At 38.5% G+C, this 72089-nt stretch overlaps 1 protein-coding gene across 3 annotated transcripts; it reads left to right on the top strand.

Moving 5' to 3' along the window:
• The first annotated feature begins 16802 nt into the window (after positions 1-16802).
• Positions 16803-46793, top strand: SLC35B3 (solute carrier family 35 member B3). Of its 3 annotated transcripts, none has more exons than XM_054815664.1 (10): positions 16803-16963; positions 21471-21749; positions 23089-23210; positions 25113-25267; positions 26817-26924; positions 29168-29259; positions 35626-35718; positions 36119-36230; positions 40512-40581; positions 41696-46793. In XM_054815664.1, exons 1-10 carry the CDS (start codon positions 16823-16825, stop codon positions 41844-41846), a joined length of 1323 nt encoding a protein of 440 aa, XP_054671639.1. In that variant the 5' UTR covers positions 16803-16822; the 3' UTR covers positions 41847-46793. The 3 variants fall into 3 exon arrangements, with proteins under 3 accessions (XP_054671639.1, XP_054671638.1, XP_054671640.1); XM_054815663.1 differs by lacking the exon at positions 29168-29259 and adding an exon at positions 32725-32822 and having other exon boundaries at positions 16807-16963; XM_054815665.1 differs by lacking the exons at positions 29168-29259; positions 35626-35718 and adding an exon at positions 32725-32822 and having other exon boundaries at positions 16807-16963.
• Positions 46794-72089: the final 25296 nt, after the last annotated feature.

Raw genomic sequence — 72089 nt, 5'->3', positions numbered from 1 at the left:
TGTACCAAGAAAACTAACAGGAAATTCATCATCCTCCTCCATTTTTGTCTGTCTTTTTTTTTTTCTGTGATGATCTATGGTACTGCCTAGATTATTATACTTCACCATCTGGTTAACCTTATCAGCAAGACACTAGAAAACAAATCCTGTGCAGTACAATTTTATCTACACTTCAGTTATTCTGATCACAAGCAGTTACCCAAAACTATGAAAAATTGTTATGGAGACATGATATGTGCTGCATAAACCACTTGTGACTGAATTCAACTAAGGGCTCCTGCACTTTTGAAGGAAAAAAATTATGCCCCAAAACTCCACTTATGATCATGGTTTTCATGAGCAAGAATTTGCTATGTTAGATACTAGACAAATAGATAATACTGGTTGGTACCAAGGTACTGGGAGAGCAGAGCTCAGAGCACCCAGAAGCAGGTTAAAGTTTTTCATAACCAAAAAAACCCCAAATATTCCAGTCTTGGTAACTTATTTGGGATCTAGGAAAAATAAGAAGCTAAGACATTTTGCATTTGAATCTTCAGGGCAAAAAATACATGTTTATCCTACAGAATAACAGTTACATTGAAAAATCTCACACAGTGGTTATCCATATACATATGAGAGAGAAAACCCTTGCATTTGTAGCATAAGAAATAAGCAAAAATAAATATCTCATACACTACACAACAGAGTCATGCCGATAACCATAAGTAATCTCTTAATAAGAATGCTACTTTATTAGAGGAAAGTATTTCTGTGTTAATTCTAGGAAAATTGATCCTTCCCAGTTTTTGAGACACTAGAGTCTCCAAAATGGGCCACTGGAACTTTAAAACAAATATAGGCTATGTTAGAAAGTGAAGTGCAAGTCATCAACCATACTAACTGGTTCTTCTAATTCCTTAGAGAAAAAGATTTGCCAGAGCAGTCTTTTTCTTGTTGGGATTCTCAAAGAAATGACAATGATCTGTTTTTCCTAAACAGCAGTCAGGAAATCCTCTTACCTAATTATTGCTCCCTTGTCTGCAAAGGCAGAAGACTTTATAAAGTAAGGACAAAAACACTAATTGGAGATAGTAAGAAAATATCTCTCCAAGAGCAATCCAAAAACATTGCTCAGCTTTTCTCTTGCCGCTTTCTCTGTCAGGAATACCACCATCTTACCATCTACTGTAAAGATGCTTCTAGCTCACATCATCAGAAAGAAATGAAGAAAATAAGAAAAGAAAGCATAAAGAGGTAAATTGTGACTAACTCATGAGGGTCATTCAATATTCAGCAGGTAATATTCAAGTAGATTGTCCATCCTTAACTTTTTGATGCAGCAATTTTTAAAAACAGAATTCAAATTGATCACAGTTTTAGTGCTATTTAGTCCCATGTACGATACAAGGTCATAAAAAACAGAAGGTTTGCTCTGTAAATGAATGCAAACTGTTCTACTTGTACATGACATTTCAGTAGTTATGCAGAGCTGCTTTGGGTTTCTGCCATGGCCTTTATCCACCCCTAAACTGATAAGACAAATGAGTAAACCAGAAGGAGGCAGAGAGAAATTACCACAGGAAGACAACATAAAACCAACAAAAACTGCCTTATACTCCATGTCATGCCCTGGTACAAAGCATGGTTAGGTGTGTGGAAAACTTGCACCTCAGTGCTATAGAAAATACATGGCATACAGCATCCCACTGGCTAAAGAAAGGCTGCTATGAATTATAGCAGTTCCCAGAAATTCTCTAATTTATGCCAGAAGCTTTTGTAATCCCTCTCTTGACAGAGCTTTCTGCACTTCACCTCTCAGAAGAGCAGCATCAAATTATCTGCCCCACTGAGTCATGCACATTATGGGACCACACATCTTTTACAGCAGGACTTCAACGTAGTGGGCAGCCCACACTCTATTGCTGGAAAGAATGAAGCCAGTATCTTCTGATAAACACCTCACTTGAAAAGCATTGAAACATTTTTGTTTACAAAACAGTCAAATGTCCCAGGATTTACTGTTACCCAAATGAGAGGCCAGTAACACAACATAGGCTTACCCTTAATGTACAGATTTTAGAGAGCAGCTATAACCCTGATACAGTTTATACTTCACCAATCTCAAAAATGACCTTAGAGGGCCACCATATCCTGCTACACTGAACTTGGTGTTCTGCATTCCGAAGGAATTCCATCACTCTTAACCACCATTACAATCTCTCTCTTCCTCATACCTACAGAATGCCAAGAGCTTTGAAATGCATTACTATGCAAATATCTTGGGTGCCTTTACTACACATTTATATTGCAGAGTAATCAATAAATTATTATTTCAATATTTATTGGAATCTCAGAATAAGAAAGAAGACAGATTACACAAATCCATCTTAGCTGATTAATGGGTACTCCAGCAAAAGGCATACACTGATGGAGTGGGTCAGTATGCAGACTATATTACTGAATATTTCAGCTCGGTTGTAAATATAGTATCTGTTTCTCTTAGGGACTGTCACACTGAGTGCAGTATAAAAGGCAATAAATTTCAACAGATTAATTAACTCTTTGGTTACTGGGGCTGTGTGTCACCTATCCTGGCACCTAATAAAAAATCCTTTAATGCCAAGACATAAAGAAGGGCCTCTTTGGAAATGAGTTATTAACAGCATTTCGTGACTAGATGGAGAAATTGTAGCCCAGCCATTTAAGTGTCATAAAGTGCAGCAAAGGCTGCTGGAGGCCTCTGAGGGACGCCAGGCAATACCATAACAATCAAATCTGAGATGGAAGAGGGATTGAGCTGTCCACTCAGAATTTTTATATTGTCAAAGAGCAGCGAGGAAATAATGTGATCAAGAAGTGAATTAACCTTGTGTGTGAAAGAAAGGGGATGATCTGATGGAAAAGGCAGTAAAGTAAAAATCACTCCATAATGCCTACATTGCAGGCTGGTCATGAGGGGCCCCTAATGTCTGCAGGCTGTCAGGGAACGGATCCAGCCATCTAAGTACCATAAACCCATTACTTGCATTAGTCTGTAATTGGAATACATTTATTCATACTTTTTAAGTTCTTAGGGTCCTGGTGCTGGCTAACCACACGGCATTAATTTCTATAAATGTTCTCTGTTTCCATCCTTCTGATATAACATGGACAGTCTTCTGGGGCAATTAATACTCAAAAAGGGATGGAAGACTTATATACCACTTTACATTTCTACGTACATCTATATCACACCATACTGTTTAATCTGGTTTCCTTGGTGTCAATTCCCCATGAAGCTATGCTGGCATTTCTAGTAAATAACAAGTTGCAGAAATTTGCACTGTTGGAATTGACATAACCATATGGGAGGGCTACACCAAGGAGGAAATAATCCATACCACGTCTAACAAGGTTGCTTTGACCTAAGTGTCTTTAGTAACATGCTCGCCAAGCAAGTGAAAGTCATACAGTATACTACTGTCATGTAGGATATTGCAAATTTTTCTTCTCCTTACACAAGACAAAAATTTTCATTGGACCACTCTTTATGGAAGCAATGGGCACAGTCTAGGAGCAGATTATGTCTGCTAGGCACAAGCCTCTTACATATACATCATTCAAAGTCAGATGTGACACCAGTGATGCCTAGTGTAAAAAAAATCATGCATGGACACATACTTAAAGTGACCCTCAAAGACACGCAGATAAATTACACACAGAGTGGGCTCACACTTGATGTTTTGTATATTTAAAAGTATTTTCTGTTATTAACTAACTAAGCCTGCCTTCCTCAAAAAATTTGTTCACTATTACCTCAAAGCAGAACAGTACAATAAGAGCTAAAGATCATCTAAGCAATTGGTTGCAGCATCAGTATATAAACTGAGCACAAGAAAAGTATCCTTTAAAGAAGGTCTAACAAATCCTTATCCTGATTATTAGAAATAACTAGAATTACAAAACCAATACGCAAGTTTAACAAAGATTTTAAAATGTACTATGGCTGTCCAAGTATTCTCACTTTAGTGAAGATGATTTAGTTATCATCCATTCCAGCATACTTTAGTCCACCTAGCAATCAAAATCAGGTTGAGAAATGGAAGCACGCAAGGTCTCCTTGTTGCTGCCAACAGCATTTGCCAAAAAGAGTGTATTTCCTAGGCAGCCATTGCCCTGAGAGGAAGGGCACAGGACTTCCGGTATAAGTCATCTCTCAAGTGTCATGTTCAGCCACCATCCTGGGGATACCACTTGCTCTTGGTTTACAAATCTCCCCAATCCAGCCCCTAGCACCTCTGACTCTCAGAATCTGAACACAGTTTTAGTTTAACTGAGAAGGTTTATTAAGAACTACCATTGTATCTACTTTTCAGAGGGCCTAGAGTAAGTACTATTGCAGCTCTTGCAGTCCACTCTTTCCTCTAACAAACTAACACTAAGAAAAAAAAAAATTTGCAACTCACATTTCTGTAAATACCACTTCTTAGACAAGCTTTTGTGAAACAGTGTGTTTATATTTATGCAGAGGATTTACCAACAGTAGAAAGGGATATAAAATTAAACAGTTAATTACATAACCAGAAAGTATTTACTCCTCATGGTGAACATGTTCTCTTCCTCAAATTCTATTCAGCAGGTCAACAATAGCAGAAGTTGAATGAGTTTGTTATATAAGCATATTCAAAGCTTTCCAAAGAGTTTACATTGTGAATCTAACCATTGAGTTACCCTCTCTGCTCCTTCAAGATTGTCCACACTCTCTTATATATTCATGACAAACATACAGCAAAATACCTTGTGTCTGTCAGTATTATATCCACTTTTAGTTACCACCAGAAAGCATACAAAAGCTGCCTCTAAGAGCATCTCTTCAGGGCATGGAAAAACATCCCTAATCTTTCTGTCCTTATTGTTCAACTAGCCAAATATCCAAAGCACCTAAGTGAACAAGCAATACTGGAGAATACATTCAAAGCTGAAATTAGGTTAGTTTCTTCCCCACTCTGAATAACAACAAATAATATATCCAAATCAATCACCCAAGAAAACACAGAATCAAACTGTGCAGCACAGAGCCCGTTTTAAAAGAGCTTTCACCTAAAAAAAAAAAAAAAAAAAAAGTATTTGCAACAAAACAACTGAAAAAGCCTTTCTCCCGGTATGCAGAGCAGCTGTGAGTGCCAAGCAAGGCTCAAGTACAGTAAAATTAAATCTAGCAGAAGTCCAGGCACAGACTGCCAAGCATTGTATGCAGCAGGGATACAGAAACCATTCATCCTGCTCCCAGACTTCCAGTTCAGTATCAGGTGAAAACACCTTATCATTTTTAGTAACCTCACGCTGATAATCCAATTGCTTGAAATGAAAAATAGTTTTGCCAAAGAATATTAAATTCAGGCAGTATTTGCTGAGCCTAATGGCATTTGAGCACATGGCCAGAAAAAGAGCAAGACCAAAGATCAATTTTTCAGACTCTCTTTCAGTTTGGTGGAAACAGACACTTTGCTCCTCAACAAACATTACAAAAATTGACACCTATATGAAAAGCTTGTTTAGTAGTACAATTGCACTTTTGTTCCTTAAAACTTATGACTTAATCCACAGGCTTCATCTAACGTTTATGAAACGGGCACTTCAATCCACAAACTACTAGGAGGAAAATTTACTTAACCCATAGTACTGTTCGTGTTCACATTCATGATCAGAAAAGCCTCCCTAATCCTGATTAACTCTTGAATTTCATCCAACTAAAATGAGGTTGGATGAAATGTTTTCCATGGCTATCCTACATACCTAAGGATTTTAAAAAAAAAAATAAATTCACAGAATAGAAACATACATATATGAGTAGATAAAAAAGTGACAAATGCACTGAGCCATCAAAATTTTGATAACAAATACAAATCTGCCTGTCTTCAAAAAAAAAAAAAAATCAGCCTACACTTTAGATTGCAAAACAAAGTCAAACTCTCCTCAAAGCTGAAGCATTCTGGAACAACAATCACAGGGCTGTGAAGGGAATTAATGAGCTCTAACAGTACATCTACTACTGCCAACTGTGTTATAAATGCTTCCCTCACTCCTTCACTTTTCTCACCTATAAACAGGAACTAAAAACATCATGGTGTTGGAACACTACTTGTGAGAGCTTATGTCATCTTCAGAAATTATCAAACACTGTACTAGTTCAAAGTATTACAGATAAATGGCTGGACTAAAAGATCACATTTCTATGCAGATGACTTTTCACTTCAGGAAACAAGCAAACAGACCGGTTTTCATTCTTTTGTAATGGAAAATGTTATAAATGGACAGTGTAAGTCACGAAACATCACTATTCATTGCTTAAGGTCATGTCTACCACCACATTCAATCACTTTAAACTGAACTCCTACTCAGTTCAGTAGTCATGGAATTTAAACATCTATATGGACACTCCAGCATGTAAAACACTGAACATCGAAAGACTGAAAAATCCCAGGGAAACTTACAGAAAAGGAACTTTGTTTCAATCTTAAAAAAAAAAAAAAAATATTGGTTTTGGAAGAGTCACTGAAATATGTCCACATACCTCAGCCAAAAGCAATGATTCTGGTTAGTGAGCTCTGGAACAATTGTGCTGGTGAGTGAACTATCAAAGATTTCCTAACAAGGAGGTTTAAAACCAGCAGAGTCCTAGCTACTTCCCATAAGGAATGGCCTTTAATATATCTGAAGCATAATATCTTAGAAGCAAAGGACCATGAAATGAATATTTTTATACAACCAGGTGCTATTCTAATACAACTGTAGTATAGCATGTTTTTTTCAGAATGGCCAATTGTGATTAAAGCTCACAGAAACAGATAGACTAATACTAACCATGATTACCAGTCAAGGTGTTTGCCACAGCCAATACCACAAGAACAGTTATTCATTTTAGTAAATCTACGAAATTTCTTTTTCCCTTTAATTCCTTTTTCTCTCCTGCAGTAAATATGAAAAAAAAAATTATTCATTAATCTTCAAAATTAAATGCATTGGGTATATAGGAACTAAAGGCCACTAGTTTCTATCTAAACAAAAATTGTTCAACACTATCTTTAATCCTTTACAGTGAACCCTGCTGGTTCTTGTTCATGGAAGGATTTTCTGCCACCAGCTTTTGTGCCCCAAGTAATTTTCATCTTTCTCACACACCATTAATAATGCTACTGCTCCAGGTACACTAAACAATATAATTAATGGAGCCCAACTATACCACCACCTAGCCATGTTGCAATGTGATTTGGGTCTATAAAGAAAGCCTTGCTGAAAGCCTTGGCAGAATTGGCTGGATTACCCCAAATAATAATCCTGTGTACATTCAGAAAAATAAAAACAAAACAAAAACAAAAACCAAAAACACAACAGCAAAATCCTCCCAAAAATACACCACCTTCAGCGTAACCAAGCCATTGGAATACTATAATAAACTGAGAATAATGAGCATGTTATAATGCTATTTAACTTATTTGTAAATATCAGCTTAAACTGCTTAGCAAAGGAAAAAAGCTTGCAAGATGGACCATGGGGGAAAAAAAGACTTTAGATTATTGGCCTAAGTTCAGCAGCAGAGTTAGCAATTTATGGACTTGATTATACCTTCAAAATGAACAATAACCCAGTAACTACTGCAGTAGAAAGGTACTAAATTTTTATGATATGGAGTAATCAGGTTGGCTACCAAAGACATAGTAGACATGCTGCAAAGAAGAAACAATTCACATTAAAATAGCCAAGTAACAAATTTCCTTCTTGAAAAGGATATTTTTCTTTACATGATGTCTTTAGCAGACTGTAGGCTGTTTCTTTAAATGAATGCATATGACACACTTAATTTTCAGGCACACTTGGTTACAGAAACAGGCACTACACTGTACATCATGTTTAGAAATAAATAGAGCTGTCATACCTGGATTCATATTGACATTTACATCAGACTCTTAATCTGTATAGATTTGACATATAGGAAAAAGTCAGTCACCCCACATATAAATGATGCTTACATATTCATAATCAAAATGTTCTTGGTTGTTTACTCAGTAAAGCAAAACTAGCTTCTTTATACATCTCTACTATGGCAGTAAATAGTCTGACATTTCAGCGTATTTGGAGACAGCATGCTATTTTATTGCAATTACTATTTCCAGTGAAAAATTAAGGGGACAAAATTGTGGTGATTTTTCAAAAAAATAATGTATTCATTTTTGTAGAAGGTTGAAAAGAATTGTATTCTTTGCTTCATGGTGTAATGGGTATTCACAGACTGTGGAATTAGCAATTTCATGCAAAATCAGTAAACTTTTCCCTTCTATTTAGTGCATGAGTTGTTAATAAAAATGAAAGAATGAAGTACCTATGACGACTCAATAAGCACTCAAAGGAATGTAATGTTTTTTTAATTACTTCATGCCTACAGGAGTAACTCAGCCGCTATAAAAATGATGCAAATGAAATTATAAAATAGAACATTCAGAATTTAATATAAATAATATCCAAATGTTTTTATGACTCTACTATGTTTTTTTCCAATTTCTTGCTATCTTCTAGAACTTAAAACAGTTTTTATACTGGTCTCTCCTGAATGCTTATGTAATGAGTTGAGGCCAAAGTTTGGGCACCATCCCTGTGCAGCTAGATGTTGGATGAATCCACAGGGATTTCCAACGAAAGCAATGAAGTCACATATGACATAAGAGAATTTTTAGGACATTGAAGATAACTTTCTAGATACTGATTTACCTTTGTCAGCTGCATTAATTATGCCACAAAATATTTTTCTGTTCAAGCCTTTTAGATAGACTCTGGATACATTGTATCTTACCCTATTTCAAAAAGCCAATACACAAGGCTTTAGAAGAAGAAAGTTTACCAATGTACTTAATCCTTATAAAATGAAATCAACATAACACCAATACTGCTGATAAAGCTCAACCTTCAAAGAGACAACTGTGCTCTTTGCCTGAAGGTATACATACAAATTTTATTCTTCGAGTTATTTACCAAAATGTGTGGAAAGGTTGATTTCTGTTTGGTTGGATTTTAAAATCACATATTCAAAAGCTAAGAGCTGTAATGTTTGTCAGCACACTGAAGGATCTAACCATACTTCTTAACTGGGTATTTTGTGAAGCAATAAAATTCCCAGTGTAATCCAGAGCCCAGGGACTCAGATATCTGTGAATCAAGGCCAGGTTTTAAGCAGCGCACTGTGTAACATTTCTTCAGGTTTACTAAATTGTGAAAGACTATGTAAGCTAAAGCCACGCAGGAAAGGAAAAGGGAAAACACAAACTAAAGTGAAACTGCTGAAATGTAATAACAACTCAAGAGCTCAAGTGAAAAATACCTACATCACACTATACGAAAGCCTAACAAAACCCCAGAAGAGTCAGAACAGACACTTGACAGACTAAGGATCATCCTTGTCGGAGGAACAATGGAGATCAACACTTCCATACCTTCTGGAAAGCTCATCAGAGGTCTGCATTGAAAGTGGCAAGATACTAATGCTTCATCTCATGGCATGTTAGCCCTAGCTATCCACCATGTGAGTTAGCAGCTGATAATTGCTGTATACTGGAAAGTTATGTATGATACACTTGCACTCTCTCCACTCACAGTATGCCCAATATAAAATAAAATGCCCCCAAAAAAGTGACCCAATAGAAGGTGCATTATACCAAATGGACTGTACAGCAGATGAAGTAATATTTATTTTATTTTTCTCTAAGTTATTTCACATTATAAACTCCCCTGGTCAGAGAAGTTTATTTACTGTAAGTTTGTACAAACTTGAGCATAATTCAAGCCCTGTCTTGTTTGAAGACTCTAGATGCTACAGTAGTAATAATAAAGAAGAATCAAGCATAATTAAGAAACTTTCTTAGTAATGGAAAAAAGAAGATACTATGCAAATGTGCACAATTTTAAAAAAATGCTGTAAAAGGACAATACTAGGGAAATAGAATGCTTAAAGGTCTTTTCTGACATACATTCTTCATACATTGAAATATCTACATAATACATCTTATGTCTATTGGTGCTACAATTAAGCTTGTAAAAGGGAAGTGGATCTTCTTGGGGTTGGGGGGGGGGTGGTTGTTTGTTTTTTAAAAACCTGTCTCTCCACTCACAACTTTCTTCAGGTAGCAATCTCCAATAGTATTGCTGATTATTTATTCCAATGCACAGGGTTTCGCCTAGTTGGAAAACACAGGCAGCTGTTTGCTATGAGACAGGAAAGAGATGATTCTTTCAGGAGTCTGTAGTAGCCAGTAGCTGCACAATGATCATGCGCATGTCTGAAATGCAGCACCCTACTGCCCTCATCTCATCAGTTCCACACTGCGGAAAACCAGAGATGAGACATCTCCCGTAACAGAAAACAGTATTGATGACACCAAATGCTACAAACCAAACCAGAATACAACTTTATAGCAAAGATGATGCCAGAGGGTGAAGCTGGCAGTTACAGAAGCCTCTGGCTTTGACAGCTTTAATCACCTGCTTGTTGAAGGAATTGATCTACATTGCTCACCAACAAGACCAGAGGAAGCTGAACCTGGCGTATGTCAGTTCAAAAGATACTCCGTCCAATGACATCTTTGACGATAACCCTCTGGCTACTCTAGTAAATTCTCTGCAGTCTCCAAAATACATTTTTATGCATGAAAGATGTAACTTTATGTTGATATGGGGCAGGGAGAAATAGGCTTAATTGTAAACATTTCCAGTGGATACTCTTTGCCGTAGCATGCCGTATGGATCCATTCTCAGATAACTGCAGGGTAGAGATTAGGATGGCTTAATAGAACTTTTCATTAAAATGGTTTGGCACACAGATGACAAGTTCTCAACCCTTGTAAAACACGAGGAAGAGTTACACAAGAGGGAGATTTGCTTTCCCTTCTTACCTCAGCCACTTCATATAAAGTATCCATATAAACCTGGACATATCATTGAATCTTGTAGCATAGCAGTTCTGATGCCCCTAAAGCAGTGACAAGACTACTTCACAGGAGTGCCGATTTATCAATTCATGTTTGAAAGATACTCATAAAACACTGTAAAGTATCATAAAAACACCCATGAGTACAAAACAAGTGATGTGAGAATTCATTGTGTAACTTCTTAGTTTCTTCAGATTTCATGGAGTTATGGAGTTTTTCCACAATCTTTCTTGCCTTCAGAAAATTTAAGAATACATATAAAATCTGTTATTTACTGTACCAGGTCTTTAGTAATAAATACAGTATATTGCTTTTAACTGTGACTGTGGCTAATTCCCAGGTGACTTCATTTTTCTAGCACATCAGCAAAGTATACAGAGTTCTTTTACTCAAGTTATTAACTAATATTATTAATTAATTCAGCAGAAGGAATCACTGAAGTGTAAAAATTACTTCAACCCTCTTTTAAGAGGAATTAAGATGTAATGATGAATGAACTTCAGAAACTCAGGACTTTTTCATTCATTTATTTCAACACAATATAAAATATTTTGATGCTTATCTAAAAGTATCGTTCTCCAGCCAAGTCTGTCCAAACCTCTTCTCTCCCTAAGCCACCAATCAGAAACATAAAATAGACTTCGTGTTCTCTTTTCTTTCTTCTGAGAGATCACTCCTTCCTTTCCAGTACCCACTTGACACCAAAGAAACTATGTCTTCCCAGAACATACCTTGCTTGTCAAACACCTACCTTCCAAATTCATTTACCTCAAAATACTGCATAATGTCTCCACTTACCCATTCCACGACCTTTATAGTACTCTTCAGTCCCAGATATACCCAAGTTGAAAATCTGTTAAAGCTCCCTGTAGCAGCTCCTCAACTGAACATTACAGAGGCCAAGAACTTAAATGGCTTCAAAGCAAGATAGGCAAAGTGATGCAGGAGATGTCTACTAGCGGCCGTTAAACAATCTAGACACAACCTCCACACAAGTTACTAGCACAAGCCCGAGGGCTATGCTAGGAGGAGGACTGCTTAATGTATCCTCAGCTCCTGAGACTCTATCAGAGAGGGTGACTAAACAGATCTATGATCTGACACAACATTTGTTCTTAGGTTAGCTCTCAAGCCCAGATATCCCTTAACATTTCACCAAAGCCTGCATCACGCATCTCCAGGACGTATAAAAAGCCACATCCTTACTCAGCAAACCTCCCAAATCTTACACTTCAAGAAAGAACATCCATCACATCTTCACTTCTCAGAAGCAGGGCCTGAATTCAAACTTTGCACAGCCATGACTCACCCTATTATTTACAGTCTAGAAGGCCCTAAACTATTACAAAAATCATGTGATAGGACAGTGAGAAATTTTTATATAGAAAACATTCTATCAATCAACCTGCCTCACTAGTACTTACTCTGCCATTGTCTCCAGTGTAACAAAAGACCTGCAGGCACAAGTAAGACAGCTTTTACTCGTGTGCTCTAGAGTGTCATCAGTGTAACGCTGTCAATTTCGGGTCATACGCCTGTTCAGAACTGCTTATGAATAAAAAGAAGTTATTCTAAAGAAGGCTGCTTGTGACCTAAACTGACTGGTAAAGTTACTTTAACACCCTCATATCACAAAGTACAAAATAATTTGAATACATCCAGGCTTAAGCACAATTTTTCTGTTATCAGCCAGTTATGATTGCAAAATTTTCTATGATGTTATTCCAAACAAGTGGTAGAATATACATCTGCACACCCACACTCTCCGAAAAAATTACTTACTGTTTGCATTTCCAAGTACTACCATGTATATGCACCAGTGACAAAGACAGAAATAATGAAGCTGTATCCAGACAGATATCAACACTTGATAGATTATCTGTCTGGTCATATGTTCCATGTTTTAAGTGCAATTTAAAAATTTAAAAATCAGTATTACAGTACTTTGTAATGTCAGAGGCAGAACCTTAATTTAACTTTATAATTCTAGATACAATAGCTTTCTCTTGACTATGAAGTGATGTATCACACATTTCAAACTGGGTATTCTATAATCATAGAGCTTTTTGTTACTGTTAAAACTGCAATTTAGTTTCTGAGGCAGTAAAATGTAGTAGTACAAGGAATACATTAGAAAAGGTTTTAAAAATTAGGCTAAGAAAAATCACTGCACCTAGAATTTAAATACAGAAAATTACAGGAATGGATTCAGAAAACATTTATTAGAGAAGCTTAAATAAAATAAACATTTTTAAGATAAAACACATGCTGTTTTAATTGCACTGATATTGTGATACTTAACTGGCCATCCCCAGATTGGATGGGCACTTATTCCTAATTTAAAAAATATTCCTAGCAAAAAGCCAATCAAGTCTTTCTTCTATATGTGCCTTATTTATTTTGTTCTCATTCCACAGCATGTCAGAGTAACAGCAATAAAAACCTGTACAGATCTGGCAGGAAAATCTTACTGTAAAACATATGGTATTAAATTATCAGTAACAGCATTATATTTGTCAACAGGAGAAGAGAACCATCACTCTTCCCTCCTCTTCCCCACGCTACAGAGGTAAATAGCCTCTCTTCTTTTTGTCAGTCAAGTTTCTAGGTTCATCTAACTCCCACAAACGCAGCAGACAACATTACGACAGTCAAAATGTACTTTCCTCTGACCAAAATACATACTTTTGCATAATACTTAGTCTTCTTGAACGCAAACTCTAAAGCACAATTATAGAAAAACAGGAGGCTTTGCATGTAATTCCCCACCATTTTTGGTAAAGGCAAGGAACCAGTAAATTACATTGGGTTTAGCTGTATCAAGACTCACAAACTGCATCCTCATTTGCATATATCATGTTTTAGTCAACATAGCAGATTCTAAAATTATTTATACAAAGCTAAAAAACACACTGCTCTGAGGTGGGTTCAAGCTTTCAAAAGTGGTATTAATTTGCCTTTCATGCTGAAACACAACAAAAAACCCTTATTGTTTTCTTCATTTATTTTATTTATCAGCCAGGTGAAAATATTTGTGGATAATTGTGTCACTAATGGTATTTGGTAGCTATTTACTTGTTTCATGGGGAAACACACCTGTATGAGCGGGTAATTTTTGCACGCATAGGAAATATTTTTTTACTCCTTTAAATTCTTAATAGGAACACACACTACGCCACAAAGATATTACTGTCCACCATCCACTAACAAAAAGCAAGCTGCACACCTGTTAAAAATATTCCGTATTCGTGTTCCCTTCCACAAACAAGAAATGCATAACACCTTTGTTCTGGTTAATTCCCAACCTACTATATAGGGCATGAGTACGGGCGTACCATTTTACAGCTGAAAAAATTAGAAACGTGCATATTCAAGGACCTGGAAAACAATCAAGGCTAGATGACAAAGACAACAAAATCTAATACGAAGCTGGCATTTCTAAGTTAGATTGTAGCGAACAAAAGCTCTTGTCAATAAAACTACGGCCAACAGCATTATTGTGTATCTTCACTTATGTATTCCAGAAGAAAGACATAGGATTAAGTTTGCGCGCAGAGTAAGCTTCCCTGTTGGTACCTTGAGTTGGTCAAGAAGTAGTACGAATAGGCAGCATGAGAACTTTGAAATCTTTAATACTTCCACTGCCTCTGCTTGTGATGTACAATATCTATTTCCTGGATAAATAGAGAAGTTAAGTCCCCAGAGTCTGAATCCAGTACCTTTCATAAGCCCTAACTTCATTTTTAAAAACGATAAAAGAAAATGTAATTTGCTTTCCAGCTTTACCAGTAATCCATACGTGTTCATATTGCAGACTGAAAAAAACATCTGTGAGATCAATAATAAACATCCTACTCGTTCGTTCATTCTTCTACTTTATTTAAAGAGAACATTCCCCAGCATACTCCCTGCTCTACACTTTCTCCACTTTGAATGGTGGAATACAGATAATAGAAATAGAAACATGCACTGCAAACAGCAAAATGCACATTCTTTACCAATAGGCAGGAGACTTTCTGAGATGAAATCAAGCAGCCTAATTTCTAAATTAAAAAAAAAGTTACAATAATATAGCAACAAGACTGCAAAATCTCAGATATTAGGGATTATCAGAATTACATTTGCCAGCGTGTCTCTCCTCCACGCTCTTCCTAGTCAGGAGCCCCACACCCCAGGTTCCTCATTCCAGTTACTGGTTACTTAGTCAATCCCATTTAGTGGTACAGGTTTTTTCCTCATATCTGCCTGCTTCCATCAAGTCATTCAGGCACACTCTACTCCAAAATATGGCTTCCTATCTATCTTAACTTGCCCTCAAGTTGGGAGCTTTATGCTCCTTCTTGATACCTATTTCCCAACTAAAGTTAGCTGGGGAAAAAAATAACATTGTGGACAAGTAATCATGCCACTTACATCAGCAATAATAAAGTTCATTACAGATGTTCCATCTAGAGAATTTACTTATAGGAAACTAGAAAATCCCAGCTGACCATGTGCAAGTTTGGATTTGTTTACCTGAGTTATTGCAGTCACTACTTCTATCACAGAGACAGCAAAAAGCACCATCCCTATTTGTTGCAAGAAGCACAAATGTTTGCTAAACATGAAACCCCTCAACACAGACAGAGGGAACCCAGACCAAGAAGCACTAGAACCACTCAAGAAAATGGGTTCAAAATTATTACTATTTTTTTAAAGTCACCCTCAAGCACATACTTTCTTTTTGGTGTTTGTCAATAAATAATCTTAAAAAATTATTTAAATGCTGGTGCACTTGTTGATACTATCCATAATACATACTGATTTACTATGGTAGCATTGGAAAAGGTAAAAGAAAACTTTTAAAGCAGTGCAAACATAAAAGCTCAAATTTCCCAAACACTACAGTAGATATACATTTATGTATAATGTTAAATACTTTTGCACATTGTTACTAGAAACATAGCATTTCCATTTTATAGCTTGATATGATTAATAGCTAGATTTTATGTATTTTCAAGTTACATCTAATTCAGGTATTTTTCAAAAAAATGCCTTTAGCTACTTTTCCATAGAGCTTTTTACCTGATTCTTTTGGCTGTTATGTTCTTTACACATTTTACAGTTATTGCTCACATTTACCTTTTTGCTTGTCATTGTTAAATATTTTTATTACCATTTTCTTCCTGCAGTCTCATGTAACAAGATCACAAGAACGCATCCCTGTAGAGTAAAACGCGGTTTTGTGATTTTTATTTTTTTTTAAACGAATGCAGCAGCTTCACCTGGGTGATTTACTACTCACGTTAGAACAGCTGACTATTAACCAACCCATGGAACAAAACTTATCAAGGATTCCAAACTATTATCGGCTTACACCGTGGTGTGAAACACCGTCGCCCTCCCCCCGGGGCTTTTCCAGAGCATTAAGGCTAGGTGCCCCCCCACCGGACCGAACCGCGACCACCGACACCTGGGCTGGGAAGACCCCCCACCCCGCCCCGGCGGCCGTTGGAGGGCGGCGGTTGGCCCCCCCCTCGTCCCGCTGCGCTCGCGCCCTCACTGAGGCGCCCCCCTCCCACCCTCGCCAGACGGCCGCTACGGGCAAAGCGAGGAGCCCCTTCGCGGCGTACTCCGCCCAGGACTCCTTCCCCACACCGGGAGATTCACGCCCCAGTCGTGTTCCGGCGGGGCAGAGCGCGTATCGGCGTTACCCCCTGCACCCCACCCGCCCTAAGGGAAGCCGCCTCAGGAGCCGCAGCTGGGAGCCGGCGGACAGCAGAGGGCGGTTCCTAACAGATAAGCCCCGCCCCCCGCGGGGGTGAGGCGGCAGCTGGAGGGCGCCACCACCCGCCTCAGGACGCGTAGCGGAACGACGAGTCAGCGATGCTCTGTCGATAAGCTCGATGCTCGCGCCGACCCCTGGCTTCCCCATCGCTACTTCCGGCGGTGCGCGAGGCTGGAAGGAGCGGGACGGGTGTCAGCGGCGGTTGGCGGAGGGGGACGGTTGGCCGCTGCCGCCGTGCCCCTTCTCCCCCGCCGGACAGGTACGGGGGCGGGGCCGCTCCTCCCCCACGCACCGGGGGCGAGGGGGGAGGAGGCGGGGTCTCTTCCTGGGGAAGTCATGGACGCGACGGTGAGGAACGCGGAGGGCCGGGGGTCGGGCGGGGACAGGAAGACGCTGGTTCTGGCTGGCGGGAGGGTTTTGGCTGGTCGGAGGAGGCGGTGTCCCGCGGCGCCGGGCCCTCAGGGCCGGTGAGCAACGAGACGTTCCCTTTCTCGGGGGGAAGGGGCGAAGAATGTGGCGGCCTGTGCGTGCTCGGAAGCTTCAAGCCCTGCCCGGGGCAGCTGGTAGATGCTCGGGCAGAGCCACGTCTGCCTTGGCCTCGGGGTGTGGCGTGGGCCAGCCCCCGGCAGCTCGCGTGGCAGGCGGCTAGGCGCAGGCGAGTGAGCAGGAAGGAAGCTTCAAGAATCTTGCTGGTGCCTGTCCCCCTTCCATCTTTTGCCTCCAGGGCAGGAGCCAGGTACGACCAAGCAAAGGGTCTGCTCGGGTTTCCCACAAATGTACGTTTGCGTCCCCGTAACCCGGAGCATCGGTGTTATGGTGCCAGCTGCTGTCCTGCCACCAGGCATTTGTGGAATTGGCTCCAAAGGAAATGGATCTTGGTCATGGCTAGCGTGGAACTTGCTTTGTGTGGCTCATACGAGCAATTTTTCAGAGAGTGCCGAGGTGCTAGTTTCTGCCAAACTGATGTTTTTAATGGATGTTCTTAGATGGGTTAGATAAAAAAGCCCTAGCTCCTTCATAATGTTTTCTCCATACTTGGTACAAGCCATTAACTTTTTGGAGACCAAAGAAATTTTGCTTTTCTAGTTACTTGTTCATTTGCTATTTTTTTTTTCAAGTAATAATCACTCTGTTTTACTTGTGTGCTAGATTAAAATCTTGTTCTGCATGGGACTTTTTTCAAATGGGAAGAAACAAAAAGTCTTTGATCTAAAGAAAGTGTTGTTTACATTTTTGCACACAGGAGGATAAAAAAGGAGGGGAATATGCTATTCTACATTCATCAGGGCAGCTCTTAAGCCGCTTGATTCTTCATAAAACAGATCTTTGCCGTGTGTTTGTTCAAAAGGTGAATCAGTTGCTTGAGGGATTTTAGTGCGAGGAGGATGAATAGTGGTTTTTGATACTTAGAAAAATAACAGTTTGAGAATTCACAGCGGACTTCAGAAGAGTTCTGTCACTGTTAGTAATGAAATTACTTGGTGGAGAATGTTTTAATGGATACATACATTTACAGTTTCTTCACTTGTTAAATAATGTTCCTTGAAATGTTTCTCAAACATGGTAATTTGTTTCCTTTAGAACATAATAGTGAAAAAACAATTACTGTGCATCATCTTCTTATGGATGGCTTTGGGTGTGACTAGAGCCATCAGTGTTGTTTCTTACTACTTTAGTGGTAGACTCAGTAATCTGCAAGAAATTAAATGGACGGATTGTAAAAACTGATGATGTTTCTGGTTGAAAATTGGGAAATGTGTTAATTGTGGTGTGGGTTAGTGCCAGTAGGCAGCTAAGCACTACACAGCTGTGTGCTCGCTTTTGCCTCACCCCCAGAGGGATGGGGGAAGAGTAAAAATGAGAAAACTTATGGGTTGAGATAAAAGTTGTTTAAGAAGTGGAGGAAAAGTGGAAAAGGAGAGACAGAAAACAAAACAGGTGATATAAAGGCAATCACTTCTCCCACAGCAAAACAGATGCCTGACCAGTTCCTGAGCAAAAGATATCTAACCTCCCTAAACCCCCTCCTCTTGCTTTTTATTGCTGAGCATGATGCTTTATAGCATGGAGTATCTCCAGTTAGCTCGGGTCATCTGTCTGGTTGCGCCTCTTCCCAGCCTCTTGCGCACATGCCAGGCTGTTCACTGCGTGGGGGGCAGAGGGAGAAACAGAAAAGGCCTTGATGCTGTGCAAGCTCTGCTCAGCAATAGCTAAAACATTAGTGTGTTATCAGCATTGTTTTGGTCACAAATCTAAAACACAGCACCATACAAGCTACTGTGAAAAAAATTGACTCCGTCCCAGGCAGACCCAATACATAAATACACTTGGTACTGTTTCTTCTTCCCTCTCCTTCTGATCCTAACGGAGGTATTACACAAGTAATATATCAATTAGTGGCCAGAGTGGAAAATGTAGCTACAAAGCTATGCGTTATACAACTCGCTCCATTTTTGAGCTCTTGAAGCACACATGACAGTACATGGCTGTCTTCTGCCGGGCATATGTCATTCTCTGTGTTTCAGCTTAGTTGGAAAATGGCTCAGATTCCTCTGTAGCTCTTGTTTCTGCTAAGAAAGTGTGACATTAACAAATGCTGTGTGCCTGTCAAGAGGAAGTGTACACTGGACAGGAAAGTTCTGAACAGGCACCAAAGTTCAGCTAAGATGTCATCAATGGATAGATTTCTAAATAGATTGTCTTTCCTTCGTGGTGATTTGCTCCTTGAACTTCGGAGTCCTAGCTTTGCATGCAATTCTTCTGGGGAGAGTAGTAATTCATATCCTGGTTTAGTGACCAAGGTCACTGACTGTCTTCTACAGGCACCTTTACTCTGCTTTCCATAATGGTGTAATGCTATAAACACAGTACTGAATGGGACTGCTCAGTCATCATGCCCAGTATTAACAGCTCTACATAATTGCTTTCATAAACTTCACCTTAAAAACAGTTCAATTGTTCCTTCTTTCATTTTCAGGGTGCTCTAGAATACAGATAGTCTGGGGATGAAAAGTAAAGTTTGTTCATGATCACTCTATGCCCATTTGCTCTCCTGCTACTGTCCTTAAAATTAGAAATATTTTTTTCCTTAGTGATGATCCCTGTGATACTTTTATTGAAAGCAAATCTGTTTTCTTTTCATCACGGTTTTGCCAGGCTAGACAAGTTATGCTTTCATCTTATTTGAGTTCTTAAGATGGTCGATCCACTCCTCCATCCTGATACCTGTTTTGCAGTTGTTTGAATCCATCACTGAGGGTGATCAGAACTCTGAATGGTGGTGTATGCGAAGGCTCACTAGTGCCTCATGGCATGACATTGTTTTTACTGAAAAGAGTCTACTTAAAGTTTTTCCATTTTTTTTATGGCCACCTCATTTTGGGATTCTCTAACAATCCACAAGGGTAAACTTTCTACCTCTCGCTTTTGGTTTTCAACTGAAGAGCTCTGAATTTAAACACAAATAGTTATTATTGTCCCTAAACTACTGTTACAGGCCCCAAGCTATTCTTTCTGAACTTTTAATAGGAATCTTGTTCCAACCTGATAGTAGGTTGTATCAAAAAAGGAAACATACCCCTATAGACAGTTTTATTGTCAATGCTTCATTTTTTGGCTAAACTTATCATTTCTTACGTTGTATAATAAATTACCAATGTCCATGCAGATTACACTTACTACATTTATTGTATGATCTAGCTTTTACATATTAGCACATTTTCCATTTCAAAACAGTGGGAAAAGCATTTTTCATACATGTGTGATGAGTAGAATTATTTTTAAGCTGGGGAAAACAAACCACTAAATAGTTGAAACAAACAGAATTTAATTACTGACTGCTCATTGAACTAGATGCTGATCTACACTTAAAAATCTTGGGACAACTGACTGACCAGTGTGTTTATCTTGAGGCTGAAAAGAAAAAAAAAGAAAAAAAACCCTGAAACATCATACTCTCTGCTGAGCTGGAGAAAAGAATTATCTGCCTGTCAATTTATTAAGCTGCTAAGTTCCTTCTCCAGGCTTCAGTTATCCAATTTTGTTTTCTATTACACGTGGAAATGTCTGCATGTGGTTAATATTAAAGGGACTGCTATACCATAGACCACATCAGATAACCAATCTAATTTCTCAGACTGGCTTCTTAATCTTCTTGTTTCCATCTTAATGTTTGGGTTTTTTTTTTCCTCGGAAGCATGTGAGAAATTGTGAATAAATGTGAGAATGAGGGAATAACTTCTTCCAGCTCAACACTTGTAACCAATCATAGGCTCAACTCTGTAGCTTTTAGTGAGGCTTCCCATGTAGTGGACTGGTCTGGTATATTTTCGCTGTGAAAATGAAGTAAAGTAGACAGAACCACAGTGCTTCAATACCAGTTTTTTCACTGTGATTTGATCATGGGGATCGCTTCTCTCCCAAGCAAGTCACTCATGTGAGTACTGACATAAACTGGCTAGTGTGAGCCATTGTGAAACTGAAGCTGGTTTTCAGCTGCTGGTGTTTTGGGGACTTTTGTTTGTTTTGTAGAGTGTAGGAATACTACTTCCCACATGAAGCAAAAGTGCTTTGATAAAGCATTGTTGGCCTCTGATATTAACTAATGTTAACTTCGGACATCAGAAAAGTTAAATAAAAATTGTGAATAAAAACAGTTCAACAAAACTCTTAAATGTTTATATTTTCCACATAAGCGTCACACTTGTTTACTGTTATTGTCGGAAGACCGTATGCTATGTCTTATCTGACTTTAACATTTCCCTCAGCTTTCAGACAGAGGACGCACAGAAAGAGAAGAGCAGAAAGAAGATAACAATAGCACCGAATGCAGCGAACTAGGAGCCATGGATCTGAAATTCACTTCATCAAGAAAATACATTTCCATCAGCGTACCTTCCAAATCTCAAACTATGTCTCCTCATATCAAATCAGTAGATGACATTGTAGTTCTTGGCATGAATCTCAGCAAATTTAACAAACCTACTCAATTTTTCATCTGTGTTTCTGGAGTTTTTATGTTTTATCTAATCTATGGATATTTACAGGTAAATGCTATGAACTTGTCTTAGGCCAATTCCTCCTACCCCTTTTCTTATGAGTAGCATAATAATATAGTAAGTATTTTAATATGTATAGAGGTTTTAAATAGATATTGATTGCAAAGTTGAGCTTTCCGAATTCAAGAGCAGTAAGTGATTGTATAATGTAAGATTCCATTATAGTTTGCATGCCTACAAGGTTTGGTTCAGTTGGACTTTCATAACTTGATCTTTTACTTCTGTGTGCAAGATACACCTTTCAATATTGTTTTGAATGTGTATTTTTTAAATGCAATTTCATAGTCTTCTGAAGACAAACAAACAAATTGTAGAACCATACAGACTGACATGTAAGTCTTCATTGGTGTTGAAACCTTTAGATCTCCTTCAGTTCCATGAGTGCCGTGCAGTAATAGTAGTCTATTGTTTTCTCTGCTCTCCCTTCAGGACAAAGCTGAAGCATGTACTATGGTTGATTGTTAAGCAGAAGCATAATATTTATGCCATTTTAGTTAAACATTTCTCTTCCTGCTAACCTTTTCTCTTTTATCTTGAGCAGCTACATTTCTGTTCCTTTTTAATTTTTTTAGGTTCAGTGAGTCTTCTCAATAAAGGAGTGATTTAAAAAGTTGATGATTAAAAATCACCATGTTTCTAATGCAGTTTTAAAAAACAGCTGAGGAGTTTGTTCAAGTAAAGTTACTTCCAAAGAGTTAGACAATGTTATCAGTAATTGAAATTAGAATCTCAAAAAGGAAACTATTAGGTAGCCTTTTGTTTCTATAACTGACACATCTACATAATTCTTTATGCAGTGTGTGTATTTTTCCATAACAAATTACTCTGGTTTTAAATGTTCCTACAGCCTGCAAATTTTTAAGCTCACAAGTGCTATTTCATGTTGGCACTCAAAATATTAGGTGTGTGTTACCAGTAAATATGTCTGTCTGAGAAAGTTTGTATTTAATTTATTGTGAGCTATTTATAAATTCTGACTAAAAACAGTCTACTGAAGTAAATGAACTGGAAATTGACTGAAAAACAGGAAACAATCTATAATTTGAGATAAATATTAATGGATCAAATGTATTCCCCTGATGAAACAATCCATTAATTTCAGTGGATTTACACCAGCAATAAATTTTCTCATTGCGTTTTGGAGAACCTAAATTGTCTTTTTTTCAGTACTTTGCAAGTTACATATGGCAGGTAAATTCTAGTTAACCAGCAGCTGCAAAGGCTACATTTGCATATACATGAAGGGGAAAAAAAAAATCTCTTGATCTTGTTTTGATTTAATATTTTGGTGTATGTGTGTGACCTTGGTGGGTTTTTGTTTTTATAGGAATTGATATTTTCAGTGGAAGGTTTTAAGCCTTTTGGTTGGTACCTCACTTTAGTACAATTTGGATTTTATTCCATTTTTGGACTAATAGAATTGCAGTTGATTCAGGACAAAAGGAGAAGGTATGTGTTTTTCTAAGCATTTTACCCACTGTATATCAAATTAGAAGCATTTTGATATTTATGGTAAACTTAACTTCTGTTGTTTGAATGTGAATATTGTGAGGCATTGGTGGTAGTAGTTCAGTAGTTAAATAATGTGAATTTACTGGACGATGTTAGATGTTTTATAAGCACCCACTTAGATTACAGATCTATAAGTAGTTTGTTGACTCTACTGTCACTTTGTCCCACTTACAGAGCATATTCTGTCCTTAAGGTAGCCGATACAGGCTGACCTGTGTATGTGTTGCTTAGGATTATCACGTCTAGAATGCACGTCACAGCACTTGAAGCCATCTGCCACTGAATACCTTTTCCTCAAACCTTGGCATCTCCTCACCAAGAGGTTCCTCTGACATGCTGTGCATCTTGGAGTGTCAGGGGTCTGCTCTCTGTTTGCCATGTGGCTGTATAGGTTTGCTTCAGAGGGTGTGCTTAGGTTTTGTATTTTTCACTTCATATAGCACTCGTAACGCCCTGCCGCAAAATTATTCTCTGTTTTCACTGCAGTTTGCCAAGGAGATTCTTGCTGTCTTGAATCCTATGATCTGACTCAGTGTGGCCATTCTATGGCTTCCTGCCCAGCTACAGCCTCTGCAAACTGTATATTGAGGCCCTCTGGAAGCTTGGATAGAGGTTGTCATGGTGTACATGAATTTTAAAATTGCTTTAAAGCATTATATCCTAGTTGAGCGTAACTAGTTTTCCTTACCTGTAGTCAGCCTTGGCTGATTTTGCATATACTGATTTTAGGTAATAGAATTCTTTTATAGCCAAACAATGTAACTTTGAATTATTCTTTTTATTTAAAACACTGACAGCCTACATTTCGAATTATCTGACTTTTGAGATTCATCAGATAATATTGTGTAGTTGCCTTTTGGGTGTTCTGTAACTAGCATTTATGTTTTGATTACCAAATAGTTGCTAATGCTTACAGAGCATGATCCTGCAAGTAAGTTACGTTGGAAATGTAGATCTGAAATCTATTTTACATTTTATTTTCTACAACCTAGGCATCTTCTTGTAGACATTAAAAATGTATTTACTAATTTTTATGCTGAATTCTGTTTTGTAAATTTTAAAATTTTTTTGCATGCCTCAGAGTATGCATACACCACATAATGAGGTATGGATAAGACAGGGTTACAGCAAGACATCTCCTTACATTGCTTACTGTGGCTCTGAGTGAGCACAAGAAATAGCTGAACATATGCACAACAACAACTAAAAGATCACTTCACAAAGTGAGCACAGCAATTGCTAAAAATTACTGTTGGATCATCTGTTGTCAGGTGATAATTTCATCAAATTGCAAACAGTACATCTGAAACTGAAAATGTTCAACAAGCCCCTCCGTTCATGATATCTGAATTGCTTCTCTCTTAGTTCTGTTGAGTTTTACAAAACAATGGTGGTACTTCAACTTTCATCATTCTAAAAATGTCAATGTTCATGTGAAAACTTCACAAAAAAAATTGACACAGTGACCATGACAGGACTAAGATTCAGGATATTTTGGTATACCAACCTTCCATGCTTCCTTTGAGAAATAACCTGAAGCCTTTGTCTTGATTCTTCTGTAAATAATGTACCTTCTCAGAAGGTGGTTAAAGAATTACTGCTTGAGCCATGAAGTTTTTATTCTCTTGTATTTGACTGCTGTTTATTAGCAGTAATTGAAAGAAATGAAATTTGAAATCAGTTATTTCTGTGCTTTTTAAAATTTCTATTATGGAATGCAATTTGGTGAGAAAGATGGTCAAGTAGTATTACAAACATATTCCTTTGTCTAAATTTTCCAAGCTAAGTCTCCTCTAGATGAGTCTGTAATACCAAGATTCGTATGTTTATATTTTGTAGAATTCCTGGCAAAACGTACATGATAATAGCGTTTTTAACAGTGGGAACTATGGGTTTGTCAAATACCTCTTTAGGATATCTGAATTACCCTACTCAAGTCATCTTCAAGTGCTGTAAGCTGATTCCAGTTATGGTAGGCGGGGTTTTTATACAAGGTAAGTGTTAGTCTTGGTATTAGATGATTTTTTGGGGTTTTTTTTGGGAGGCAGTCATGTATGGAATCCTGTACTTTGTTAAATTCCATTGCGGTTCTTGGATAGAGAGGGACAGGTAGCACTTTTCCTATAGGAGGAAAAACGTGAATTTCTGAAGCATCTGCTCAGAAAATGTACAAATACAATTAGATGAGCAGAAAATGGGGGGGGGGGAAAGTTGTACAGGTCACTTGCAAAACTTAATTTTTATGCAGACTTTCTTAGGTAATGTAACTTTGTTTTCTAAACCAAATCACTTCATAAATGAAACATTTTCAATACTGAAATGGAAAACTTGAGATGGGGGAAAAAAAAAATCCAGCCATGATTTGTGAAGTAATCCCCTACTCTTGTTTGAAAAGCTCAATTCCTAAATTCCTAATTAAAATTCCTAAATTTTAATTGAATATTTGATCAGAAATACACCTGACTTTACATGTCTTTGGCTAATCCTGAAGCCATGGTTTATATTCCAAGAACAGAAAAAGGGATCTGGAGAACAACAGATAAATACTCCAGTTATGTGAATAAACATACTTGAGTATTTCTGGATTTGGAAGACTTAAGTATATTATAAAAGTTTCTATTTGTTCAATACACAAGGATTCATTAAGTCAGTAAAGCTCTGCATGGGCAAGTGTTATGGAACAGAATCTAGAATGATGTATTTCTGCTTCTGTAGTTGATTCTGGCCTTCATGTTGCAATAGAAAGCTGAACTTTGGGAGGATGTTACAAGTTTACGTATGCACATGCATGCACAGTATTTACCTTTTATTAGGAGTCACTCTGTAGAATTTTAATACAGAGAGACTGGTATTCCCTTAAAACTTTGTGAAACTTTATATGGTGTTGTAGTAGTATTGTATTCTCAGAAGCTGTGATTATTTTTGTTATCATTAATACTATTTTTAAAAAAATTCAGTTAAAATTTTCAGTTCAAAAAAGTTCCCTTGGAAGTTTATATTGAAAGTACAGCTTCTGGGAGAGGAATGTGTTATTTCAAACAAGATATACTAAATCCTGCCTTTTCATCTGCCTACTCTCTTTCTCTACTCCCCTCCACATCCCATCTCTCCCAAACTGAAAGACAATGTAGGGTTCTATAAGTACCCAAATCATACATTAATATTTGGGAATGACTTCTGTAATCAATAAAGACAGCCAAAATGTCCTGCATGAGGGAAAAATCTTAAGAAAACATCTCAGCTCTCCTGAAGTTGCTGAGATAGTGCTTTTTGTCAGGGAGGATGTGCTTTATGTCATTAGGAGTAAAACTAAAATCGACCACAAGAATCAGATATTATCTGTTAAGATCCTCCTCCATGTTAGAAACTGCTGTTGTAGAAGAAACTAATTCCAGTCATGAAAGGCCAGAGCGTTAAGTCATCTGCTTAAGTAAAAGAATTACATTGGAACAGTTTTTCCTTTGCCTTCTAGTCTGCTAAACATGATAAACATAAAATTCTGAGAGTGTTAACAAGCCATTCGTGTTTGTATTGCTTTCCTAGGAAAACGTTACAATGTCGCAGATGTTTCTGCTGCCCTGTGTATGAGTCTTGGATTAATATGGTTTACTTTAGCTGACAGCACAGTTGCACCAAACTTCAACTTGACAGGTAAAGATATATTATACTTCGCGGTTTAAAAAAATGCTTGTTTTTTCCTACAGTAAGTGTTCCATAGAAGTTCTGAGAGTTCTTGGTGGAGTGCCTTCAGGTATCATATGGAAATTGCAGGTTTCATTGTAGCTTTGCACTAGTAGAATGGTATCTGTGGCCGAAGATGCCTTTATTCTAAGTGTTAGTTTTTAGGTTCTTAAAATTTCTGGAAATTCCACCCTTTAGGTTGAAATGTCTCAGGCTTGTTCTCAAGAAATACTTAGTTCCCGGTAGATATGTTAAAAGAAATATGATAAAATTCAGTCTGACCATTTTAAAACTTCAAAAGATTCATTGTCTTTTCTAGTTAAACCTTTTAAGTCTTTTTCTATTTCAGAACCATTTACTTTATATTAACTGACAATCTCCCTCAGATTTGCCGTAGTTCTTAGAACGTGGGCGCTCCAACTAACTTTTCTATACTGTGTAAAATCAGAAGCAAAGCAAAGATTTTAACCTGCTTGGGTTTAAAAACTTAGTTGAATTTCTTTCTCAAATGACAAGGGACAATTGGTTATTAGTAAAATCCATATTATTTACTTGCCTAGTGTTTGGATTAATACTGAACCTTGAAAAACTTTTGAATATTCAACTTCTAGTGTATTCTTTTGAAATTCTGAGGTGAGTTACAACAACGGTTATGGCAGACATTCAGTGTGAAACCTGTATTTCTTCATAGTGGAGGCGCTGGTTTCAAAGTTTAGTTCCTAAAAATAATATTACATTCTCATTTTTAAGGAAAAGACTTTTGTCATCACAAAATATCATTTCATCTAGTGTTAGTAATGATCAATTTATGTTGTTGTCTAAACTGTATATATCTTCTGCCTTGCTCATAAATTAATTTTCATGCCTTTTAATGTAATTTTAGTGCTACTGGTTAACCTGCTGTGCATCTCATGTGTTTGTGTGGTATAACTGGGTGGCAACTTGGCAAAAAAATATATTTTGAGTACAGTATGGCATTGGTATGCATGTAGTTATATTCTAATGTTTCTGATGTATAGATATATGTTACCATTACAGCTATTTTTGACTATAGCCTCTAAGTGCATTCATATGTTAATATTATTCCGTTTGGAAAATTTGAATTATTTTAAGTATGTGCTATGACTCAATTCTGGAAAGATTTGGAAAGTTGATTCAACTGAATGGGGTAGGGTAAAGTGCAGCAAATATAGCAAAGTTCTGACCCCTTCAAAGGTCTGCAAAACAAGATAAAAAAACCTGTAAATGTCTTCAGAGAATAGACAGGGTTGTCTGTCATTATTAATTTATTTTGAACACTTCAAACAGATCTGTATATATTGAAGCTTAGAGCACTACCATTTGGAGGAAGGTAGTTCTGTGAAAATAGAATATAGAACTAGAATTCAGAAGTCTGGATCTCCCCTTAGGAAGGTGATTTGAAATTCTCCTGTTCACCTTCTGAGAAAGTTCTTTCTGTATTTCTCTATTCCCTCCTGCCTATATTGTTTTATTCCCATGTCACTTAATTTAACCAGAAGAAACTTTTCATAATGGGAAAGGTGGAGCTTTTCCTTTTCTTGGATGAATTATGGAGATAGATGGTCCTTTCCTTCAAGAAACGTACTGATTTTTGGTATTGCAGAAATATGTAACTGGCAAAGTGTAAAACCGGTGATAAGAATTATTAAAAACTTTGCTTACTCTGCAAAATGGCATATTCTTTTGAATAATTACACTTCTTTTGATGTAAATCTCACAATAGGAACTGAAAGTGAAGAGGCAGAATTTAATTTTATATCTTCATACAGTAGTTTCAAAGAAATAACAAAGTATTTATGTTTTTGAAAGTTTTAATATCCTTAAACAGCAAATAAATGTGAAACTTTAGAATTACTGTTTTCTAAAGTTGCAGTTTTATGTTACTGCCTACTTACTACCCTGTAAATTCCTGAGTTTGTTCCCGTGATTAATGCACATTTATGTAGAACCGTTTCCATGCAAACTAGTGTAATTCTAGCATGATTTCATAGAACTTCTACTAACTTGTTAAGAAAAAGCTGTTTACATTTCTCTCTGAGAGCTGTGAAGCTAAACAAAACACATAATCTTTGTTGTCTGATGCAAATACTAAAAATGGAGCATGAGCAGACATAAAATACTATCTGGATGAACAGTTTTACAAGTCCTTTTTTTCTTTTTTTTTCTTTCCTGCTATTGAAATCTATTCTCAGTATTGCTGGGCCAAAAAAGGAATCTACACAGATTTTCTTTACACATGAAAGAGGTCAGCCAAGAAAACAGAAACTCTCTTCTGCCAGAACAGGTACATATTTGTAACTAAGGAAGAGGTATACTTTTCAAGATGGAGTTGATGCTAAGAGCTCAAAGCATCTCCTAGCATTATCAAATTGGAGAGGTAGTGGTAGTAAATAGCTGTGAATAATAGGTACAGGACTTCCAAAAGAGAAACCAGAAGAGAAGGGTGTGCAGAAGGAGACAGTCTTGAAACATTGGTGCTATGGGAGCTTCCACTGTTCTGGCATTACAGGTGTAAGTGGAAATTAACGATTTTCAGTGAAGACACAGTAAAAATATCAATTGTATGCAAATTCCTCCACCCTCGACTGTTAGTACAGGTGCAGTTTAGTCTTTTGCAGACAGAGGTGTTTTGTCCTTAGCTTCGCCGTTGGTAAGATGCTGTTACTTGGTGTGGTGGGTTGACTGTGCCTGGGGGCCAGGTGCCCACCAGAGCCGCTCTGTCACTCCCCTCATTCACTAGACAGGGGAGAAAAAGTATAATAAAAAGCTTATGGGTCAAGATAAGGACAGGGAGAGATCACTCACTAATTATCGTCACAAGCAAAACAGACCAAACTTAGAGAGGGAATTCATCTAATTTATTACTAAGCAAAACAGAGTAGAGAAATGAGAAATAAAATCAAATCTTAAAACACCTTCCCCCCCACGCCTCCCATCTTCCCGGGCTCAACTTCACTCCTGGCTTCAACCTCCGCCCCCCTCAGTGGCACAGGGGGACGGGGAATGGGGGTTACGGTAAGTTCATCACATGTTGTTTCTGCTGCTGCTTTGTCCTCAGGGGGAGGACTCCTCTCATTGTTCCCCAGCTCCAACATGGAGTCCCTCCCACAAGAGGCAGTCCTTCACAAACTTCTCCAATGTGAGTCTCTCCCATGGGGTCCAGACCTTCAGGAGCAGACTGCTCCAGTGTGGGTCCCCCACGGGGTCACAAGTCCTGCCAGCAAACCTGCTCTGGCATGGGCTCCTCTCTCCACAGGTCTGGAGGTCCTGCCGGGAGCTTGCTCCAGCATGGGCTTCCCACGGGGCCACAGCCTCCTTCAGGTGCCTCCGCCTGCTCCAGCGTGGGGTCCTCCACGGGCCACAGGTGGAATCTCTACACCCCCTCATCCTTCCTCCATGGGCTGCAGGGGGACAGCCTGCTTCACCATGGTCTTCACCACGGGCTGCAGGGGGATCTCTGCTCCGGCACCTGGAGCACCTCCTGCCCCTCCTTCTGCACTGACCTTGGTGTCTGCAGAGTTTCTTACATCTTCTCACTCCTCTCTCCAGCTGCAAAAGCTCTCTAACTGTTTTTTTTCCTTGTTAAATATGTTATCACAGAGGTGCTGATTGGCTTGGCCTTGGCCAGCAGCGGGTCCATCTTGGGGCCTGTTGGCATTGGCTCTGCAAGACATCAGGGGAAGCTTCTAGCAGCTTCTCACAGAAGCCACCCCTGTAGCGCCCCCCTGCTACCAAAACCTTGCCACGCAAACCCAACACACTTGGTTAGTTACCTCTACTGTGTCTTCTGATCTATCTATGGCAGGCTTCTAAAATGTGGAGTATTATAGAGGTCTACTGGGCAGGTAAACTCCAAACGACTCACTAGTCTTAACACATTTGCATGGTGGGGATTGCAAGGGTGAGAATGTATTGTTGAGGAACTTGTGTAAATATCCAATAGCTTATAAATGTGTAAGCAGTGTCAATATTTTAATGACTTCAAGCATCACGTTAATAGTGTTAAGGACAATGTGATGTAGTGTCTGTTGGTGCAAGACCTCCAGGTTTATTTTTTTTTTTCAGAACTAATTTAGGACCAGTTCTTCCAATCATTTTTACTTATGCTTTACATACGATGTAATGTTACTGGTCTCATCCATGGTGCTGCTGCTCAGCAGGTGCAGTGCTATCACAATGAGTGGAACAATTCTTCTCTGCATACTCCAAACTCTGTATGTATGTACTATTAACATGTGTCTTCGTCCATACGTTTCTCCTTTCCATGTGCACTTGCACTTTAGATTCCAGGTAAGCTTTTCATCTCAATCCAGTAGCGAACCCATGCATTTGTCCAGTGATGTGCCTGGACCATTGTGCTGCTGGAACCAGTGTCATAGAGAGCACACATGAAGACACTCAGTCACTTTACACAAGTGATCTGCAACAAGCCTACTGCAGAGCTGGAGGCGTCCTTACATCTTTGAACCAGAGCTGAATCCATGTAGTTGCTGTGGTCTTTAGCATAACCAATATTATTCAGGTTAATATGTCATTGCCATTGACTCATACCTTTCCCAGTGCCTGATAACTTTGAATAATGAAGAGTCTTCTTCTGTTGCTTCAGTTGCATAAGTCTAGTCTGGGAAAAGAAATGATTCCCAGACCAAAAATGGTGGTTTGGAAGTTCTCATACATCCAGAAGTTTGCCAAGCAGATGCCACCTTAAACTTCATTGGTCTTAAAAAAAGTTATATCTTTCAATTCTCAAAATCCTAGGAGCAGGGATTTTTTTTTGTTTTCTCTGTCAGGAGTTTATACTCTGTTTGGTCCATCAAAATGCCTGTTTTGAGACCTCTGATAGCAAGAACATAATATTAAGAAAATATAACACTGATTATTTCTAGTCTTCCAGTCCTCATTCTTCCCTGACACTTAACTATGTTTTAAGGAACCAAGACCAGAGTAGACAGTAAATATGATTTTGATGACTGATGTCTTCGGTAATGTTGTATACTTAGGAAAAGTGGTATTTCAACCTGTGTGCATCATTAATTTCTAACTCTTGCAACATTAAATACAACAGTTGCTATAGTCATGAAAGAATTGAAGTTCAGAGGTTGGGAAATGAGTTGTGACTGGCATGGTTAAAGAGTTATTAATTATTGTTATTGGAAAGCTGATTACATTATTGACTGTGTAGTGACTTTGTTGTGAGCAAATATGATAACCTAAAACCCTGGGGTTTGTACCTGAACTATAGGGGGTTTTTAAAAAATATTTCAACAATGAAAGATATCCATTGTGAATCCTCTTACATTTGTTTTATCGTTACATCTAACATTTCTATTTGCCTTTGTCAGGAAGAATAATCTGGGATTAACTACTCAAAAGAGTATGTTCTCTGCTTATTTATCTTCATTAAAAATACCTAAATAAATGCAACTGACGTTCTTTCACTCCTGTTACTACAAAAACTACAGCTGGCTTCTTTATAGCAATGTCAAGATGTTCCTGTCAAGCTTAGAGAAGCGCAGTGCTCGCAGCTTAACTAGTGGAGGGAGTGGGGGTGGACACTGCTATATACCAGCATGAAGAAATTGTTTTGCTGGCATTTAGAAGATGATAGAGAGAGGAGGTTATTATTATTTTTCTATTCCTGAGATTTATTTTTTTTTTTTCAGGATAAGTACAGAGTGGTTTTCATCACTACTCTGCTTTGCTGATAAATATTCTGAACAGGTTTTTGTTTGTTTGTTTCTTATATTAGGTGTGGTCCTAATATCCCTTGCCCTCTGCGCAGATGCAGTTATAGGAAATGTACAGGAAAAAGCTATGAAGTTGCACAATGGTTCTAATTCAGAAATGGTAAATACCAGATTTGCAATTTTAAAAGCACACGTTCTATCATAGACAAGGCATACAATGACAAAACGTGAAACAATCTGCTTTTTTCTTGCGTATGTAAAGAAGGGCTCTTGGTATACTGGTCTTGGGGTTTTCTGTTTGGGGGCTTTTGGTGTTTAGCTGATTGTTTTTTAAACTTTCAGGGGTGCTGCTTTCTGTGTGCAACTTCAAATGTATATTGCAGCTACAGAAACACTTATTTCTAGCAACAATTTCTTTGTCTACCCTGGAGGCCTGAAATCAACAGAGTGTTTTCAGTATGATCATACACTTAATCTCTGAAAAATATATACTCTTCGGGTATAGATAAGCATGTGTTGCATGGAACATGTTGCTTTTCTTACTTTACTAGACTTCTGATTCTAGAGTGTGTTAGCATTTGAGGCAGCCTTTTTTGAAGCTTTTGGAATCAGTAAAACTCTGACTTTCAGAATAGGTGAATGTGTGTGTTCCTGATTCAGTGAAATACGTGATTTTGAAAAAGACTTCAGTATTTTGTTATATACTTATTTGGAACACGGATTTACTGTTCATATGGTCTGACTTTTTTTCTTGTTTTAGACAAAACTTATGTTTGAACTTGGCATCTTTTTCTCTGAAATTGAGTAAATACAAGAAAATCTTTTATTATAACAGACATTTGAATATGCCACAAGTAAAAAAGTATTGAAATTTAATTTGCATATTTGGCATGTATTTGACATATAACTAGAAATCTATTTTCTCATTTATGAGAATAACTTCATAAATGGAGAGAAAAAATTAGTTAGAAGGAAGCTTCACTTATGGCTGGAAGTAATTTAGGTTGGCTCAAGAAGTTTGAGCTGCAAGTTTCTGCAAAGTGGAAGAATATACCTGAAAAGTGTCACTGTATTCTTGGTTTTTATTTTTGTACTTTTTCTTAATATTCACTGTTGACTGCTGCCAGAGGCATGGACCTCACCTGACCCAGTGCAGCCTTCTGTAGCTGTAATCTCTGAAATCCAAAACAAAGTACAATCTGTAAGTGGTTTTTTGCCCATTTTGCATCCTGCCAACAGTCAACTGACAGCTGTTAACTGCCTTACCTAGGATGCTCCTGTTTTCTCCAGAACATTGCATTTCGTTCTGTATTAGTCTGACAAATGTTGGTCTTCGTATTTTATACTCATACTACTTGTAGCAAATCAGCGTAGTGATTAAGGATATAAAGATTTTGTTTGTTTGAGGCCTAGGTATTACACTCCAGGATTTTGTTCAGAGAATTCAGTGCAGAATTGCAAGCAGAATTTCAGAAATCATTTTTCTTGACTTGAGACTGTGGGTGAAAATTTAAAAGGTCTTCTGAATCGGCAATTATGTTTAACAGAGAGTGATCTGAAAATAAAATTGAATAGTAAAGGAATCTGTCATCCACAGGATCTCTGTTTTGTTGCTAAATTTGGAGCCTGACCTGGATTAAGCAATTATGAAAAGAGAAAAGATGTCTTGCAGCTGGAATAGTAACCACTGCTCTGAAAAATTGTATCTGATTTTACCTTGTGTGTGATTCTAAGGAAGTGACTTCTATCGCACTGCCTAACGTGAAACTAGCAATGTGGTTCTCATTCCTGGTTGTGAAAAAGTGAGCTCTTTGCAAAGTTTGGGAGAAAAGCTGGATGCAGAGGCAAATGAAGAACTAGAGTGTAACTTTTTTTGTGTACAAACACTGAGAAATAAGAGCTCTGAAGATCAGGTCGTTTTTTAAGAGGCTGAAAGCAATTCTGCTCTTGAAATGCACATTCATCGTCCTTTATTGTGGAGCAGTGATAAGTGTTCTGTTGTCTCATGGCATTGTTATTAATTGTTAATAGATTTATTTTTGCAAATAATTGAGATACTATAACAAGAAAACAATTGATGAAACCTGTGTCAAAAGAAGTAGGCCTGTAATTGACATCAAGTTTTGAAGTGTAATAAATCAGTGTGTTCTAGTGAGTAATGTGTAGAATAGTTCCGTTCACTGTCTCCCCTTTTCACATGAAAAGGCCAATAAAAGTTGCCCAAAGAGCTGAATACTTCCCACTGCACGGGAGGGTGTATGGATGGGCAGTTCCAACTTCTATTGTTGCCTCTACATGGAAAAAGATAGGATGAGGATTCTTTTGTCACTTTTGTATGAAGCTATGAGTTAAATAAGGGTACAGACAAAATGAAGAGCTTACCTGTTTGCTGAGTATATAGTCTGTTTGGAGTACTGAACTAGGCCAGAGCTGGTCATATTTGAAAATCTTGTATCATATAACCATAATGCAGGTGCACCACATATATGAAGTGGCACAGATGAAACTTACGTGACACTTCTTATGACAGCTCATAGTGATTATGTGCTACCCTTTGCATATTTAATGTAATAATGGATCTTTATTGTGCAGGATAAGTAGCAGAAAACAAAATGTCTAACATTTTATTCAAACTATTATATAGTTGTGTGAAGTTTTATTTAGGCTGTGAAATCCTGAACTTGAAGGTTTTACCACAGTCAACATTGACCCCAGGATATTAGTAACTGAGTAGCTTACAACTTTTTTATGTAGTTGCGAGTAGGAAGAATGTTTCTGACACTTATTATCCACTTTTCACTGTACATCAGCTATTACAGAAATCTTAGTAAAAATATCTTCAAACACTGCAAATTCAACTCTGAATAGTTGAACATATTAACAGGGCCAAACATTTGAAAGCATTTAATTTTGTCCTTTTGTATAGTATCACCTGATAATTATTCTCTCTTAAACTATTCTAGGTTTTGTATTCCTATTCAATAGGTTTTGTGTATATTTTATTTGGATTAACATGCACTAGTGGATTAAGCCCTGCAGTAACATTTTGCTCAAAGGTAGGTGTAAAGATTTCCTTTTTTCTGTGAACAACTTCATTGGAAAACATTGCTCTGTATGGTTTAGAAAATCTCACCACTTCTCTGCAGTTATATTTTCATCATGTAAACTGGTTGACTTGTATAATACATACAGTAAGGAAGTTGTTACAGTCTTTGATGTATCAGGGTAATGTTTTAAAAAACAAAACAAGATCACAGGACCAGACTTATGAGCTTATAATTTCATTATTATTTTTCCATTATTTAACTAAAATTAAATAAGGATCTTTGCATGAATGCATTGTTGAACAGCTTATTATTGCTCAAGCAGTTGATTAAAGTCTGTAGTTTTATGTCATTTTGCAATACCTCAGGGTTTGTTTTACACTTTCCTAACAGGCTTTTTTTGTTGTTGCAGCATCCAGTTCAGACTTACGGTTATGCATTCCTTTTCTCCCTGACTGGATATTTTGGCATATCCTTTGTTCTAGCATTGATTAAAATCTTTGGTGCCCTTCTGGCTGTAACAGGTATGAACAAATGAGATCTTTACTGCTTTAGGTATAAAAACATGAAGTAATTCCATTCTGTTATTTAGGACAGAGCTTTTGACAATTGTTCTCGCTCTGGCTTTTTTTCTGTTCTTTGCACTGACTGATCGTGGCTTGTGTAGCATGGATCTTCTCTAGTAGTATGTGTTTGAGAGCTTCCTGGTCTTTCTGTGCCACGGTTTCAATTTTGAAGAGCCTGTTAAGTAATCTGTGAATATAGCCTGTGGTGTGTGTTTATGCAGAAACAACACTGTTCTAAACTGAGGAATTACAATGAAAATGTATAGCAAGATAAAGGAAAAGGCAGGCATTATTTGAAACATGGAAGCAAAAGTAAGGACGTTCCAGTAAGGCATAGTAGGCATGTCATAGTATCTAAGCAGAATTTCTGGAGATTTCCAGCAAATGGTATTACTAGAAAAACTGTGAAGAGCTCTCCTGAAGCTTCTGAATGTCTATACACTCTTAGTGGAAAGCTGCTGTAGCAATGTTAGGCGTATGCTCCAGACTCAGTTCAGAATAACCTCAAGTGGAACAAATTCTGACTTTTCTGATTGTCTTCTCAGTTCTTTTTATTAAACTGAAGGGAACAAAGGGTGTGTATATTAGCTTTGAAAGTCAGGATTGGAACTAAACAAACTTCTGATGGGCTATGTAGCAGCTGCTGGATTATCTCTAAATTGCAACTTGTGTGTTCACGGGGTAGGTACAAGCCTATTGTTAATGAACAGAAGCAGACTCTGTCTAGTCTTCCAGTTCTTCTAGACTTCCAGTGTAATTGTCCCACAAAAAGTGGAAGCAGTCATGCTTTCTGTTAAATGCTTAGTACAGCATATGACTCTATCAACCATGTCAGAGGAAACAAATGTAAAGAACTCATCAATAATATGTTGAAAAAATTTGGGCCACTCACTGTTGTGTCTGCTAGCTGCATGTGAATATGGAACAACGTAAGTCCCTAAAGTATGTCAAAAGTTATAAGTTACCAGAATCCCCTCCAGGCACCAAATGCCATCTTGTCTGCTGCTGTGATAGGTCATGCACAAATAAAAAGTTTCTGTGATGTGGTGTTCTTACCTAATAATATAACCATTTCCTAGCAGTAAATGCAAGTCGGACCTATCTGCATGTATGTATCTAGATTGATGAGGGAAAGGAGAACGTGAAGTAAGAGGGAGTCACAGCCATTACAGATTTCCAATCTTTGTAGATATTCAGACTTGACTCTTATCCTATATGCAACTGGACATATTCTTCATGTTGAGTAATCAGTCATCTAGAAAAATCTTGTGCAAAGATTGAAATCTTGCTACCTGAGACTGGCTGTCTATGAATGAGGAAGCCACTGCACACAATGAGTCTCAGCACTGCGCTGGCAAATAATGTCAGCTGTTTATGCTTGGTCTTTAGTAATGCATTGGCTAATGTATGCCTTAGAAACAACGAAAAGTATTAACACTAAACATATTCTGTGTGGAAGGACAGCTATAGGGCTTCGGAGAAGGAAGTGTGTTCAGAGCCTATTGATACTTTGCCTGAGATCCTTAATGGAAGAAGCAGTATAGAATATGATTAAAGCAAAGGAATCACTAGTAAGACAGATGCGACAAATTGCAGCTCAAAAATTATTTGTACTGGTTTATTGTGGCTTGCATCTGTATTTGTGAGGCCGTGGCATATTTTAGTATACGGCATTACCGGAGTGTGGCAAAGCTAGCTACAACAAAATGACATAACTGCTTTTAACCAGTATTATTATGAGTTTGTAAAACAATCAAGTGACTGAAGTGTTTACATAACAGAATATCCTTGAATGTTGGAATAAGATGAAATGACCCTGCCATTCATTTTTAACAGCAGTTAATTGTAATGTTAACATTTTTTATGTATCTAATAACACTGAAGGAAAAGTCTGACACTTGATCATTTTTCATAATCTTCCTGTACCGCTGTTTTCAGGCTGTCCCTAAAATTCACTATATGCAACTGCTCTAGAATGTAAAATTGTAGAAAATTGTTGCTTCCAAACTTAAAATGTAACTTGAGTGTATTTTTCAAAAATCAGTCATTGGCTATTTAGCTTCTATCATTTCTATAGTGATTACAGTAGTCTATCAAGAACAGTTTTACCAAGCTCATTCCTTCCTCTCTTCTTAAAACTTCAAACATTAGTCACAAGAGCCTGGGTGGAGAAGGTGTAGCAGCAAGATAGCATGGAGCTACTTTCCTCTCTTCCTTCTACCCCTAAAAGCTGGTTTCTGTCAAGTGAAGCTCTACTTCATTCACAGTAGTGGAGAGGAAAAAATAGACAGTTGTTTTCTGACCTGAGGATTGCATGCTCTGCTTTCCTATTAACAGTTTCCTCTGCAGCACTTCTGTATCACGTTTGTTTTAACAAAGTTCAGTAGGTCTCCTGACTGGAAATTGGCATAGATGAGAGGGTTGGTTCATGTACTAAAATAGCTGTTTAAAAATAAAAAGTCTTACTGTAATAAAAAGCATTTTAAAATGTTGTGGAATAGCAAACCTTTCCCAGGTTTTCTTATGCCTGACCTTGACAATCCTAACACTTGAGCCCTTTCTGTCTTGCCTGTAGCAATGTGAAAATGTTTATTGTGCCTTGGAAGAACACCACATTCATTACTGTCCCTCCCACCCCCCATCCACCCTCCCCCTTCTTGGGGGGAGTGGGGTGAAAGAGTTTAATGAAAATTGTATTTCTATTACCAGAATGAGAAATTATCAGACTTAATTGGGAAAAAGAAGAAAAGGCACTTAATTTAGAAGGAAATGGTTACATAAATATTTTAATTAATAACTGATTTGAAAGAACAGAAATAATCGTAATTAGAAAAACTGAAGTAATTTAACCATTTTTTAAATTATTCATCTGTAAACTGTTTTCTAATTAAAACTCAATTTTCTTTTTCATTCTCCTTTAATTTTTCATGTACTAGAAAATCATTTTATTTGATGTGCATAAATTTCTTAAAATATAAAGAAAATTATTACTAGAAAGTTGAGAATGGGAGCAGATAAAGCAGTGGTGAAGGCTGTTTCTTCCACTACAAAACATCCTTTTAAGCAAATATTTCTCCCCAATACTCCCTCGCAAACAAATAAAACTTGCTTTACTAGCCCTAACAGCATGAAAATACATTAGTAGACATTGGTTCCTTTTGTCAGTATGTTACAGTAAGACTAATGTGGATGTAGTTATACAAGTAAGGCTTTCCAGTATGGCATAGTAAAAAGTACTTCGTGCTAAGCAACATGTTTTCTGCTAATAAAAAACTTAGGGTTTTTTAGGTGCAGACCATTGTACTGGGATCTTTAAGTGAGAAGCCTGTATATAACACCTTCTCAGGCCCTTAACCTCTATAGCTAAACTTGTACGCCTGACTGCATTGTTACTTTTTTTTAAACATTTTCTGTAACTTTTACTCATTTATTGATTTTTATTTCAGTGATAAACTATATAGGTTTCCCAGTACACAATTTGCTAGCAATGCTGTATTTGTGTTCATAGGAGATAGCATTGAAATTGTTCAAATAATTATTTGAGCTGTAATTAATTTGAGAGTAACCCAAACAGTTTACTTCCATTTTGGTAACAGCATTGTATTCTCAACTCTTCTTACTACTTTGATTCTGCCTAGTAATAAGACCACACATAGAAGATCTCTTCCTAATGCATAATCGTTGGTGAGACATCCTTGGTCTTAGGTTTCTAACCAAAATTGTATTTCTGTGCACTGTTAGGTGAATTTTCAGTAACGTCAAAAGAATGACAAGATGCTGATCTCATTCCACTTAAAAATCAAGCCCCAAACACCACTGAACTGTAATAACATGAAGTGGAAATGGCAAGAGATTTGGTGTATCCAAATAGTGATACCACTTCATTAGTTGATACCATTGGTTATTTGCAAAGATTGTTTGTCATTTTCGGATATTGTGAATTGATTAGTGTGACGTTATTAAATAGCAAGTCTTGTTCCGGAAGTTTCTCTGCTGCAGATCCTGTGGCTGGAGCTGATACTACCGACACAGTGTACTTGTTTCAACCAGCATGTGGTTCTAGCGTTATTGTGCACTGGATCGGGGCATCTGCAGTCTGTGTTTGCACCAAGGATGATTATTGTTTTAGCCAGACACGTAATTATGTCATGAGGTTATCTACTAGTATTGAACATAATATTACGTTCTTTTGCTATCACTGAATTCTTAAAGAAGTAAATGCTTGTTTTTCCTCTGCAGTAACAACAGGAAGAAAAGCAATGACCATTGTGCTTTCTTTTTTGTTCTTTGCAAAGCCATTCACATTCCAGTAAGTATTTACAATTTTAATTGGTTTTTATATATTTTATAAAAAATTACATTCTTGATCATGGAAATGTAACAACAGTAATGAATCATATTCAGGCTTTACTGTTTTTCATTTCGTATCTTCTACAAATGTTGGCCATCTGCTGTAAATATCGACTGGCTTGTTGATGGTAATCATGCTAGAGAAAATAGTTTCCATTTTTCTAAAGGTCTGGAAGACAAACTATTCCATGTGTTGGCATTTTGTTGGGTTTTTTTAAGAAAAATCTTACGTAATATCTAGTGCTTATGATAGGTAATAAATTGTTTGGTTACTTTCTCTGTGGAGGAAGACTCAACTATAGAAAGGCATTTTGTCAGTTAATAATATTATTTCCCCTTTTATGAACTCAGGTTTGAGTTCTTAGCTAGCCCTTTTAAATAACTGCAAGTTTCTGTTGTCTTGATACATGAAATTGCAAGATTTTTGAGGTTGGGTTTCTTCTCTCTCTTTTTAATTTCAAGGAAGAGCTTACATTGAAAAATACAGCTAAGTTGCTACATTGGTCCTAACTGCTTCTTGTTTGAAACAAAATAGTATTCAATTTTATTGCTATGTATAAATTTATTTGAGATTTAAAAACAAAGCATACAGCCAAATGCCCAAATGGAATTTACTCCAGCTAAAAATCTTGAGGCTTTAAAATAATGGAGAGCTGAAAGAAAAATGGGCTTACATTGGGAAGTATGGATATAAGGCACTGAGTGAGAACAGATTTTGGACCAGTAATAGAGAATATAGGTCTCATAACCATAGGAAGGAAAAACATACTAAAACCCCTCAGGACTACTTTATTCACGTGAGAAAGACAGGTACAGTTTAGTTATTATTTAATTATAAATGCACCTTAATAAGCTCTTCAGCCAGGATGGGAAGAGGAAAGGTGGAAGGATAGTAATAGTAAAGATTCAAGCAAATTCTTTCTTAGAGTCCACTAATTTGTGGAGGGTTTTTTCCTTAAACTCTTCTATCCTTAAAGTGGGGGATTTATTTTTATTTAATCCACAAATACTGTATGTAACCATTACAGATAAAGTGCTAATGGTAACTTTTTTTCCCCCTTCCTCCCCTTTAGGTACGTGTGGTCAGGCTTACTGGTTGTCCTTGGTATATTTCTTAATGTTTACAGTAAGAATATGGATAAAATCAAACTGCCTTCACTGCATGGTCTTTGGAAAAAAAGCGTGGAAGAACGAAAAACAAGGACGTTGTCACAAACTGTATAGACTGTGGTTTATGACTTGTCTAGACTATGACTTACTATTATTATTTTATTGGAACAGTCTTCAACTGATTCACTTTCCAAAGGGAACATTATTAAAACCAAAGGAGCTGAAGGCATATTGTCTGCTTGCAGATTGCTAGAAATGCACATTTTTGTGAGCCCTTTCTTCAGAGCACTTGAATTTATCATAAAAGGTGTTGTAGGCCATTGTCGGATGGCATTACCAAGCAATGAAGGACAGTGGCTCCTGGCAGACTGCTGAGAAGCTGCACTCCAAGTGGGACACAGTAGAAGACTAATTTGGGCATTTTAATAACATTGGCCATGTGGCTGATCTGAGATTAGTGGTTCTTTGTTAATTGTCTAGGTGGGGTAATTTGAATGTTATACTGTATTAACATTTAATGGAGTCTAATCAGCAACTGGTTGACCAAATTGCCATTTTAAAGGTGGCAGGTTTAGAATATGGTATGTTGTCACTCTTTTTCATTTTAAATAAAAATGTTGGGAGTTTTTTAAGTTATTGATTAGATCATCACAGAACTTGGTATTTATTGTAATAATTGAAATTTTTATGGAAATCTTACGGTGTTACTCTTTTTGATTATTGCTTGCAAGTAACAAAAATGAGTTTGAGTTTGTGCAGTCAACACAAGTGCTGTTACAAGGGGGGAATGGGCTTTTTAGATCTGAACAGAGTGAGAACACAGAATGGAAAAGCTGTGATTGAAACTGCAGTGTAAGAAGCTTGCTTATTCTGTGGTGAAGTACAAAATTCTTAGTGGCCTGGGGCCTTCCATGTCATAGTGGTGTAAAGAGACATGGAAGTCCTCTAAATTAGTATCATCAAATCAAAACTCTTCACTTTCAATATTGGAGTAAAGAATAACAGCATCTGCTAATGTACTTGGAATGTGTATTGTGTCAGTCTTTGTGTGGTCCTGTGATGAACTTAAGAGGATTAGGGTATAGATTATAATTTTCTTTATTTAGTGACAGGAGGAGACAGTGTACTACCAGTCTGCCTTTTTCATCATGATTTTAGAAAGACTAAGTCCTTTTATCTCTCTTACTTTCATATTCAACTTGCTTTTGAATCACTTCTGTCTCTTTCGTTTTATATATTTAATAATAGCACTTTAAAAATACTAATCACCTTACAGTTCATTGTTATCATGTGGCCATGATTTTTTTTGTTGTTGTGTTCCTTAGGTGCATCTTGGTGTGTATTCTTTCAACTTAGACAAAAGTAAATTGGATAATAGAATTGTATAGTCAGGAAGAATGTACAAAATACTGAAATATCTCACAGGATTGCCTTCTACCAAAAATATTAGTTTATCAAAGTATTCAAAATGTTTTTCAGACATTTAGGAAGAATTGCTGTTCCAAGGAGCTTGTAATCAAAGCACAGACACAAAATATGCTTTAAATTTTGCTTATTGAGTTGGTAGCCTAGCATATGCCATATGAAGTATGTTATAAAATAGAACATGAAATAATATAGCCATCTCAGCACAATTGGATAAATAGGTGGAGTGGAGACCTGCACTAATGTAATTGCAGTGTTTCCAGCACTCAAGCTACTCTGGTGTGTCAGCAAAGCCTTTCAACCTGTATGCACCCAGTGTTGGCACGTTAGGAGAATTTATTGCGTGTGACAGTTTTGTTTTTTAAATTCCCAGCTGCTGCATGATTGATTGTGTCCTGAATAAGGTAGAGGGGTGTGAATTTGACAAATACACCTTGAAAGAGAAGGATGGCCTGCCATGGCTATCCATTTCCATGTTGCAGCCAAAGTTTTGTGATAAGATATGAAAAAGGGTTACAATTTCAAATTTGATGCAAGAGTGCATTTGACCAAGTCAAGGGTATTGATACATGTTTCTTTCCCTGTGATATTTATGAACTCATATTCCCTTGCATTCTTTTCACTAAATGAAGTTTCTCTTTCCGGTGAGGTTAAGTTACCTATCAAGCTTAAAAGAGAGACAGTTTTTGAACCACTGAAAAGTAAGTAATTACAGAACGTTTACTGCTCTGTTCACTGGCTTGGTAGAACTTGGTAATTGGCATTTGAGCATCGTTTCGACAGTTTCTCAAAAGTGTAAACTCTGTTGCTAAACATTACTGAACTTCAGGAAACCAAATTATGTGACAGCTACCATACATGCAGAAGGGCATAGTAAATATAATTCGGTTGGCATCTGTTCTATATAAACAGATGAGAAGTCACTCCCAAAGTTTCTGACTAGAATTCAAATCTAGGTTGCTGAACTATTTATACAGTTTTGTCTCTATTTTCTCTGTTTGGACAGTGTAGTGTTCGCAATAATTTACCTCTTAATTTATTCTCTATTGTATGCAAAACTGAGTTAATGGAGCACATGTAAGGGGACATTTTGATTTTATTTTTTTATTAATATTCTTTTCCTTATATAAATGTATGTTCTGTTTTACAGGTGTACCTTAAAAAATGATTTTTATAGACAGATTTGTAGGTTTAGTGTCGAAAGCATAAATTTGAGTCAGATTTTTATTTTCATAGGTGTGAGTCTAGTACTTGCTAATCAACAATATGTAGGCATGTTGGCGAAAGTGCACATACAAGTGAGAGTAGTTCATAATTTCCACCTGTCATGGTCTGCACAGTTTCATAGTTCCACTGAGACATTAAGAAAACCTTCATTTCAGTGAATTGCTGTTGGTAGGGGGCTTTTTAATAAGCTTTATAGCGCATGCAAGTAAGACAACCTTCCAAACCTCCAAGCGTTCTCAGTACAAAATTTTGGTTTAGGATCTTCTGTACCGTATATGTATGTTGCTTTTGTGTTGTGTATGAAAGACGAATAAGGGCTTGTCCACAAAGTAACTGTAAATCCTTTTATTTTTCGTGTAAGAGCACCCTTCCTAATGTTGCTATGTAGGCTGATCATAACAACTTTTGCATTTTGCACTCATTGGCTCCTGGACTCTTTGCGGTAGGCATTATGAAACTACAGAAACAAACATTCATTCTGTCACCATAGAATTTATTATCTAAATATAATGTGAATTAGTTGCTTCTTATTCTTATGCTATACACCTTTCTGCTCTCTGCAGAAAAACTGTGATGTAAGAATTAGCTGTAATGGGATTGAAGTTCACACTAAAATTTAAGGCTGCCCAAGGTCTCCATTGATGTCAGCAATCTACCTCTGTGACGCGGTCTGTCTCTGGCTCCTTCAGCAGACTGAGGGAGCTCTGTTTTCCTCAATTAGTGTGCATTTGCAGTTGCCTTCACATTACATTTTTGCACTTATTTGGCACACTTGAATACCGAAGTAATTGTGCAGTGGATTTCTTCAGTATTTCAGTACATCAGTGTCATCAACTGCTAATTATTCCGTTACCTATATGTGAATACAAGTGTGGAAGAACTAATGCTCTGAACCCCACCTGAGGCTGCAGTGTTTCCTGACACTGGGTTAAACTGTTTTTCTTCATCTTTTCCCACGCGTTTTGAACTTCCCAAACATTTTAAGCTAAAACTTAGGCATACATCATTCCTACTTGTCTTCCTTACTTCCTTACTTGTCTGTCTGTCTGCTGGATGCTAACTCCCTTTTTAACATGCTCTGTTGATGCACTATGGATTGTTTCAAGTTTCTATTCCTGCATTTAAGGGCTTACATAATACTGTTACAGACTGATCACATTCCATATTTTCTGCTTCATATCAGTTATGACTGTCTGGATGATTCTTTTAAATCCTTTTTTTCCCTCTACAAAAGAAAAAAATCTTTTATACTTTCTGTTGGTTTTGGAAAGGTCTTGATGAGTACATGTATGAGTTAACTCCTTGACCTCATTCTGTCTTCCAAGAAAATCTCTCTTCTCCCTCGCTTGCCTTTGAGAACTAAAGGAAGAGGAAATAAATTATTTCAAGTGCTCTTTTTTTCTTTAATAAGTGCCTTCCTTACTAACCTGGTTTGTCTTAATTGTTTCTTTTCTTTCAAAATGCCTCCCATGCTCCCAGGCACAAACAAGCCCTTCTCTTATGTTTGACCACTGCTGCTTCAGTCATGGAAAATTTGTGAGTTGTTTACTATTCTGGAAAGAGGTATAGAATTGCATGTATACTCTGGAGGGCAGGAAATAATAAGTAAACTTCACAAGTTAAGGAAGTAATTAAATGGATTCATACTTTTTTTTTCTAGAGGGATTTTATATATGATTTAGGTAACAGCTCAGAATGTGTTAGAAGGGTTTTTTTATATTTTACCTGTTTAAAAATCCTTATATTAATTTTAATATTTAATATAAAACTCCTGACTATTTAGGCAGTTTATAGCCATTAATTTTAGTCTTGCCTGTGAGGCAGAAAAATCCTTTCTCCATTTCACTGATGAAGCAGAGGCAGTAACTTGCCCAAAGTTGCCTTAGTAAGTCTATGCTGACCAGGGAATAGATCTTAATACCGTTGGTTATTCTATGCCCCAAGTCCAACAGAGTCCTCCTCTGCCTGAAATAAAACAGTACCATCGTAAGCTCAGTTTTCTTTTACCCTGGTATTTGATATTTTAAATTGTTTCTGTTCTGTGTTCTATACTAGTATAATTTAAAGTGAAATTAAGACAGCCATAAAATAGGCTTTTCCTGCATTTTGTTTGAAGCTTCTTTGCATTGTTACTGTCTTGTTGATTTGTTCTGTTTTCTGTGAACACTGCTATGGAAACAAGCCAGAGAGAGTAGCCGTTGTAGATGCGTAATATCCTTCACTTTCAGGTGACTGGTCTGAATTTAGTTCACATTGCTACTGGTCAAAAGCTGCTGCCATTGGAAAACTCTGAGGAATTGTCATTATGTGAGGAATTGAATATAAAGATGTCATCCCAGATCTGTATTGTTTGCCACTCAATGTAGAGAAGCAAAGACAGTAATGCAATAAAGAATATTCATGCACAAATACTCAGCTTACAATATAATGCTCACTTAATGCTTCTTTTCTATACCTGCATCAATTTTTTTCTTTTTTTTGTGGTGTCATAGTAATGTATTGCTTCTCTACGCATTGGATATTTAAATAATTTTTTTCTTTGTTAGATTTCTCACTTTATACTTCCTCTTGTTTTTTTGGATTTTTTTTTTTAAGTGTAAAGCTTTACCTTGTAATTTTCATTATACCTGTAGTGCTGTGTCAGTTCTGGGCTCCCCAGGACAAGAGAGATACCAGGCTACAGGACAGAGTCCAGGGAAGGGACACAAAGATGGTGGACTGGAGCCTCTCACATATGAGGAGAGGCTGGGAGAGCTGGGACTGTTCAGCCTGGAGAAGAGCAGGCTTGGGGGGTTCTCATCAATGCGTACAAATACCCGGAGGGAGGGTGCAGAGAAGACAGAGCCAGGCTCTTTCCAGTGGTACCCAGTGACAGGACCAGGGGCAATGGGCACAAACTGAAGCGCAGGAATTTCCCTCTGAACATCAGGAAACACTTTTTCTCTGTGAGGGTGACCAAGCGCTGGCACAAGTTGCCCAGAGAGGTGGTGGAGTCTCCATCCTCAACCACTCTGTGACGTAAATCTTACGATCTTTGTCTAGATTCTAATACTTCCATTTTTTTTCTCCTGTTCTCAAAGTGTTAATAAAGACACTTAAAATGAGTATTTCTGGGTTGGCTACTTGGCTGAAGCTGAAGAAACCATGCTGGCAATGCCTGATAGTGTGAATCTAGCCGAAGAGTGAGTAGTTTGAGAGCACAATCCCCTTGAGAGAGACAGCTTCCTTTGGGAACTGCTGCTCAGTGCAGAATGAGAGTGTCAATCTCTTAGAGCAAATGCAAGAAACAGGTAGATGAAATTGATGCTGTTGACATGCAACTGTTTGAATATATTCATTAAGCAATTCAAAGTTGCTTTTGATTTTCTGCATTTAGCTCTTTGCGTGCTATTGGGGGTTTTAGTGCAGCATCTGATCTGCAGGTGTCGGTTAGAAGTGTTGCTACACCACTTGCTGCCTGTCAGTTGTCAGCATTTTGCATGAACATGGTCAGCTGTGGTAGATCCCACCCTACTCGTTCAAAACCCAGGTATAAATTCCACTTAAATACAGTTCTGTAGTATCAGGCATTTACATGAGCATATCTATGCAAAAATCTATTATTGTACAGCAGTCCTAGCTCCATGTCAAATTGCTCTGTCAGGTTGAACACTTGAACCCCAACAGCACTGGAGCTGATAACTGTTGTACAATCTATCTGTCACAGAGTAAACTGCTATTTACCTGTAACTGCAGCAGTAAAGGGAAAATTGATCAAATAAATATGCCCTGGGCTTCTGTTAGTATGGTACATCTGAATACAGGGTGTTGCAAGTTTGGCTTCCACTGCAGGCTCTGTCCTGGAATAGACTTGGTGATGTGTTCAGGGTGAAATATCCCATCAGCATGGGAGAAGGCTGTGAGACAGCAGGATTTGAGTATGCTCTGAGTCTGGTTGATTCTGTGCTGCCAGCATGTCCAGTTTGCGCTCTGTTGAGACAGCAAGTCCATCTCTTCTCAGACTACTGAGTTTTCTAGGTAGCACTGGCAGAAAACTGGATTTCCCAAGCCAAGTCTTGCACATGGTTTAAAAAGAGTGCTAGAGTGCTTGTGCTCACTTCTGTGAAGTGTGTCTGGAGGAAATGTAGGCATCCCAGAACTCTCTAGCATTCGTAAGAAAATGGAAGGTGTGGTGTTTTTTTAAGATCAAGGTGGAATAGGGTGCTCACCCTGTTCTCCCTAGGAAGGAGAAACACAGTGCTATTATACGAGAAAGGTTAGAGCTTCAGTTGCAGTCTGTGAAGCAGATGGTGAGTGGGGGTTGGTTTTGCCTCATTTCAAGTTCCTGAACTCCTTTGTTTCCACAGCACTACAGTAACTATTGGCACTCAGTGTTAACATCAATATGGATATAATCAAACCTCTGAAGAGAATGGTCATCTTCACACTATTGTCCACAACTGGGGAATGAGGCAGCAGTGGTATCTTGGTGACAAAGCATTGTGAAAGCTGCACTGTCCAGTCTCACATATAACGTGATGTTGTTGGCTGCATGCTACAGAGGCATTTCCTCGTTGCGTGCTTCTCCATGACTTCAAAAACTGGAAGCCCTCATGCTAGTTTGATTACATGAGAACTATCGCAGCGCTTTGCAGGGCTACGCGTTACAGGCAAAGAGCCCTCGGCACAAAAAATGAAGAGCACTGCAGGCTGTGCTTAAGAAGTGAATTATGTTAGAGGCTATCTATAGAAAGTAGAGCAACCCAAATTTGCAGATAGGTGAGTTATTTGAACCCATCTCAGCCTTCATCTGAATGACCAGGTCCAGCTAAATAGTTGTCCCTCCTGAGCAAAACAGCAATAGCAAGAGGAAGTGCCCCATCTCGACTTTCAGAATGACCTGTAGTTGAAAAGTTAGAAGTGGTTCTGACTGCTGTGGCTGAGGAGAGAAATCATCCAACACGTCATCCAACAATAAGCAGTGCTGTTTAAAAATAGAAATGGCTTATCTGATCACTGTGTCTTTAAATGTAGCCTACTGTATTAATGCTCTCATGCCTAATCCTGTAAATCTGCTTATTTTCACAAACAGGTAAAGGTATACCTATTTATTTTGAACTTGATGGGTGTTTCAGTTTGAGATAGACATTGCAGCCACAGGATTTGGACAATGATGGACATGTCCACAAAGAGGATTTGGGGCCCCTAAAAGGCTTTAATGCATAAAGCAGAGTCCATATAGTCTTCAGGCAGTGACTAAGTAGAATTTAAGCTCTTTAGGCTTTAACATGCCTTTAATCTTTTGTTGCTCTAGCCTAAAGTTAGGATTATTTATTTTGTGTACTATCCAAATTTTCGTACTGGAAAATCATTTTAGTGAGAAATACGCAAAAAATTGCCCTTAATAAGCAGTTCAAGTTAACAGCTGGTGGTATTTTATCCCTAGTTTACACCATCCTGTGCAGTGCAGCTAATAGTTAAATCCGAAGGTGAGTGCTTGGCCTCTTCAGATGAAGACTGTGTTCTTGCTGTTAGGTAATATCACCATCCTTGATTTTAACAAAAGAAAACAGATTCTACATAACTACATCAGTAAGAAGTGATTTAAAAGTAGCTAATCCTTACTATGAGTCACACCTGATTTCCCTGGACTCCTTACCCTTAGTAAATGAGTCATGCCTGGCTGTACAAGCTTGGTTTGCAAACTCCATCTTTCCTGGGATTAAAGCAGCCTGAGATTAAGCAATCATGCTTGCATGCTTCCCAGGGATGAAACCAGCTGTTCCCTAAAGCTTTTGGATCCCCGGGCACATAGGTAAAGGCAGCTTGAATTGACCATCTTAGAATTGGTAAATTTTGCATCGCAAGACAGCTTCAATATAATGTATTCTTTCTCAGATAAGAGCTTCCCCCCCCCAAGAAGTTGAAGCATAGACTGTTACAAATGATGTTTGGCTTCTAAGTAGAAATGTCACTAGTTGGGAGAGCTAGCTTTTTTTCCTACTGAGAGCTAAATTTGGATAGAGAAGGGGTGTATCGGAAAGGTGCAATGTGGTGTCATTTACCAGATTATATTTCAGCTCTGTGCACTGTGGTCGGATGAGGAAAGAACATCAATAAAGGAAAGAAATGAAAATCAAGATGCGCAATAGCGTTAATTCTTGGCTACCCTATTTTTCCATGACGTAATGTTGGATGCCACAGATACAAAGCAGGTTTCAGTAATCAGACTAAGAATTGGGACAGGAATTTTTCAAAGCAATTGGAGACAATTGAAATCCTCTTGAGCCTTAACAGTTTTTTCTGTTTGGAAAACACCAAATTTGATCAGCACGGAAGAGCGGTAGACTGCCCCTCTCTGCACAAAGCTTCTCTCGCCTTCTGCAGCGATCCACTGAGTAGACAGATTCACCTTAAACGTATACCTTGACCGATGGGCAAAGATGGGGTTTTTTTAGGTAGGCTGAGACTTCGTGGTCGGAAGTAGGATGGCACCTGTCAGTCATCTTCATTGCAGGTCCTTCAAAGTTGAGAACAGCTGTGCCAAACTGAAAACGTGTGAACCATGTTTGGTAGATATGCAGGTGGCTGAAGGGAGCTGTATTTGATTTGGTGTGTGATTTCTTCGATCTGCTCGATTTCTCCTGCCAGAGCTATGACTGTTGGATCAGTCTAACTGTTCTCTTTCTGGTAATGACTTAGTGTTAAAATGTGTTTTTCTGAAAGTGCAGATACTTGTGTCTTGCACAGTTTGAGCAGGGTTCAGGTTGATTTTTTTCTTTCTATTTTTCCTAATTAATATTCTGTGGTGCAGGGGATTCTTCATGAGTAATTTTCAATATTCACCTTTTATCCTCTCTGTTTACTTTATTCATTGAGACTCCCAGTAAGAGCTGTCTGCATCTCTCCTTCCCTGTGTTCCCTTCTATTATGGTACTCTCTCTTCAACAGAATTGGTAACCTGCATTATTTTTCTCACCCTCATGTAGTAAATAATGGTACATGTCTGAAGCTTATCACAACACCAAATAAGATGGTGCATAACGCATCATCCTCTCCAAATTGCCACAGCAGGGAGGGCTGGCAGTACATCCGTTACCTCTGTTGTTTCTCACAAAAAGCTTAATTTTTCTGCCCCTGGATGTTGTAGGGCAGCAACAGAAAAAGACCTGAGGTAGCTACGAGAGGACGTGGGCCTTTGGGAGAACGTTGTTCCTTTTAGTCAGAGGAGCAACTCACGCTGGATTGCTTATGGGTTTATCTCCGTATGTGCTCCTCTGCCCTCACCTTTTTTTTTTTTTTTTCCTCTTTTCATTCCTGTAGTCTAACTGGAGAGTAGCAGGTAAAAACCTGGCATCCTAGTTACTAGTTTTATACTATGTGAGTAATTTTTTTATCATTTTGCATTCCTTGCACCGTGACAGCTATGACCCTATTGAGTGTTCATAGGCTTATTCTTTTGTTATCCTTCTGAGCCAAGGGTATATGTACTATTTCAAAGAAGCTCTTAAATTATTGATAAAATAAGGACCAGATCCCCAAAAATATGTAAACATTTTACTCCTTCGCATGGATGATAGACACCTAAGAGTTTGTGTCCACAAAGATGCAGAAAGCTGCCAGACAGTAAATTTAGTAGAAACTGCCAGGGTGTGTGCACTTCTCACTGAAAAAAAAAAAAAAAACCAAACCATAAATGATCTCGTGTATTGAGCACATAGGTAGTTACTGTGGAATAGGTGACAGTGTAAGATGACATTCTTCTCTCTCTTGCAGTAACGTTCATATGTCTGTGATCCCAACTCAGATTTATGTCTGAACATTTTGCAAGAAGCTGGAGTAAATCTGGGACTGAGCAGAGAGATGCAGCCGTACTTCCTTGACTACCTCTGTCGCCTCGTAACCTCAGAACTGTCTTTATAAGAAAAGATGGAGAAACATCATAGCAAAGTCTCACTTCTTGTAGAGTCTATTAATATCCAACTATCAAAACATCCGTACCAGTAGCCTATGAGTTACACACTACTGTAGGGGGGAACATCCTCTCTCTGCTAAACTGGTTAATATTAATCATGAATTTATACATACTATATTATTCTACTGATAAATAAAAACACATCTTTCTTAATGTGCGAGCTACATCCTGACTCTGTTAACTCTCAATGAATGTTTGTAGTCAATTGATGATTTATTTTAACTGTGTGAAATACTGAGGCTTATGACTCTAACTTAATTGAGTCTCTTTGCCTCTGGAATGCTGGTATCCAAAAGCAAACCAAGTGATTTACTTGGATTTGTTACTCAGAAGTCTGGGGCTGACACTACTGCAGATTATTTTTTAAACAATGGATTCATAAAGTTCTGTTCAGCCATGACTCCTTGTTTCTCCACAGTTGTCTGTAAAAATCTATGTTGTTAGTTTGCAAGAAGTGCAATAACTACAAATTTGTACAAATTCTATTGAATATAGCACATTGCACGATATACCATAAAGCCTGTTGACATATATGGGCAGCATGGACTGCAGATCTATTGTTATTTCACTGCAAGAAGACTGTAACTGCTACTTACATTTCAGAGAACAAAAATCTCAGAATAACAGAATCTCCTATCTTGGGGATTTCTCATTGAAACAGAGGAGCTAGTGCTTCTGTTTTGCCAAAAAGAACATCTTTTCTGAAGAAAAAGACAGTATTCAAGAGACCTTTCCTTGTAAATGAAGGACAGGGCACTACTAGGAGCTCCTATGTTTAATATGCATGAAATCAGATTTTTATGCAGAATCACTAACAACAATTCATCATTTTTAAAGAAACTGTGAATACAAATAGAGCTTTGTAGAAATTCTTGAAAAGCAAAAATGTACAGATTACTACAAAAGGAGATCAACCAGCTCCTCCCTGGGGCTGAGTTTCAGCAGTTGAAACTCATTCACACTCAACGGCCAAATTGAAACAACTACGTGTACAATATTTGGCTTGAGCTGAGGGCAGATGTAATCCTTAGGGAAAGTGTAGGGAACGTTTTGGTGGTAGGAAAGGCGGAGGTTTCTCCAGGAAAACAAAAGCCAAGGAAGAACAGTTTGTGCTTAATGGAAAAATACCGTTTCATCTGACACGGGATGTTACATTTTTAGTTAAAGATACCATTAAGAAGCCGAAAGAAACAAAGAGCTAGATTGACAGAAGTGCTGGGGCAGGAAGCAAAAGGAAAAAAAATGTCAAAATACTAACTCGTTTTTCTTTGCTCTCACTCTAGACTTTTTTTGGAGTAGGGGGATGCATGCGTGCGGTGGTTCTTTTAAATGGTATCTTCGTTAGGAATATTGCATGCTAGTACTTTGAGTTTCTTAATTGGCATTCATGTAACCAATTTTTAATAGCTTATCCTAAGGAAAGTCTTGAGCTGAATTAAAATTAAGTTCAGGTTTTGATAATGTAATACACAGAACATAAATTTTAAGGGGAAGTTTTAACTATCCCCAGCCAGAAGATTATAGCTCGCCACTTTACCTCCCCGCAAAAATCTCACACACCTTTTTTCTGCCTTGCATCCAGGCATGCAAAGGATAAAACATTAGAGGAAAATGTATAGCGTTGTTTTAAAAGTGCTTCATTTGAGGAGCTAAAATGCCTCTCTGTCATCTAATAGTTACAGCTTTGTGCCTCTACGGGGCTGAGGCGAGGCTGGGAGCTTTAGTTACGCTCTCTGCTTTGTTCTCTGTTGTCTTGTAAGCGTAACCTTAATTGAATTTTCTAGATTTACAGTACTTGGTTTGGAGAGAGTATGTGAACCGCCTAGCTATCGCTGTTTGCGTTGGCGTAACACGTACCTAGCTCTGCCTCGCTGGTTCCCAAACAGCCCCGCAGTACGAAGATGCCCTCGTCCTGGAAAGCGAGCAGCATCAACAGGCAGCCAGCCGCACGTGAAAAATGACAAAGCGTTTCTCCTCGCGTCACAGAAAAAGAAGAGAGGACGGCTGGCAGAGGAATGCTGCGCAGGGTGACTCTAACATGGGCCGGCTGGATCCCAGCCCGGCGCCTTTGCACCGTAACTGCTGCATTTCTCTTCCGTCGTTTTGTAGGTTGCACTTTTGGTCGGTGACTCGATGCTGCCGTTTTAGGAAATGGTATTGCATGGCTTCATTCCCATCAGCTGACAGAGATGTAAGAATTTCATTAGCTTGATAGCTGCTCTCATTCTGGCTGATATAACGTGAAAAATATAGTTTGAAAATACCTTCCAGGGCTGCTGTGGTGGCCCAGATAGGGCCGTGTCCGCGACCCCAATTCATTTCCTAGCCTTTCAGTCCGCTGGGTGCCACGTTTACTAAGCAGATTCCCGCAGGTTTCTCCACAGCAGGCGGAAGGGCAGCTGAGCAAAGAGCTTAGTCAGGACTTCAGCAAGTGTTTGGATACTTGCTGGAGATTCATCAGGAAAGGCTTCTGATGCGGTAACTTCCTAAGGCTACCTTAATTAGCACGCAGGCTTGCAGCCTTCTCGATGCCAGGATGCTCTCTCACAGCAGCAAGGTAGAAGTAGGTCCCTTTCCCACCTAGCTACAAAGGGAGCTGAGAGTCTCTTGGACAACGTGACCCCAGAGCAAAGAACTCCCATCCTCATCGGTGAGTTATGGATTAAAATGTTGATGTGCTCAACTTTATTTAGGGGAAATAATGTTCAAATCTTGAAAGCCCGAGTATTCACAAAGTAAAATTGATCCGCACGTCCCGCTTTCCAGACAGAGAACACAATTATACCATGTGACTTCTGCATCCACTCAAATGCCTTGACTCGCTACCATCGAGCACCCAGCTCCTCCTGAATAAACAACAGGCTACAAATTCATCACAAAAATTGGCAAATACTGTTGAATTATAAATATATTTGAGAAAATTGTACTGCCTTGGCTGACAATTCATTAAAAAAGAGGAGCTGAAATTGATCAAATGAATTGTTTGTTACTAATTATTTGCCTAGTGCTAGCTGTGATGTGAGACCTTGAGGGTGGGAATAAATTATCTTAATGAGGGATTAGGTTAAGGCATGTTATAAATTCTCATTTCAAGAGCTAACCCCACCATTAATATATTTGCCTATAACTGTGAATCTTCTTTAATAGCTGCCTGTCTTCTTTGCACTGCATAAAATGTTCCTCCTTTTACATCCATGTTCTGCAAAGGAAGTACGTGGCCTCCCAGATTTTATCTTCGTTAGAAACACCAAAGAAATACCTACAAGGAAATGACAGTAATGTAGACTGTAAGTTATATTTCATTATGGAGAAAGAAATGTTGACATCCCAAGGACAGATGAAGTACCAGATGATACCTTTTACTGTGAGCTGGACACATCCCTGCTTTTGAAAACCTCGTTTGTATAGTGCATGTGACCATAGGGATATGGTTTTCCAAGTGAAATGAAGATGGAGAAATGGGGAGAAGCTGCCTTATACAACTCGGAAGGGAAAAGAGGAACAAGGGTGCATATGTTGTTTTACTTGTAATAGAGTCCAGAGTTGCCTCTTAGGATCCGAACGCGGTACAAGCTCACGATGGTAACGTTTGCCTCAGACAAGCCAAGTAGCAAGGATTTTAAATCTGATCTTCCTCCATTCAGTTTCTGTAGCCACATTATTATCATACTTAATTATTATAACTACTATTAATAATTCATAGCAAAATCTGAGACAGGTGAATCATAGACCAATTGAGATAGGGACCATTTCTCTTTATGTATTTGCGCAATGTCTCGTAACTCTAGATACTACTGCAATATAAGGACCATCTAATAATAAAACATTATGTTTTTCTCTCCTTGTCTCTCTCCCACTTACATTAGTTGTCCTCAAAGTGCTTTTAAAAGAAAGGGCATATCATCGTCTGTATTTCTACAGGCAGCGGGTCAGCACCCGCAGCCACTCAGCGAGTCAACGTGGCAGTGGGCGTGCAGACACGCAGCTCCCCGTGCTGTGCCTCACGTGCGGCAGTCCCAGGCGTGCTCTTTCCCTTAAATGTTGCTCCCCCACGGGATCAGCGAGGCTGGCTGTTCTGTAAGCCGAGCGTGGAGCAGTAGGAGGACGTATTAGGTGGTCTTGCCTTTCTGTCAATTCGTTTTGTTTCAGAATTTATTTGATTGAATTTCTTCTGTATTTTCAAGGCATGATATAATTAATGCCTCGGTTTGACAAGACCTTTAGAGCACTTTTAAAAATGATACTTTACTTGCCTTATTTTTGGGGGTTTTTTTGTCAAATATATGCTGCTGGTTTTTACCAGTCGCCTGTCTCCTCCTTTTTGCAGCACTTGGTCTATAACTGGTGAAGGTCTGGGAGCACCGAGGAGATGATAACGCTCTCCATGCAAATTGTCAGAGCTCTTTGGTGATGCTGTACATCTCACTGGAAACAGAGTTGGGCCATTCTGCTTCCAGAGAGACTTGTTTCCAAGCACGATCGAGCCCCTTGCTGTTGAAATTCAGAACAGTAACAAACTTCCCAGCATTCGTGATCCTGTTCAGTATCAATTCAGAGGCAGCACTTGGGTGTTTGTACAGGAAAGATTCATCACATTTTCGGGTCAACTACCTTGTCAGCTCCACAAACACATGCACACGCGCACAGAGAGGGAAGAAAAAATGAGCTTCATACGCTTCATTCATGTCAGAACTCAACAACTTTAAGAGCGCAAATATTCTGCAGTCACTCATGAAAAGAAATTTTTAATAATAAATATCTAACAATTAATGGGCTGGTAGCTGCAGTTGTCTTCAGGGCATAATATCTAATTTCCTTGCAATGTTTCATATCCTTACTTTTCACGCTGCAACAGTCTATCATTAAAACCGAACGCAGGTTTCTATCACTTTTATTTATTTTTCAAATCAACTTATAAATCAGTGCCAAGCCTTGTTACAGATGAGTTCCAATAAATTATCGGCTGTGGACAAATTCTGAATGTTAAACATTCTCTGTTTCTCCCTTATTTTTTTTTTTTTCCCCACTTACTGTGTTCCTGTGTCACCCTCTGAGCCTGGAGCTCATGACAGACAGGAGGGTTTGGAGGAGTTTTTCCCCCTCTAAACAAGATGAGAACCTGGCTACTTAATTATGTGCTATTTAAATAATGTAAAAATATATTTGTTTTTCAGGACAAAAAAAAAATACCTAGGGAAACAATTCCACGCAACCTGCAACAAAATTTACATCTTTGGACGTCAGTAAGATAGACATCATCTCTTTTACTTCTAGCTGACAGGCAATTCCCAGTGTGACTTGTAACCCTAATCTAAGTCATATTAATTCTTTTACCAAAATGCTCTGTTGCTGCCCTTTGGAAGCAGGTCACAAGTGCTTTTGTGAGCTAATGCTAGCTTTTCCTTAACCGATCCATCACTTCTAAATTGGGTTATTGAAATTAGCAGTGTATTGCTGATTTTGATATGACTCTATCAGTTAGGTAAATTTTATTTCTAGTTTTACCACTAGGCTGAGATACATCAAATGGCCTAAAGTGACACAGCCTTGTGTGGCTGATGGGAAATTCTGACTATTGTAATTAGTAAAATGACCTTTAAAAATATTCTGGGTTGCAATTGTCTACAGCTGGGCTGCAACAGTGGGTGAATTAGCTGTGCTCTTTAGCCTGGATGAACTCTGCATCCCATGAACATGTATGGAAGTAAAGATGCCCAAAAAACCATTCACTTATACAAAGTCCCCTCTAAAATGTTGGGTCTCAGTTTTCCTTTTTTGGATCTCCTCTGTTCTGCCTTTTTTTTTTTTTTAAATATATTTTATGCTTCTTTTCTCTTTCACATCTCTTGGGTTTTCAACACTTTCTGTCTACACATCGTGGTTTCCAATCCACACAGACAGAGTATGATTTGGTTAATTTTACCTCCTTGAATTCAGGTAAACTCCAACCCATTCCTGGAACCACAAAGGGAACCAAGTGGAAATTTCCCAGTGTTCCTTCTATTCTTCTCCTTTTTTTTTTTTTTTTTTTTTTACCATAACACCCCCCCCCACACACACACACACCCTTATTAAACTCACTGATAATCTATGAAGTGATATGTCTGGGAATTGTCTGACATTTACCTTGCTGGATAAATTATGTCATTCGATATATTGTTGAGTGGCAGACAATATGAATCCTTAGCATAAAATAGGATATCCTTAAAGAAAACTAGGAAGAATTTCTGCACAGCACGGCTAAACCATGGCTTAGATGGGAGCCAGAAGTGTGGAGTATGCAGCAGTTTTAGAGCAGTTTCAGACACTTTCTCTCCATCTGAATTTTAAGAAACTGCACCTTGTAACTATATGGTGCCAACTTCTGGCTTCAGCTGAATGCAGTGAGAAAATCCTTGGGGTGTGTTCGAGGTCTCTTCTGATTCCTGCCTAGTGAATCATTTTTAGTCTTTTTATGCATCTCTTCTGAGGTACCTGCCATTATTTCAGTAAAGCAATTACTTTTTCCACCTAAGTTCTTCCTTTAAATACGTGTCCTTGTAATTGGCCAGATTAAACTTATTCCTTTCCCCATCTACACCCTCTCAGTTCCTGCGACACATCGGTAGGGGATACTACTTCCCAGAACTGCTGTCAGGCCTAATTAACTTGCTAGCTGCTTGGAACTGTTTGAGTGAAAGGCACTATAGAAGTAGAAAGGTATTATTATTATTATTATTATTATTATTATTATTATTATTATTACTTCTTCACAGGAGCCCTTTGCATTGTTCTCAGGAGCAGCCTGTGCCTGGTGGAAGACTGCCCTCCAATCTTTCTAGACACGAGCTCTATTAACATACAAACGAACAGGTCACACTATTCTTGGAGCAGAACTCTTTAGCATGTTAATGACAAATTCACACTAGTGGCCCCTGAGTGCTCTGGAGAAATACAGGTTTTGCTTAGCACTTAATAAAAAAAGGCCATCATAAAATATGTCACTTGGGGCCGATTAATACTGTCGCAAGAGATAAAATGGAAGAGGAAAATGACATAAATTTATCTTTTCATGGGTGCCGAGTGTGGCTTCCACACGGACCGCAACCTCACTATTAACATGCCATTCATTCACAGCTACTTGGCAGAGGCATCTACGGGGCCAAATTTTCAAGTGCAGGCTCACAGAAAGGGCTCAGCTTCTGTCTCTGGGCACCTGAAATGCCCGCCTGTTGCCATGGCTTAGAGAAGAGCCCAAAGTCGATACGGACAAGCGTGGCGATGCCCGCTAGAAGCCGTGGGACGGATCCACGGCTGCCGTACCCTGCCCTAATGCCACCAGAGGACTGCTACGATGGATGGCATCTGAGGACTCACGGCTCTGGCTACTTAGTTTGGTCCTTCTGTGCAAGACGAGCATTTCTGAAAATCTGGCCCTGCATAGAAACAAATGGGTTCTTTTCGCACTTAACGGCCCCAGCAACAGGCAGCGCTTGACAGCTTCGGGTACATTTTAGACGTGAAAAGGCGTAGGAAAACCTCATGCTCCTTATTTCTTACAAAGCATAATTTAAGGAATATTTTTAATCAGGGATTCTACAGGCCACTTACATGAGTTATGGATGAGAGAAGAAAATTGTGCTCAAAGGACTTTGTCCATAGCCCGAAGAAGTCAGCAGAAACCATTCTCCTTGGTTCTCTTGGGCCTTGGACCAAGCCCTCAGTTAGGAAATGACATTTTATTCTTGAAGAACATTGTTTGGTGGCAAGGTTTGTATGCACGCCTTTAAAAACAATCTTCTTCCTATACATACTTCATTCATTTCCCTCTGCCATTTTTAGCTTAGAAGCCAACAGCTGCAACGGGGCACAGGAGTGCACAGCAGCACTACCCATCTTCAGCGCTGGCTGCTTGTTGCTTTGTCCGCGATAGCGAAGGTGAGTTGTTCCACAAGGGGAAAACACTTTAGGGCTTAGAGCAGCCAAGCTCAGCGACCCAGCAGAGCTCCGCACCAGCCAGAGGCTGCCCACCTGCTGCGCCAGCCAGAAATGCTCTGGACACACACTAAAAATCGTGGCAGGGATTTGAAGATGGCACGCTGACACCGACGTTGCCATTTTAAATTCAATCAATTAATGTTACGAAGTGGCACAGATATACTGCTGTTGCCCTCACAGAGCTAAACATTATACCCAGCGCTTGTACTAAGTGGTCTTCTGAGTCCTGTAAAGGTTAGTTTGTATCTTTGAGGATTTCATGCATTTCTTTTTTCTTTTTTCTGATTAGTTCTTTTTTTTTTTTTTTCTGATTAGTACTTTTTTTTTAATTAGGTATGGTGAGGGCATTTATAGAGGAGTGAATGACTAAATGAAACTGAAAAGCAGTTTAATTTGTATTTTAATTACACAGATACCAGCTTCAAAATTCCAGTAGCAAAGCAAAGTTACAATATTTACAAGGAAAAGAGCAACAGAGATATTTCTTCACAGGCTTTCAATAGGAATCCTAATGAAATCACCTTGTGAAGGTGTGGGGTGCCTGAAGCATGCACATGATGGCAAAGAAGGTGACTTTGTGCACTAAAGTTCAGAAAGAGTACAGTCCGTGGCATGGTTTAGGCAACATCCACTCAAAGCTTCCCAGCTGTGGGGAAAGTGAATTTTGCTACTCCAGGAGTGGAAAACTGAGCTTTCCAATGTATCTTTCCAGGCTCCCGTTGCAGTCAGTCGATGAGGGGAGAGGGGTTCGGGTTCCTCTAAGGGGCAGCGGTGGCTATGTATAAGGACCTCTGTGAGATGTGACGGGACTCTTTGGCCTTTGTTCATGTGTTTGCCCCTTAGGAAAAGCAGAGCACCAAGTAGAGGGGCTGATTTTCACCCAGAATGAAGTTAAGAGCCGGCACAGAGCACGGCCTGTACCCAGCTCAGGATGCAGTGGAGCTTTCCTGGGTTCCACAGCAAAAACCTAGACCCAGGTCAGGCTTCTCCTCCAAATCGCCTTCCTGTTGCTCTCCATCAACCAAAGAGGAAGAAGGGTCTCAGCAGATAACAACAGTTAACCGCTGTGGCTTGGGTACTCCTGAAAGTGTATAAGAAGGCTAGCAGCCCCCATGATACATTTCCTAAGGACAGAGAAGTCTAGGGTATGTCTATATTCCTAGTCCACTGCAACTTTGGAAATGGCAGAAAAAGGATAGGTTTATTTTTTTCTCACTTTCACTGATTTAATGCAGGAGAAACTATCCTGACTCCTATGACATTACTCTATTTCCATAACTGTGAATGTACTAGTAAGAGTAGTAGTGTACTTACAATAGTAAAACAGCATCAGCCTAAGATATTAATGTTTGAAAAGCTTGGCCTGGAATAGGGAATATTTGTGTCACATGAGAGTCGGCCTCTGAGGGAACAGTGATATTTTGATCAGCATTCTCAAGATTATTGCACCTACAGAAAGGATCTGGTTTTCAAAGGTGCTGCCTACCTAGCAGGTATCATAAGACTAAGCAGAACTGCTTTGATGGGCATTTTGGAAAACTAGAGCCCTGTTCAAAAGCATTAAGGAAGGCTCTACCTGAAAGCTCCCTTTTTATCTGATTTTAGCTATCTTATAGTGCACTGCTTCATCGCAGCAACTTTCCATTCCTGTTACACAGAGAGCAAAGGAGGAATAAACCGACTTACCAACCAGACTGAAGATGGACATGACCTCACTCATTCATCAAATAAAATCAAAGTCAATACAACAGTGTCAATAAAACCCATTTAATGATCTCTCCCCAAAGAACTTTTACATGTAAAGAGATCCATTATTAATTTACCTCTTTGAAATATAACCCACTACACCAAATGCTCAATAAGCCACAGAGGCAGGAATTTGTGAGACAATTTTATCGTTTACCAAAACCACTAAAAGAGTCCAGGGCTGCTAAGACCAATTATAGTAGCTAGCCCAAAGACCATTTTATCTCCTGTTGTCTAGCGAAAGGCCTCTATTAAGCATTACATTGGCAGGGGAAGCCAAGACCTAGTGCTATGCAGACATATCCTACATTGCTAGACTCCCAAAATCAAGTCTTAGACAGGGCAAGATTTTTATTTCATAGGAAGGGGTAAATTCAGTCTTTCAGAAGAAAATGCCAGTTACCATGTGAAGATCTTAAGTCCTGACTCTCATCCCACATATCATCTTCTTTCCTTTGCAAAATTCTGATGGCCTGGGCTCTTTAAAATGCAGCTTTCAACCAAAGATGCTGGTAGGTTTTATCTTGCGTCACGGACAAGCCAGAACATTTGGTGGTTGAGTCACTGCCACCAACTGCATTGTGCCCATCCCTACTCTCACCAAACTCAGTAAGAAGCTGGGGAGAGCACAGTACTGAGTTGATAGGCATCATCAGATTGTAAAGCTCTTTGGAATTTATGGGAGTGCAAGAGGCCATGCCTATGTAAGATCTTATCCCAATGAAAAGCAGCAGAATGGAAGCAAAGTAAGAATATTTATAAGAATTACCGAGTGACATTTTGTGGCCTATCTTACTCAAGAGATCATTCTCTTCCATTCTCGTCTTAAAATATATCATAGGATAGAGTAGAGTAGAGTAGAATAATTTCATTTAGAAGAGACCTACAATGGTCATCTAGTCCAACTGCCTGCTGTAAAAACACTCCTTTCTTCTCTCTCTTCCTCCATGTATATGTATATGGTGACTGCATTCTCTAAATAAGCAAAAAAATGTGCAAAATTTGAGACTATCAAATTTAATTATAGTTTTAATAATACTAACTTTCAGACAGAGATGGATTATCGTTTAGATCAGCTAACCTTTTGGTGCAGTAATACCTATTTACTCACTGGGAAGTATTCTTCTGCATAAAACTCTTTCATTTGAATAAATCCAGTTGTGCACAGCTTCAGGACATTTATTCGTAAGTATTCTGGGAAATCTTTCTGAGAGTCAGTAAAGACAACTCAAAACCCTGTCTATGAGAATAAAGTAGTATTTGCCTGGCTAGAGTATTTTGGGCGTTCCACAATCAACATGATAATGTATTTAGGGGGAAAAGTCCTCCTTTTTGCTTGTTTGGACAGGTCCGAGACACACCAACGTGCGTGAGATGTCCGTTAACTTCAGCGAGCTCTGGATGAAGCTTCCAGTCTAGGAAGAAGGATGTTGCTGTGCACTTCAACAGCAGCAGTAACCCTCGCAGTTATCTTCCCCCCTACACATATCCAAAAAGCAATTTAACGCACCAGCAGCAGTTGCCTATTAATCGGGCTAGAAAAAAGGTAGCCTGGGAGGGTGGGTTTAAAAAAGGAATGTGGCACTATTATGTATTGCTTGCAAAGTAAACAAGCAACATAAGTATAGTCATTTCCTAATTACGAGCTGTTTCATAAACTGTAAATGCTAACATGGGAGAGGTAAATCATAGCAATTTAATTAATAAAACACTTTAGACAATTAAATCCATATGTGCATGTCCCGGGGCACAACATCAATAATAGAAGCTTGCAGGCATATTTTGGAAATTTTATGCAATCATTTGCAGATCTTGTAGTCAATAATTGGTACAAACTGTTTTAACTCTTCCTTGCCTGGTCTGGAAAACAGAAAGGAATTGTTAATTACTATTATTATTATTATTATTGATTTCATTACTGTTATTATGTTGCCCATTTTTCCATCCTGTGTACGTATTTTAGAATTATTTCTGTGCAGGCTACAAAATGAATCTGTTTTCTTCCTTACATGTATGTGAGTTCTGTAAGCAGTATAATGAATGGACTTCTTCCTAGAAAGGTAATAGACTTGTTTTCCTGGTCCGCAGAGCCAGACCAAAATTTGCACATACACTACAGCTTCAGGCTCTGAAGTCTGAATATAATTTCTGAACAATGGGGTTTGAATTCTGAAGTTCCACGGCCAAAGATATCTTAAAAGATTTTGGAGACCCTAAACACAGAGCTGAATGGAGACTTTGACAGTTCCAGACAGACAACTGATGGATGCACAGAGAAGCTACCTCATCCGTGTGACTCATAGTCAGACTCGTGCCGTGGCTGCTATCCCGACGCTTTGCAAACCGGGCTGACAACGATCCAGAAAAGCAACAGGTAATCATGAACACAACAGTGCAAGACCTACATGCCACACAGTTTTCCTGCAGGGCACAGAGCTTGACAGCATAATATAAACCTCTATAATTTGGGATATCTAGCAGTGCCTGTTAAATTTGGGAGCCCGTTTGACCACAACGGCAGCCACGCACTCTGGTAAATGGGCCACGGGCCATTTTTCCACAGACAAACTGCTAGCAATACCCAAGCCCAGCATTTATAAAATGTCCAAACATCTCCGAGGAGCAAGCTCCAGGATGAAGCAGCCGGCTGCACCTGAGCTCAGGCAACACTCCAAGAACTGGCCAAAGCATTGTGTCCCCGGGGGCTTGCCAAAAACAAACCCCTGTATACCAGGAAAGTGCTGGGGTCTTCTAATTAAGCTTGGAGAAGGAAATAGCATCGATCGTATCCCTGCACTGACTCCCAGCTAATTTCCAGTGTCCATGTAAAGCTTTGTTCTTACAGTTTCCAGCAATAATGAATCCAGCTCTGGCAACATCAAAGCGTGGTATGATCTTTGAACCACTGTAACTGCATGTCCTCTGGGACAATGCAAATCACAAAGACTTTTAAAGCAATTAATGGATTCAGCCCCATTTACATCAAAGTTCCAGTTCTGATTTATGCACTGCCATGATAACAGTGCTCCCTAGGGACAAGGCAGTTCACAAAGTCCCAGAAGTAGCATATAAATGTTGAGGACATCTTCAGTTAAGGGGATCTCACAGGGGGGCAGTCTTCCAAAAGAGATCAAACAGATGTTAAGTCTCCAGGGAAAACAGTCAAGCCTTCTGAGACACTCCACTTTGGGTCATACATGCAGTTTAAGCCCCTGAACCTTAACTGTCTACCCACTCTGAACCTTAAATGTCCACCTGCTTCCCAAAAAGAACCAAAGAAGAGATTTAATCCCCAAAGGGGAAGACTTGCCACAGAATTAATGAAATCCACCAGGGGTTTCACCATTTCTATTGCTGTCATATGAAAAGCAATGGATGATGATTTAAAATCGTTGAATAGACAAGCAGAGAGATGAATTAGCTGGTAAAGTGATTCTGCTGTTTACTTATAAAAATATGATGGGAAGAAAAATCCCTTCTCTGAAAGCACACTACCACTCCCCATGAATTCCAACTTCCCTGGCATTTTTGTTGTCTCAAGTTATGTGAGGTATTGCTGTTACCTTTCTCATAGTAGAAAATCAAGGCATCAAACATTTGTCCCTTTTCCTGATCTTTAAGGCATGATGCTTCCACTGCCAGTTGTTATTTGCAGGATCAGGATTTCATACTCTACAATCTGCAGAGTGTTTGAGGTCTTCTGAGAGAGTAAAGTTAAATATGAGCCATTGGTGCTTTTACTGATAATGATGCAAAAACGCTTGTCTGCTGGTAGGGAGGGAAAAAAATCAGGAACCTTCTGGAAGTGTGGATTACAGAGTGAGAGAGATTTAAAAATTTCTGTGTTCAGTTGAAAAACATTGTAAATTGAAGCTTAGCTTTTTCAAATTCCTTTTTAATTATTATTATGCAGATATTCAGTGATTCAACGTAGTATACTACAGCAGTTTTATTTTAAACTGTGAAGGCACTTGTAACATGAAATTCTAACATGAGGGATGTTGGCTGTAACTAGGTAGGCCATTATCAAGCAAATTGCCAATATATAATAATGAGTATTTGTTTTTTATTTTTATTTATGCTTATTTTTTTCTACCCTGTAGAACACAGTAAAACTCTCTTGGTTCATGCATGTTTTCACAGCGGGGGACGATATCAAAATGAATAATGCTGAGGTGGTTACTGGCAAAGCATTATGGAGAATATGCTTGTATGACATCGTTTATATGTAAATCCTGCTCCAGTTCATCAGGATGTTAAGCAATTTGAAAGCCATACTGCACTGCCTTGCTACCCACTTGAAGGAGTTTCTTCTATTATACTGCTTTGATTCCTGGTACGAGCTGGCCGGCTTCCTCTGATGAGGGGTGAGCAAATGCCCCTCACTGCACTTCAAGCCCCACCACACAGCTGCGCTGGCAGACGTTGCCTGTGATAACGCTGCTGCTGACTCCCGCTTTCCCAGCTTCTTTTTCCAGTTTGGAGCTGTCAGAAAGCTGAGACGTCACCTTGAGCAGCAAAAGTTAATAAAGCCGTAGAAAAGAGTCCTCACAAAGGGCTTGAAAGTACAATTGTTAGTTGTTCTTGGTAAGCAGTGAGTATCGCACCTAGCGTGGTTAGCCGGCATGGTCAGTCCGTAAGACCTTGTCCAATGTTCTCTGGAGCCAATAGGAAAAAAACAGTGGTAGAACAAACACCTACCAAGTTCTTCATCATTCAGTCACTGCAAACCTACTCAACTTCACCTGTATGAATGCAATATGACATGCTGTTTCATTTTGACTATCTATTCAGATGATTACAAAGATTAACATCTTTTTGACGACAATCACTTTGCTTCTTTGAGCAACGTCACGGGCATCTGGAAGACCCGTTAGTCTTGTGGCAGAAAAATGATCACCGTGTGCAAGCTGAGTTCTGTGGGCTTCAGAGAAAGGGGAAACCATACAGCAATATTGGTTAGTTGAAAGATTTTTTTTTCTAATATTGTTTGAATGTGTCTTTTGAGGTGAATCCTGTTCATTGTGCTTTTAGAGTAAACCCTTCTGTTCTAAATGGGTAAATAACTCATTAAAAACCTAATTTATTTAAAATGTTGTATCTATGCGTTCTCTCAGAATATGCATATATATCCTATATTTATACTGTAATTACAAATTGCATTTCATCAATAACATATATCACTGCTTGTTTCAGTTCTTTCTTTTTTATAGGCCAGACAACTTGACTTTTAAAGGCGATTCAAGAATTAGAGATAAGATTAGCCCTGTCTGTACTTTTAGTTTAAACCCACAAATAGTCCTACAGAATCAGTGGTATCATTTCCATGTTTAATGATAAGACGATTGTGGATTGGAAGATTGTGAAGAACATTGTTCTGATAATGAAAAAGAAACTACTGTTTCTGTTATCCCTTTTGTTTTTAGGATTTTTGTTACAGAATTTGCTACCTAATTTAATGGAATGTAGTGGAAATTACTCTAAGGTTCAATCTTGAATATTTACACTATTTTCTAAGAATTTTTTAAACAGAGAAGATTTTTATTTTCATCAATTTCACTGTGCTTTTTCAGAAGATAAGTCTCTCATGTGGAAACCATGCACTCATTTGAAAGTAAAAGTAGATATATCCTGAGTGAAAAAGCAATTTCAGTTTGAAATTCACTTGTTCTCACATTTCCAGTTAAAAAGGTCACTATTTTAATAATTTTGTGGAGCGAGACATGTATATCCAGGATGACTGCATTTTATATTTTCTTAGTTGTTCCTGCTAATTTATGATTATCAATGCTGTAGACTGACTCCACATGCGGACTTTGATATCTCTGATAGTATATGGTCTTGTGCAGTTGTATTTAACTGCTGAAATGATACCCAAAAGCCCAAAAACAATTCATAGAAGGTTATTAAGCAGAGACTGTTATGTTCAATCAACTTCATTGATGCATTTGATTTTTTTAATCCATCCCATCAATATGTTTGTGGATTCGATTTTTATTGAGTCTGAAAACTATCCCATATGGTTTAAATTCATGATAGGCAGACCCTGTGAAACACAGGTCTTAATGTGAGATGTGGACTACCAAATGCTGCTGCTGAGGTGGCACATTGCTGTGTACCTAAAAAAAAGAGTGAGGAGCTCTTAAACAGGAATGATGCTGCTCTTTTTACACTGCATGAGGCTGCCTTCATAATCATCTAGAAAAGATATCCGTAAACAGCAGTTGCTACCGGCAGCCATATATTCTCATTGTGAAAGAGCAGAAGCATCATGGCCTTCCTTGGGTGAACGTGGGAGGAAGCGTTGGGCATGTTGGACAGGCTTCCCTTGGGCCCTTGGGCAGCTGAAAGGAGGTGGTTAGAGGATACTTCTTCAGGAGGGGAATACCGTCCTTCCAAACTGGATTGCCTCCTGTCATCACCAGACTGATGTAGGATCTTACAGATGTTACAGATGCCGAGTATTGCTGTGGGGTCTGTCAGAAAATGGAGACACCTACTGGTGGGATAGGGAAAAAAACCCCACAACAACAACAACGTTATTCTTCTTAAAATATTATTATTATTATTATTATTATTATTATTATTATTATTATTATTATTATTATTATTATTATTATTATTATTATTATAGTGGTGGTGATAACAACCAAAAAAACCCAACAAAAAGCCCTAACTGCTGCTTTAAAACAAAGTTCCACATCCAGATCATAGAGATTTAGAGAACACTGGAAGTGTTTAGCACATCTACTGAATGATGAGAAATGCATTGGTTTTAAAGGAAGGAATCATACAGTCCTTACTAGAGAGAGAAAGCGGTGAGAATCCCAACAGCTCCCTGATATATCCAAAAGTGAACACAGTCAAAAATTAAACATTGGAAAGTTCTCACTGTAAGAACAGGGAGTTTGTTAAAAAATATTATTTATATGCATGAAAGCTCTCTCACTGTCAGAATACAACGCTTTTTCTCTTCATTGCATTTGGTAATAATAAAAATATATTTTCAGGAGATTGTACAAGCTCATGGTCCTTTTTTTTTTTTTTTTTTTTGGTAATAATAGCTACATGGTTTTAGATATCTCCCCAGTAAATTACAATTTAATTTTCAGCTATTTAAAGGTCACTCTGAATAATATATATGCTGCTTAATAATCAGTTAAAATAATGGCACCTTTCAGGAGTGTAGGCTAATAGCGATATTGCCTTTGTGCAGGCCTTTGCTGTTTTCATTTGTTGTGTGATCGGTGAAGCAAGAGAGAAGTTCCCCCATATGCCCGAGCCAGATCTTCAGTCTCTCTTTCTTTCTCTTTTTAATGGGAGGAACAAAAACCTTTTCGCAATCAGCAGTAATCTCTCCAAAGGTCTTTTAATTTAAAAAGTCATAAGTGTTAATTAGCTATTATTAAGTGCCCCCTGTATAAATTAACGTGATTGATGAAAAAATTAAGGGTAATGAAAAATGTAGCAATGCATGTATTTTTAAGAGACTATATTAAAGATGAAAGTCCCTAAAGACAGAAACTAAGGCCTGCTGCACCCGTGCCCTGCCTTTATTAGTATTAATAATAAAAAATATATAGATATATATCCCAAGAATGCACATGGACATGTTGGATATACCAGTGTTAATGTATTTCTCACTTCATTGTGCTTTGAACACCTCTTGGTGCCAAAGACTTATTCCGATGTGGTGTATTTTTTCCAATTTCTTTTTGGTTTGTGGACCAAAAGGAAGTTCTTTTAAAACGGAAACTGGGATCCAGAGGCAGATAGAAAAGAGAACTGAACTAACTGAATGACTGGTTCTCTCATTAATTTTAAATATATCGCGGTAGGGCACTACTGTGGTTTACAAAATCATTTGTCATTTTATCTGTTATCAGAATCAAAAAACAAAGTATAAATAAGATAAATTTTTGTTTCCCCACAAGGCCGATTTTCTCCTGTGTTATAAACAATTAGTTTGTAACTGTGCTGCGTTCTGCAACCTGTTTGCCTACATGAACCGGATTGAACCACCATCAGTTCTAACAGCATTTCACAGGGAACAGGCAAGATTAGGCCAGGGTGACCGCACATCAAGAGAGGTCTCCCAGCAGAAAATGTTTGAATAAATTATATTAGATCTGAACATTTTATTTGCTGCCTTCTTACCTACTCAAAACATTTACCTGCATCACACAGTCACAAGTTTACTTGGATTTTTGTTTTATACAAAAGCCATATGTGAAATCATAATCATAATGTGATATACACTCATGAATATCCATTGAGAAATCATTCCCACCAAAAACTAGATTGGCAATACAAAGAGAAAGACTAGGAGAAATTTATTATTAGCATTCTTGCATGATATGAACACACATCCTTCTCAAAGAGCCGGGGATTTAACCCTGGACTCCAGGGCCCCGCTGCGGTGTGCCAGCAGCGAGCAGTCTCACAGTTTCTCGTGACACTGTGTCACGTTGTGTGCGTGATAACTGCAGCCCTTGCCTGTTGCTCCACCTCCCACTGCTTGGTCGTCAGGCCACAGAATAATCTTTTTTTCTGTGAGAAATGTGAATGTGTGCGGTGAGGACTGGCTGGTCAGACCGGCTATGCTGAATGGCGAGTTGGTTAGCATTTGCTGGCTCTGGGCTAGCCTGCAAAGTGTTCGGCCTCTCAACAGCAAGTAGTCCCAAAAAATGGCTTCAATGGGCTCATGAAGTCTCCTTTCCTCCTCTCAACCCCAGCTGCCAGGCAGTTATTACGTAGAACTAACAGGGAATTATCTCTGTGTATACCTCTGCCAGGCGTATCTGAAACTGGCCACAACTCAAGTTATTGGATAGCCACCAACAGCACAAGCTTATAAATTAATTTTCTTTATTTTTCTTCTTTCTTCCACCTTAGCTTCTTCACTCCAGTGCCTTGGTGCAGTTCTGTATCTTGCTTGCTAAACTAAATGAGATTTGAACTTCATTGTTTTACAGTCTGTGAGCCCTGGAAGTCCACACTGACTTGTCTGGTTTAGAAGCCAACTGTCCTGGTTTTGGCTCAGATAGAGTTAATTTTCTTTCTAGTAGCTGGTATAGCGTGGTGTGTTGGATTTAGGATGAGAATAATGTTGATAACACTCTGATGTTTTTAGTTGTTGCTGGGTAGTTGTAGTGTCTACACTAAGTCAAGGACTTTTCAGCTTCTCACGCCCTGCCAGGTGCACCAGAAGCTGGGAGAGCACAGCCAGGACAGCTGACCCAGGCTGGCCAAAGGGATGCTCCCTGCCATAGAACGTCATGCTCCGGGCGGAACTGGGAAAGCGAGTTGGGAGGCAGGATCACTGCTTGGAAACAGACCGGGCATCAGGGTTTTTTTTCCTTCTGCATATGGTAGGCAATTGTATTTGTGCATCACTTTTTTCTTATGTATATTATTACTATTACATTACTATTACTATTATTTTCCTCTTCCTTTGTTATTCTAAACTGTCTTTATCTCAACCCAAGAGTTTGGGATTTTTTTCTCTTCTCCTCCCCATCCCCTTGTGAGGGGAAGGGTGAGCGAGTGGCTGCATGGTGCTCAGTTACTGGCTGGGGTTAAACCATGACACTAGCAAAACTCAGAGTGATGTTATACATAAGTGACATATAACATTAAACCTGTCCAACGCCTTCCGGTATGAGACCTTTCTCCCCCCCATTTTTTCATCACCTTTTAAATTAATTAATTAATTAATTAATTGGAGTGAAACAATTTTTCAGGGCAAACATCTGATTGTTTTAAAGCAAAAAGTACTAGACATTTCTGAGAGAAAATGTTGGGGGTTTTTTTCCCTAGTTGTAATAAAAGAATCTTGCAGGTGTTCCTTGGTAATATGCCCCACATTTTATGCTCTAGTGCAAAAGTTTGCAAGTGGGAAGAAGATACTAGACATATGCCTTTAGCACAAATTTGATCAAATCTCAAATCTCTATAAACCCTCTGTGAAGTCTGCTGTCAAGAATTGTGAAGATTTTGATAGCTGAAGTCTCTGAAGAGCCTGACTG

Source organism: Grus americana, chromosome 2, assembly GCF_028858705.1.
Source record: "Grus americana isolate bGruAme1 chromosome 2, bGruAme1.mat, whole genome shotgun sequence".
NCBI classification, from domain to species: domain Eukaryota; kingdom Metazoa; phylum Chordata; class Aves; order Gruiformes; family Gruidae; genus Grus; species Grus americana.
Note: the sequence above shows the minus strand (reverse complement) of the source record. Positions and strands in the feature narration are given on the sequence as shown.

Excerpts from the sequence above, each read along its gene's own strand:
- SLC35B3 (XM_054815663.1), top strand. The coding sequence starts at position 16,823 with ATGCTCGCGCCGACCCCTGGCTTCCCCATCGCTACTTCCGGCGGTGCG. Across the intron at positions 25,268-26,816 it reads AGGCGGGGTTTTTATACAAG|GAAAACGTTACAATGTCGCA; the intron begins GTAAGTGTTAGT and ends TTGCTTTCCTAG. Across the intron at positions 32,823-35,625 it reads ATGGTTCTAATTCAGAAATG|GTTTTGTATTCCTATTCAAT; the intron begins GTAAATACCAGA and ends AAACTATTCTAG.